The 72,089-nt window shown below is 47.2% G+C and overlaps 2 protein-coding genes across 2 annotated transcripts; both read left to right on the forward strand.

The window, feature by feature from the left end:
- The first annotated feature begins 430 nt into the window (after positions 1-430).
- On the forward strand, positions 431-38,493 carry LOC129846407 (cdc42 effector protein 4-like). The gene is made up of 2 exons (XM_055914337.1): positions 431-773; positions 30,328-38,493. The coding sequence occupies exon 2, from the start codon at positions 30,541-30,543 to the stop codon at positions 31,645-31,647; it is 1,107 nt and encodes a 368-aa protein (XP_055770312.1). The 5' UTR covers positions 431-773; positions 30,328-30,540; the 3' UTR covers positions 31,648-38,493.
- Positions 38,494-43,191: 4,698 nt separating this feature from the next.
- LOC129846404 (uncharacterized) lies at positions 43,192-51,802 on the forward strand. Its single transcript, XM_055914334.1, has 3 exons — positions 43,192-43,232; positions 49,772-50,464; positions 50,809-51,802. Exons 1-3 carry the CDS (start codon positions 43,192-43,194, stop codon positions 51,800-51,802), a joined length of 1,728 nt encoding a protein of 575 aa, XP_055770309.1.
- Positions 51,803-72,089: the final 20,287 nt, after the last annotated feature.

A 72,089-nucleotide genomic window follows, 5' to 3' on the forward strand; every position in this document is an offset into this window, starting at 1 on the left:
GCCTACCTTTCCCCTCCTGGGCAGTAAGTCATGTGACTATAAGCCTACCTTTCCCCTCTCTTGGCAGTAAGTCATGTGACTATAGGCCTACCTATCCCCTCCTGGGCAGTAAGTCATGTGACTATAGGCCTACCTATCCCCTCCTGGGCAGTAAGTCATGTGACTATAAGCCTACCTTTCCCCTCTCTTAGCAGTAAGTCATGTGGCTATAGGCCTACCTTTCCCCTCCCTTTGGCTGTGTGAGATATGGTACCCGTTGGCACACACACACAAATTTGAATGTGACAATCATTCATTGCCCATCTCCGTTTGGAAAACATGCGGGTGCCCACCCAGAGCCTTTTGTCGGGCTCAGTAAAGTGAGAGTAGCCTAATTCTAGAATACCTTCTATCGCTTTAAGACGCCATGTGGGAGGGGCGTGGTCAGACTCACCAAAGGCGTGGAAACGCGCAGAACGTTGCACCGGTGTACAGCAACGCCTGACAGAAGCACAGAGGACGCATCATAGCTGCTATCTTACTCTGGAAAACAACTTCACTATCTTATTTTGGTGTTGGTTTTTTTCAAAAGAAAAATAATAGAATTGGGAGTTTGGAAGAGTCGATAGGATATATATTCTCTACATTTTGCCTGGTCCCGTTGTTGAGCGGAGCCTAGCCTACTACAAGACAAGCCAACGTTGTTGTGTGATGAACGCGCCCATGTCTTGAACCTGGGGGCCCGTTGAAACTGTCACGCGGATCAAAGCCTTGTGAATGGGATGCTTTTCACGGTGAGTTCCGCGTGGCCTATGCATGCGCTTTAAATTAGATTCATTTAAAAAATATAACTTAATTGTAGATATTTTATTCCGTCTTGATCATAGTGCATGCAGCTTACAAACAGACAGAAGCGCAGATAGGGGGGGACCACGGGGGGTGAACATTGGGAGGGGAGACGCTTTTGTAATCATCAACCAGGCTACTTATTGTCCCCTCGTCAGTGATCCTCGGCTGTGTTGAAACGGGGCTTAACTAGGGTCATTTCATGATTCTCTTTTTAACAGTTTAATTGGAGTAGTTATCCCCTTTCTGTCGAGTGTAGATTATTCCTCACATTACAAAGAACAGCCAAATGCAACATGCAGTGGTTTTGGGCGCTGCCGGGTGACTGTTTATTGAATGCAACGATGTTGCAAAAATGACGGTAGTCAGTAGAAATGGGCTCGTGTTACTTTGTTGCCTTTTCTGTGTCTGGGTTCATGATCATTTTCTTTGCGTCTTGAAATCAATAGAATAAGACGGTGTTTTAGGTTTTCTGTTAGAATTCTGCTTTCAGTGGACTTGTAATTATTTTCATATTTCTTAACTTTATATTCCACTGATTCCTTTAGAAGTTGTGTAGCTTCGAGGTATTCAAGGAAATATGGTGCGACTCACTTTTTTATAATGTTAAAAAGAAAAGCATCTGTTGTATTGAAGGCAGTGGGGCTGTAGCTCCTGGATAGGTTGACTAGGGGAGCGTGATGGTGACTCCGGTGATATCTTTTCTCATGTACTCCATCATACCACGTCCACGAACAACGTCCTCTTTGATAGCCTAACTATGAATTGGTTGCACCAGAGCACTTTCTTAAAGAACATGCATTTGACAGAATGGGAGAAAATGCATTTTTGCCAACTCACTCTGCAGTGTTGGTGGATGTGAGTTTGGATCTCAGGCCAGGGAATTGTTCAATCATTAACCAGCAGACATTAGATAAAGTGGAACTACTGGTGACAGAATGGACAAACTGACCCTGTTAAGTCCAAAACTGTGTACACACACACACACACACACACACACACTTCGTAGCAGACATTTCACCTACTGTTTATCCTCTCGTCGTGTGTGTGCGTGTGCTCTGGTACACAGGTCAATGTGCATCCCATTCTCCCAAACCATTACCCTCCCAGCCAGAGAGACTGTTGACATGGCAACCAGATCTGTGTCACTGGGCATGGCTGTCAGGGTCATGACATCAGGCCAGCTCATTGGCTGGGAGTCCTCTACTGTCTGTGTTCCAAATGGCACCATAGTAACTATACGGTGCACTACTTCTGACCAGGGCCCATAGGGATCCATTTGGGACGCAGATTCTCTGGTCCTCCTGTCATAATGGACCATGGGGGGGTGTGGTTATTGGGGCTAAACGTTTATAAAAAAAAATGTGCAACGGAAAATTTAACCAAACCAATCGTTTCTCATTGGACAAATGTAGGTAGTTGCCTCCCGAGTTTCACTCAGGTTTCTAAATGTTTTGTTGAATCAAGAATATTGGCGGATTAATCAAACGTTTCAATTGTCATTAAATGAATGGATCATTTCATGTGTCTGTGTTCCTGTGTGGTAGCTGTGAACCACTGTGTTCTCTTTCACCATGTACTGTGTTGTGGGGGGAAGGCCATGCATCCTGCTTTAAACTGAACTCTGTCATAGAACGTGTGTGTGTTGTGGGGGGAAGGCCATGTATCCTGCTTTAAACTGAACTCTGTCATAGAACGTGTGTGTGTGCACGCGCACATGTGTGTATGGGGGGTTGACATTCCAGGAAATTCCAATATAAACTGTTATTTTCTCCTAGGAATGTCTGCGGACTGCGACACTTAGCTGAGTGATACTGAGTATGTGGTGAAGGGTTGTACCCTGTAGTCTGGTTGACTGATGTTGAGTTGCCAGTTCAACACTTAGAAGTGGGTCTTTCAGCGACCAGTGACGCTTTGACGTTGGAATGGATCCATCTATGTCATTGGCTGACACCCTGTCCTTGACACCCTGTCTATGTCATTGGCTGACACCCTGTCCTCTATAGTCTGTATCCCAGCTGACACCCTGTCCTCTATAGTCTGTATCCCAGCTGACACCCTGTCCTCTATAGTCTGTATCCCAGCTGACACCCTGTCCCCTCTAGTCTGTATCCCAGCTGACACCCTGTCCCCTATAGCCTGTATCCCAGCTGACACCCTGTCCGTTATAGTCTGTATCCCAGCTGACACCCTGTCCCCTATAGTCTGTATCCCAGCTGACACCCTGTCCCCTATAGTCTGTATCCCAGCTGACACCCTGTCCCCTATAGTCTGTATCCCAGCTGACACCCTGTCCCCTATAGTCTGTATCCCAGCTGACACCCTGTCCTCTATAGTGTGTATCCCAGCTGACACCCTGTCCCCTATAGTCTGTATCCCAGCTGACACCCTGTCCCCTATAGTGCTCTACATAAGATCCTGCTAGGGAATAGGGGGTTTAGGATGCAGACATCATTTGACTGTATTGTCCTCTCTTGCTTTTGGCACACAGTTCTAAAGGTCTCTAACTAAGTAACTAACTAGGTCCATGATATGTGTACAGGAGTTAACCTCTGAGCTGTGGTTCGTTAGTTCACTGCGACACAGCAGACTTGATGTAACCCCTGTTATGTTGCCCCAACATCTACATTCCAAGGGGGTTTGGTGAGTCTCAAATGTCACTGTGAATACTGTGTTTGTTCCTGGGACCCTTTTGTTCCAGGCCTGATAATAGTGTGTGTGTTTGTGTGTGTGTGTGTACACATACTAGCGTGATAGTAGAGTTTGTTCACAAGCCAGAGGAAATGTTTATTCAGCAACCCGCTGCTATCTGGGGTCCTAAGGACATCTGACTCATTATACAGTCCTCTACACTCTCTCGTCGTCATACAGTCCTCTGCACTCTCTCGTCGTTATACGGTCCTCTACACTCTCTCGTCGTCATACGGTCCTCTACACTCTCTCGTCGTCATACGGTCCTCTACACTCTCTCGTCGTTATACGGTCCTCTACACTCTCTCGTCGTTATACAGTCCTCTACACTCTCTCGTCGTTATACGGTCCTCTACACTCTCTCGTCGTTATACGGTCCTCTACACTCTCTCGTCGTTATACGGTCCTCTACACTCTCTCGTCGTCATACGGTCCTCTACACTCTCTCGTCGTCATACGGTCCTCTGCACTCTCTCGTCGTTATACGGTCCTCTACACTCTCTCGTCGTTATACGGTCCTCTACACTCTCTCGTCGTTATACGGTCCTCTGCACTCTCTCGTCGTTATACGGTCCTCTGCACTCTCTCGTCGTTATACGGTCCTCTGCACTCTCTCGTCGTTATACGGTCCTCTACACTCTCTCGTCGTTATACGGTCCTCTACACTCTCTCGTCGTTATACGGTCCTCTACACTCTCTCGTCGTCATACGGTCCTCTACACTCTCTCGTCGTCATACGGTCCTCTACACTCTCTCGTCGTCATACGGTCCTCTACACTCTCTCGTCGTTATACGGTCCTCTACACTCTCTCGTCGTTATACGGTCCTCTACACTCTCTCGTCGTTATACGGTCCTCTACACTCTCTCGTCGTTATACGGTCCTCTACACTCTCTCGTCGTTATACGGTCCTCTACACTCTCTCGTCGTTATACGGTCCTCTACACTCTCTCGTCGTTATACGGTCCTCTACACTCTCTCGTCGTTATACAGTCCTCTGCACTCTCTCGTCGTTATACGGTCCTCTACACTCTCTCGTCGTCATACGGTCCTCTACGCTCTCTCGTCGTCATACGGTCCTCTGCGCTCTCTCGTCGTCATACGGTCCTCTGCGCGCTCTCGTCGTCATACGGTCCTCTGCGCTCTCTCGTCGTCATACGGTCCTCTGCTTGCTCTGAAAAGATGAGTGTCAACATTCTGATGCATCTAAAGTACAGGTAACAGTGAAAGGTCAGGAAGCTGCCACACTCACAGTACAGTTTAGAAGTACAATACAACATCATTAAAACCTTATTGCTGCTGGTTGTTTTAGATTAGTGTCTGTTTGTTTAGAGTGTGGATTGATGTGTGAGTTAATTTCTGTTGAGATGGGAGACTCCTACTCCCCCTGCCCTTCCTGTGGCCCCAGACCTTTATATATACACACACACACACACACACACACACACACACACACACACACACACTCCCCTGTACCGCCACAGTGTGTGTCACCAGTAATTGCCATGTAGAGCTAACTGATGTCAGTTAACTTATCTTTCTAGTGTAATTAGGAACATTCCTTTAGCACTGTGCAGAACACAGTTCAACAGCCATGGATGTGTGTCTCAGATGTTCACCAATTAGTTCAACCAATGAGGTCAAGTCTTTGGTCCAGCTGGTGAACTGGAAGGCCAAGCCTTGTGGTTTAGGAACTAAGGACAGCAGTCATTTTAAGAAGGAAAACTATCCATCCCCCATATCTTACCTCTGATAAAACCTCCAAGTGTATCATTTTAGATGGCTGAGAATTAGAATGCATTTGGATATTCCTTGAATGTTCCTGAGTTCCACTCTGTTCTAATTTCCTTCACCCTCAGTGTGCCCGCTCTCTTTAGGCTGTGTAGTAAGTCTTCTAAATGCCATGGAGGGAGGTGGCCCCTCTGAAGGCCTCTGCCTGTTTAGTTCTAGATGCCATGGAGGGAGGTAGCCCCTCTGAAGGCCTCTGCCTGTTTACTTCTAGATGCCATGGAGGGAGGTGCCCCTCTGAAGGCCTGTTTACTTCTAGATGCCATGGAGGGAGGTGCCCCTCTGAAGGCCTGTTTACTTCTAGATGCCATGGAGGGAGGTAGCCCCTCTGAAGGCCTGTTTACTTCTAGATGTCATGGAGGGAGGTGCCCCTCTGAAGGCCTGTTTACTTCTAGATGTCATGGAGGGAGGTGCCCCTCTGAAGGCCTGTTTACTTCTAGATGTCATGGAGGGAGGGGGCCCCTCTGAAGGCCTGTTTACTTCTAGATGTCATGGAGGGAGGTGCCCCTCTGAAGGCCTGTTTACTTCTAGATGCCATGGAGGGAGGTGCCCCTCTGAAGGCCTGTTTACTTCTAGATGCCATGGAGGGAGGTGGCCCCTCTGAAGGCCTGTTTACTTCTAGATGCCATGGAGGGAGGTGGCCCCTCTGAAGGCCTCTGCCTGTTTACTTCTAGATGCCACGCTCACTGCCATTACATCACTCTGTGCACTGCTTGCAAATGGAGGGTATATTACTGTCACCGTTTACCAGTAAACTACCAGTGTTTTGGTAACGTTCAAGGATTTTATGTACTTTTTTCACAAGACATTTAGTGTCTCTTTTGGGTCCTTCAGATTTGTACAGATGTGTGTAATTATCTCTGTCCCTCTGTGTGGCCTTATCGCATGTCACATATTCAAAGATATCAGATTTAAAAATATTAAAAATAATAGAACAACAAAGCTGTAAATCATTATCCTGAATACAAACCAACTTAGTGAATATCATTGGTATTTAATGAGGGTTTCAGCATGAAATATCCTTTTAGTTTTCTGTAAACACGTTTATTTATCCTACTATATCACTGTCTTTGTTGTAAATGGGTTGGTCGCCAAACTGGTGCCAGTTGAGAAAAAAGTGAATAGTTAGTTGCAGAGTTAATTAAATATAACGCCCGTGTGTGTTTGTGTACAGTGGCAAGAACAAGTATAAACCCTCTGGAATTACCAGGATTTCTGCATTAATTGGTCATCAGATTTGATCTGATCTTCATCTATGTCACAACAACAGACAAACACAGTGTGAGTAAACTAATTAACACACAAATTATAATTTTTATTGTCTATATTGAATAGATCATTTAAACATTCCCAGTGTAGGTTGGAAAAGTATGTGAACCTCTAGGCCACAGGTGTCAAACTCATTCCACGGGGGGCCGAGTGTCTGCGGGTTTTCGCTCCTCCCTTGTACTTGATTGATGAATTAACATCACTAATTAGTTAGGAACTCCCCACACCTGGTTGTCTAGGGCTTTATTGAAAGGAAAAACCAAAAACCTGCAGACACTAGGCCCTCCGTGGAATGAGTTTGACACCCCTGCTCTAGGCTAATGACTTCTCCAAGCTCTTTTGAGTCAGCTAACCTGGAGTCCAGTCAATCAGATTGGAGATGATTGTTAGAGCTGCCCTGCCCTAATTAAAAATACACTCACAAAATGTTTGTTTGATATTCACTAGTAGGTTGGCACATTTTGGGGAATATTCAGAGGTGGAAACTTTCCGTGGGAATTAATGGAAATATATGCTAAATAATATTTATACAATTTAAATGTAGATGTTTTTTGCATTGGATATATTTACCTTACCATATATGGAGACAAAACAAACCGTTTACCTTATCATAAGTAGACATAATTGCAAATGATTAAATACTTACAATATAAATTTAAAAAAACAATTTAGTTATGAATTGAACTTTAATTAAATGAGTTGACTCTTCACATGAGATGATGTCACTGAACAACAAAAAGGGAATATTGAAAGATCCCCAATGATCCATCACATCTCCCAAAAACATTTTCAACATGCATCTGTAAAATGATGGTCTAGAAACTAAAGCTTTGGTTGTCTTCCTCTCAGGCTTCCATGTCTTCTCCCTGGACTTCCTCAATGTCCACCTCTTGAACATCAGACTCTGAGGCCTCATCTTCACTGTCACTTTCCAACCTTGTTGAGGATGGCTCGTTGTCAGGCTCAAAAAGCCTCAAATTTGCCCGGATGGCCACCAATTTTTCAACCCTTGTATTGGTCAGCCTGTTGCGTGCTTTGGTGTGTGTGTGTTCCCAAACAAGGACCAGCTGAGCTCTGAGGCGGCTGATGTTGGTGGGATTTGGAGAATGATGTAGTCAACAGGAAAGAGCCTCAGATCCACAAAGTCCCTTCCGCCAGGTGGCTGATATGTTGGCACGACTGCCATATTGCATCTCCATCACAAAGCCCTTGCTTGGAAGTGTACTTCGCCAGACTGCCAAGAACGTTGCCCTCATCCACACCAAGGTGGCAAGACACTGTAGTGATAGACGCTATAGGCCCTGTTAACCTGTCTAGGATCAGCGTGGCGCTAGCGGCACCCCCCCCCCCCCCCCCACTGAAAAACCAGTGCCGCGAAATTCAAAAAATATATATTTTTAAAATATTTAACTTTCACACATTAAAGTCCAATACAGCTAATGAAAGACACAGATCTTGTGAATCCAGTCAACATGTCCGATTTTTAAAATGTTTTACAGGGAAGACACAATATGTAAAGATGTACATCTATTACCTAAAAACACATTAGCATAATCCACCCTCTTTTATTTGTCCACCAACACCAGTAGCCATCACCAATTTGGCTAAACTAAGATATTTATAGCCCCTAACCAACAAAAAAACTCATCAGATGACAGTCTGATAACATATTTATGGTATGGGATAGGTTTTGTTAGAAAAAAGTGCATATTTCAGGTAGATGGCATAGGTTACAATTGCACCCACCGTCACAAATGGAATAGAAAAACTACTTAGAGCAACGTGTTTACCTACTTACTAATCATCAAACATTTCGTAAAAATACACAGCATACACGAATCGAAAGACACAGATCCTGTGAATACAGACAATATTTCAGATTTTCTAAGTGTCTTACAGCGAAAACACAATAAATCGTTATATTAGCATAGCACATAGCACATAGCAGCCCAGCATTGATTCTAGCCAAAGTGAGCGATAACGTCAACATCGCCAAAAATATATTAATTTTTTCACTAACCTTCTCAGAATTCTTCAGATGACACTCCTGTAACATCATATTACACATTCCATATAGAGTTTGATCGAAAACGTTTATATTTAGCCACCAAAATCATGGTTAGACAATGTGAAATGTAGCTCAGCTGGTCAGAAAATGTCCTTGCGCCACTTAGACAGTGATCTACTCTTATACATAAATACTCATAAACGTGACTAAAAAATATAGGGTGGACAGGGATTGATAGACAATTTAATTCTTAATACAATTGCGGAATTACATTTTTTAATTTATCCTTACTTTTCAATACAGTTTGCGCCAAGCGAAGCTACGTCAAAAAACATGGCGTCCTAAGCCACTAAAATGTTTCGACAGAAACACGATTTATCATAATAAAAATGTCCTACTTTGAGCTGTTCTTCCATCAGTATCTTGGGCAAAGGATCCTTTCTTGGGAGTAATCGTCTTTTGGTGGAAAGCTGTCCTCTTGCCATGTGGAAATGCCAACTGCGTTCGGGATGAACTGAAAAGCGTGCCCAGCTATTCACATCGTTTAAAAAATAAATGTCCCAAAATCGCACTAAACGGATATAAATTGCTATAAAACGCTTTAAATTAACTACCTTATGATGTTTTTAACTCCTATAACGAGTGAAAAGATGACCGGAGAAATATAACAGGCTAAACTAACGCTTGGAACAGGAGCGGTCGGTGTCCTCCACGCGCGTTACGCACCAAGAAAAGACTTGCTAGCTACAGGGTTTTTTAATTTGTAGGGCCTGTGAACGCGCAATCGACCCCATTGGAATCGTCATCACGTAAAGGCATCCAGGGGAAGACGTAAGAAGTGTCCGTATAGTCATAGCAATAACAGTGCCCTTTTAACTGACTTCAGAACAGTGGCCAACATTTCTGAAATCTGACTCCATGTCAGGGAAATTGCTGTAGAATGGGCTCTGTTCCACTTAGAGACAAAATTTCAACTCCTATAGAAACTATAGACTGTTTTCTATCCAATAATAATATGCATATTGTACGATCAAGGATTTTGTGGGAAGCCGTTTCAAAAATTACCCAATTAGCATAAATAGTCTCAACAGCGCCCCCATCCTCAACAGGTTAACCTCTGCACCAGACAGGAAGCTCTTGCCAGCATACTTGGGGTCCAACATGTAGGCTGCAGCGTGTATGGGATTCAGGCAAAAGTCTTCACGCTTTTTGATGTATTTCAGAACTGCAGTTTCCTCTGCTTGGAGCAACAGTGAAGTGGTAAGAGAAGAAATCCGTACTGCCCTGCCATCTGCAAGCGGAGTCTGAACATCAGACAGGATGGCATTGTCTCCCTCAATCCGTGCAATGGCTACTGCTATAGGTTTCGGGAGTTTGAGGCTGTTTACCACTCTCTCCCAAAATACATCATCCAGGAGGATCATCTTGATGGGGTTGTCCATATCGGCAGACTGTGATATGGCCATTTCTTGGAGAAACTCCTTCCCCTCCAGGAGACTGTCAAACATGATGACAACACCACCCCAATGGGTGTTGCTGGGCAGCTTTAATGTGGTGCTCTTATTCTTCTCACTTTGCTTGGTGAGGTAGATTGCTGCTATAACTTGATGACCCTTCATATACCTAAACATTTCCTTGGCTCTCTTGTAGAGTGTATCCATTGTTTTCAGTGCCATGATGTCCTTGAGGAGCAGATTCAATGCATGAGCAGCACAGCTAATGGGTGTGATGTGAGGGTAGAACTCCTCCACTTTAGACCGAGCAGCCTTCATGTTTGCAGCATTGTCAGTCACCAGTGCAAATACCTTCTGTGGTCCAAGGTCATTGATGACTGCCTTCAGCTCATCTGCAATGTAGGGACCAGTGTGTCTGTTGTCCCTTGTGTCTGTGCTCTTGTAGAATATTGGTTGAGGGGTGGAGATGATGTAGCTAATTATTCCTTGCCCACGAACGTTTGACCACCTATCAGAGACGATTACAATACAGTCTGCTTTCTCTAAGATTTGCATGACCTTCACTTGAACTCTGAATTCAGCAAATGAGTAGATAAAGCATGTCTGGTTGGAGGGGTGTATGCTGGGTGTAGAACATTCAGAAATCTCTTCCAATACACATTGCCTGTGAGCATCAGAGGTGAACCAGTTGCATTCACAGCTCGAGCAAGACATTCATCAGCATTTATCTGACTACGTTCCTCCATTGAGTCAAATATACTTCTGATTCCAGGTGGACCATGAGCTGTTGCTATTGATAAGGTGTCTGATTCATCATTTCCACCTCGAATAGAAGTAAGAGGGACTTTTGTCAGAGGTTGTGAGCGCTGAGGGAACTTTATGCACTTGGCCAGATGATTCTGCATCTTAGTTGCATTCTTCCCATATGATTTGGCACAGTATTTGCAGATGTACACAGCTTTTCTGTCTACATTAGCTGCAGTGAAATGTCTCCACATTTTCCTGTAAAGATTAGGAAAAAATTAGTAAAAAACCTCACATACAACTACACAAATAGATAAATAGTTAAGCAGTTAGATTAAACAACTCCTTTGTAAGATAAATGTTTTAAAAATTAAACATATGGAAACGGGTGAATTAACACTCCTCAGTTAGCAGGGTCAAGCAAGCTAAAACCCACATGGTAGCAAAAACTAACTAGCAGAAATTGTTAACAAGTTAGAAATAATTTAAAAATACTTTGCTGTAGGCTACTATTTACTAGTTAACAAAACATCATGAATGTCAAGTAGATATTTACCCCACCCAGTATTGTAATCAAAACATACCAGAAAGCATGTAGTCCTTGGCTCTGACCATGTAGTAGTGTGGGCTCAATAGCATCTCATTAGTGTGCAAGATCTTGAATCAGCTGCACATGTGATGGATGGAAGAGTGCACTGTGATTGCAGAGGGTTGCAATTCCATTGAATTGGGGATAGTTTAACCAAGATATGAGGTTAAGAACAATCCTAGAGTGTCAACTAAAGACTTACAGAAATCTCTGGAACATGCTAACATCTCTGTTGACGAGTCTATGATACGTAAAACACTAAACAAGAAAGGTGTCCGTGTGAGAACACCACGGAAGAATCCACTGCTGTCCCGCTCTCTTCCTCCCCCCTGAACCCGTCCCTCTCTTCCTCCCCCCCTGACCCCGTCCCTCTCTTCCTCCCCCCCTGACCCCGTCCCTCTCTTCCTCCCTCCCTGACCCCGTCCCTCTCTTCCTCACCCCTGACCCCGTCCCTCTCTTCCTCCCCCCTGACCCCGTCCCTCTCTTCCTCCCCCCCTGACCCCGTCCCTCTCTTCCTCCCCCCCTGACCCCGTCCCTCTCTTCCTCCCTCCCTGACCCCGTCCCTCTCTTCCTCCCTCCCTGACCCCGTCCCTCTCTTCCTCCCACCCTGACCCCGTCCCTCTCTTCCTCCCCCCCTGACCCCGTCCCTCTCTTCCTCCCTCCCTGACCCCGTCCCTCTCTTCCTCCCTCCCTGACCCCGTCCCTCTCTTCCTCCCTCCCTGACCCCGTCCCTCTCTTCCTCCCTCCCCTGACACCGTCCCTCTCTTCCTCCCTCCCCTGACACCGTCCCTCTCTTCCTCCCTCCCCTGACCCCGTCCCTCTCTTCCTCCCTCCCCTGACACCGTCCCTCTCTTCCTCCCTCCCTGACCCCGTTCCTCTGTAATTCTTTTCCTTCTTCCTGGTGATGTTTTGGAGGTTTAGTCACCTGCAGTTCTTGTCAGTGTTTAAACAGCAGCTTAGTAACAGGACAGAGGTCACAGCACATGGAGTCTACGTCACAAATAGCACCCCATTCCCCCGTTTTAGTGCACTACTTTTGACCTTACAATCAACACCTTTTGTAACAACAAGCCATAGTTGAACACACTTTGTTTATCTTTCAGGCTTATCCTTTCAACCCATGCAGGATCGCCCATAGTGTGCACTAGGCCCCATAGGGCTCTGGTCAGAAGTAGGGGACTATATAGGGAACAGGCTGCTATTTGAAACTCAGCCATAAACTAGTAGAAACATGTTCCTAACTGTCTCTCTTGGATCTTGACTGAGAGGAGAGAGCAGCATTCCATAGAACACGCTGCCTCCCTCTGTTGTCTGTGTGGGAGGTGTGACACGAGCAATGCTGATGACCACACACACACACACACGTTAGGTGAGCACTGATGGTTGGAGGTGATGGCAGCACTATGGTTTAACACTACGACCTTCGTTCACACCACAGGGTTGGTTCACACACTGCAGGGTTCACAACACACACCTCTGTGTGGGTGGAGGTGTGAGGAGAGACAGAGGAGTAACCAGCTCACACTGTGGTCTACATTTAGTCTGACTCTGGCCTATATACTCTGGACATCAGTCTAGCCAACAGAAAGGCCTGTTTTGTACGTCATGACAGTTTATCCTAGACAGACTTCTAAATATAGAACATCTATTTGGCCACCAATGATTCATCGAAAATGAGCATTTCTTGAAAGTGCAACATGCTCCATTTGAATGACGGACCGGACTGTAAGTCATTATTGTGCTGCTGTCTGCATGGTCCCACCCTGTTGGTCTGATGGAGAGATAATGGGCTGTTCCTCGTCTAAATGGGACGTTCAGCTCCGGTAAGTGGCTGTGTAGCACGACCCAGAGGCATACATTAAGAGTTTGGCCAGGTTTGAGAACGGCTGCCATGGTAATGCCTTTATTCTCTAGATGTTGGTGATGTAACAACACTAGAGGGACAGTTCCCTATGAAATGACCTGCCGTAAACAAACAAAACACAGCAGTGAATTTCACATGTTATTATTGATTAGCGTTCGGAATAGTGTGCATCCAAGTCGGTATTGTGGTGTCAAACAAATGCCGTATCTGCTTTCACTGGACATCTTCATAGGTTTGAAAACCTATCAGAAATAAACCGTGCAACTTGGACGTGTGGCAGTGGCTACAGAGCCTTATCACTTGGCTACTGAGGAGAAAGTGGCACTCTCAGAACGTTCAGACAGAAACCTCTAGATACATGTATAGGACTCTGGCCCAGCCCCAGCAGCCTGCTAGGACTCTGGCCCAGCCCCAGCAGCCTGCTAGGACTCTGGCCCAGCCTGCTAGGACTCTGGCCCAGCCCCAGCAGCCTGCTAGGACTCTGGCCCAGCCCCAGCAGCCTGCTAGGACTCTGGCCCAGCCCCAGCAGCCTGCTAGGACTCTGGCCCAGCCCCAGCAGCCTGCTAGGACTCTGGTCCAGCCCCAGCAGCCTGCTAGGACTCTGGCCCAGCCTGCTAGGACTCTGGCCCAGCCCCAGCAGCCTGCTAGGACTCTGGCGCAGCCTGCTAGGACTCTGGCGCAGCCCCAGCAGCCTGCCAAGTTACTTGGTGCAGTAGAGACCGACATCTAGCAGAGACCAACGGTCTGGGGAATTACTGGGACTAGTGGCAGGTCTCTAAATGGTGTAATATAACCCAGGTCACCGATGTCTGGAAACTTCCAATGTCATCAGTAGCTAGAGGAGTCTACTGTAAAAGATTGAAGAAGACTATTCTAGTCTGGTCTTATGTCCAACAGTCTGGGGAATGACTGGGATAAGAGGCAGATCTCTGAAGAAACCCAGTCTAGGGTAACCCATGCCTGTGTAGAATGAACATCTAGAACAAGCCTGCCTAGCCACCATAGCCGGTCCCTATTTCCAGGGCTTGTGTATTGGGCCAAGAGGCAGATCTCTTGAAACCCAGTCTAGGGTAACCCATGCCTGTGTAGAATGAACATCTAGAACAAGCCTGCCTAGCCACCATAGCCGGTCCCTATTTCCAGGGCTTGTGTATTGGGCCATATGCGACCCCCCCCCCCCCCCCCCCCCATGCCCTCAGGTCATCCTTTCATCACTCCATCCACGTCAGTAGTTTTTATTGGTTCCAGACTGACTGTCCAGACTGACTGAGTGCCACAGCCCAGCTTCAGCCACCTTCTCTGGGGTTGGATGGGCCGCATGGTGGGGGAGGGGGATCCCACCTTCTCTGGGGTTGGATGGGCCGCATGGTGGGGGAGGGGGATCCCATCTTCTCTGGGGTTGGATGGGCCGCATGGTGGGGGAGGGTGATACCATCTTCTCTGGGGTTGGATGGGCCGCATGGTGGGGGAGGGTGATACCATCTTCTCTGGGGTTGGATGGGCCGCATGGTGGGGGAGGGTGATACCATCTTCTCTGGGGTTGGATGGGCTGCATGGTGGGGGAGGGGGATCCCACCTTCTCTGGGATTGGATGGGCCGCATGGTGGGGGAGGGGGATACCACCTTCTCTGGGGTTGGATGGGCCGCATGGTGGGGGAGGGTGATACCATCTTCTCTGGGGCTGGATGGGCCGCATGGAGGGGGAGGGGGATACCACCTTCTCTGGGGCTGGATGGGCCGCATGGAGGGGGAGGGGGATCCCACCTTCTCTGGGGCTGGATGGGCCGCATGGTGGGGGAGGGGGAGGGGGATACCACCTTCTCTGGGGCTGGATGGGCCGCATGGTGGGGGAGGGGGAGGGGGATACCACCTTCTCTGGGGCTGGATGGGCCGCATGGAGGGGGAGGGGGATCCCACCTTCTCTGGGGCTGGATGGGCCGCATGGTGGGGGAGGGGGAGGGGGATACCACCTTCTCTGGGGCTGGATGGGCCGCATGGTGGGGGAGGGGGAGGGGGATACCACCTTCTCTGGGGCTGGATGGGCCGCATGGCGGGGGAGGGGGATACCACCTTCTCTGGGGCTGGATGGGCTGGATGGGCCGCATGGCGGGGGAGGGGGATACCACCTTCTCTGGGGCTGGATGGGCCGCATGGGGGGGATCCCACCTTCTCTGGGGTCGGATGGGCCGCATGGTGGGGGAGGGTGATCCCACCTTCTCTGGGGTTGGAGGGGCCGCATGGTGGGGGAGGGGGATACACTCTGGAAGAATTGATTATCATGGAAGTGTGTCAAGTATTGTCAATAGTCAATTAGGGAAATGGTATGTAGGAGTCATGTTTATGAATGGTGTGTGAGTGTATTGAAAGGATGTGAAGAATGATGTCAGTCCTGAAACCCAGGAAGCTGTATAAAATACTCCCTCTAATGAATCCGGGCTGTTAGTAATGCAGAGTTCTGTAATCTGAAGAAGTGGATGAGGTATTCAGTAGAGGGTTGTAAAACGTAATGCACAGTGTTATTTATGAATGGAGATTAGTGAATGTTTCTCCTCGTAACTCAGGTTACAGCTCCCACAGCGACTGTTACTGCTGTCATTTCCTCACAGTGGTTGACGGAATAACTTATTTTAGTAACTACAGTACAACTCAACAGCATTTGTCTTTCAACTCAATCAAGCCAAGTGTGTTTTGCCTCTAATTCACTCTGATTCAAGTGGAGGAAATCTGTTGCTTTAGAGGAAGCTGAAAGTTAAAGCCTTGTGGAACCCACTCATTGCCCTTTCTCATGATGCCTTCGTGTTCAGGGCTTTCTTTCTCCATAATGTTGGCTCTTAATGAAGCAGAAATATACCACAGTCAGGTTTATAACCCTCCTCAGACCTATATGTTGATCATTCTGTCTTGTAACCTATCAACACCTAACATTTAGAGTGCATGTGGCACCCTATTTCCTGTATAGTGATGGGCCCTATGGGCTCTGGTCAAAAGAAGTGCACTATATAGGGTGCCCTTTGGGAAGCAGACAAAGTTAGCACGGCGTTTCCATGGCGTTCCCAGGGGTAAGAATACTGTTGGGAAAACCCTCTGGAATTCCAGAATGTGATTTCCTGACCAGATGTCACATGATCAGGAAAAGAGGAACATATTTAGGGATGGTTTGGAATGTGTGTGTGTGTGTGTGTGTGTGAAGGCTGTTGGTGAGTCGCCGTGGGAACTCGGGGGTCACTGCTTGGGAATTGACATTTCAAACACACGTTTACAACACACACACACACACACACACACACACACACACACACACACACACACACACACACACACATGCTCTTTGACAAAATGCAACATCCATGTCACGTGGGCCAAAACACAGAGAAGAGAAACAGCTGGGGTGTCTGTACTTTAATGGACATTCATAGATTACAGTGTTCTGTCACCACTGTACTAAAGTATTAATTATCCCCTATGGGATTTACATATTGGAATATCCCCAAGTCTGTATGTTGCAAACCATATTTCACAATGTTCAGAGAGAGAGGTAGAGCGAGAGAGATGAGAAAGAAAGATCGAAAAGGGTGGAGAGACATTCAGACTAAACATGCCTTCCTCCCACACCCCAACTCACTCAGCACGACCCTGACCTTTGATCCAGAAGTGAATTATGGGGCCTGAGCTAGCAGGATGTCAGAGAGATGAACCATGCAGAACATACTGTGGGTACTGTGAAACATCTCAACTGATGATCTGACATTCAACACACACACACACAGTCTTGTACAGCTACCCACATTTGCAGTGAAAGAGGGGTCTTGGTCTTTGCAAATTGTGGTTTATAACCCTTTCGCAAAAGTGTATTATAGAATGGCATTTGCTTATGAATGATTCGCCTTCCCTTGCTAGTAGTAGCTAGCTGGCAGCCCGACTAGCTGGCTTTAGCCTTGGTAAAAACATTACAAGCTTCCTAGTAGTAGCTAGCTGGCAGCCCGACTAGCTGGCTTTAGCCTGGGTAAAAACATAACAAGCTTGCTAGTAGTAGCTAGCTGGCAGCCCGACTAGCTGGCAGCCCGACTAGCTGGCAGCCCGACTAGCTGGCAGCCCGACTAGCTGGCTTTAGCCTTGGTAAAAACATTACAGCTTCCTAGTAGTAGCTAGCTGGCAGCCCGACTAGCTGGCTTTAGCCTGGGTAAAAACATAACAAGCTTGCTAGCTGGCAGCCCGACTAGCTGGCAGCCCGACTAGCTGGTTTTAGCCTGGGTAAAAACAAAACAAGCTTGCTAGTAGTAGCTAGCTGGCAGCCCGACTAGCTGGCATCCCGACTAGCTGGCTTTAGCCTGGGTAAAAACAAAACAAGCTTGCTAGTACTAGCTAGCTGGCAGCCCGACTAGCTGGCATCCCGACTAGCTGGCTTTAGCCTGGGTAAAAACAAAACAAGCTTGCTAGTAGTAGCTAGCTGGCAGCCCGACTAGCTGGCATCCCGACTAGCTGGCTTTAGCCTGGGTAAAAACAAAACAAGCTTGCTAGTAGTAGCTAGTTGGCAGCCCGACTAGCTGGCAGTCCGACTAGCTGGCTTTAGCCTGGGTAAAAACAAAACAAGCTTGCTAGTAGTAGCTAGTTGGCAGCCCGACTAGCTGACAGCCCGACTAGCTGGCAGCCCGACTAGCTGGCTTTAGCCTGGGTAAAAACATAACAAGCTTGCTAGTAGTAGCTAGCTGGCAGCCCGACTAGCTGGCAGTCCGACTAGCTGGCTTTAGCCTGGGTAAAAACATAACAAGCTTGCTAGTAGTAGCTAGCTGGCAGCCCGACTAGCTGGCAGCCCGACTAGCTGGCAGCCCAACTAGCTGGCTTCACCTGGGTAAAAACATAACAAGCTTGCTAGCCTTTTAAAATCAAATCAAATTGTATTAGTCACATGCGCCGAATACACCATTTCACCTTACAGTGAAATGCTTACTTACGAGCCCCTAACCAACAATGCAGTTTAAAAAAATACAGATAAGAGATAAAAGTAACAAGTAATTAAAGAGCAGCAGTGAAATAACAACAGCGAGACTATAAACAGTGGGTTACCGATACAGAGTCAATGTGCACCGGTTATTTGAGGTAGTTTGTACTTGTAGGTAGAGTTTTATTAAAGTGATAATGCATAGATGACAACAGAGTAGCAGCGGTGTAAAAGGGGGAACTGCAAATAGCCATTTGATTGGATGTTCAGGAGTCTTAAGGCTTCGGGGTAGAAGCTGTTTAGAAGCCTCTTGGACCTAGACTTGGCGCTTGCCGTTCGGTAGCAGAGAGAACAGTCTATGACTAGGGTGGCTGGAGTCTTTGACAATTTTTAGGGCCTTCCTCTGACACCTCCTGGTATAGAGGTCCTGGGTGGCAGGAAGCTTGGCCCCGGTGATGCACTGGGCCGTTCTGACTACCCTCTGTAGTGCCTTGCGGTCGGAAGCTGAGCAGTCGCCATACCAAGCAGTGATGCAACCAGTCAGGATGATTTGAGGATCTGAGAACCCATGCCAAGTATTTTCTCCTGGGGGGGAATGGGTTTTGTCGTGCCCTCTTCATGACTGTCTTGGTGTACTTGGACCATGTTAGTTTGTTGGTGATGTGGACACCAAGGAACTTGAAGCTCTCATCCTGCTCCACTGCAGCCCGGTCAATGAGGTTGTTGTTTTGGCACCACACGGCCAGGTCTCTGACCTCCCTATAGGCCGTCTCGTCGCTGTCGGTGATAAGGCCTACCACTTGTGTCATCGGAAAATTTAATGATGGTGTTGGAGACGTGCCTGGCCGTGCAGTCATGATTGAACATGGAGTACAGGAGCTGACTGATTCCGCATCCCTGAGGGGCCCCTGTGTTGAGGATCAGCGTGGCAGATGTGTTGTTACCCTTACCACCTGGGGGCGGCCCGTCAGGAAGTCCAGGATCCAGTTGCTGAGGGAGGTGTTTAGTCCCAGGGTCCTTAGCTTATTTATGAGCTTTGAGGGCACTGTGGTGTTGAACGCTGAGCTGTAGTCAATTAATAGCATTCTCACATAGGTGTTCCTTTTGTCCGGGTGGGAAAGGGCCATGTGGAGTGCAATAGAGATTGCATCATCTGTGGATCTGTTGGGTCGGTATGCAAATTGGAGTGGGTTTAGGATTTCTGGGATGATGGTGTTGATGTGAGCCATGACCAGCCTTTCAAGGCACTTCATGGCTACTGGCGTGAGTGCTACGGGTTGGTAGTCATTTAGGCAGGTTAACTTAGTATAACGGATGTGAAATGGCTAGCTAGTTAGCGGGTACGCGCTACTAGCGTTTCAATCAGTTACGTCACTTGCTCTGAAACCTAGAAGTAGTGTTGCCCCTTGCTCTGCAAGGGCCACGGCTTTTGTGGAGCGATGGGTAACGACGCTTCGTGGGTGACTGTTGTTGATGTGTGCAGAGGGTCCCTGGTTCGCGCCCGAGGTCGGGGCGAGGGGACGTATTAAAGTTATACCATTACATTAGTCCATGTGCCCAAGAACACTATGGTAATTAGCTTAAAACATGTTGGTATTACAGACTCGGACATGGAGAGGTTGAAAATGTCAGTGAAGGCACTTGCCAGTTGGTCAGCGCATGCTCGCAGTACACGTCCTGGTAATACGTCTGGCCCTGCGGCCTTGTGAATGGTGAGCTGTTTAAAGGTCTTACTCACATCGGCTGCACAGAGTGTGATCACACAGTCTTCCGGAACAGCTGTTGCGCTCATGCATTCCAGTGTTATTATACTCAAAATAAGCATAGAAGTAGTTTAGCTCGTCTGGTAGGCTCATGTCACTGGGCAGCTCTCGGCTGTGCTAGTCTGTAATGGTTTGCAAGCCCTGCCACATCCAACGAGTGTCAGAGCCGGTGTAGTATGATTCGATCTTAGTCCTGTATTGTTGCATTGCCTGTTTGATGGTTAGTCGGAGGGCATAGCGGGATTTCTTAGAAGCTTCCAGGTTAGAGTCCCGCTCCTTGAAAGCGGCAGCTCCAGCCTTTAGCTCAGTGTGGATGTTGCCTGTAATCCATGGCTTCTGGTTGGGATATGTATGTACGGTCACTGTGAGGATGACATCATCGACGCACTTATTGATGAAGCCGATGACTGATGTGGTGTACTCCTCAATGCTATTGGAGGAATCCCGGAACATATTCCAGTCTGTGCTAGATAAACTGTCCTGTAGCTCAGCATCTGATACATCTGACCACTTTTTTATTGATCTAGTCACTGGTGCTTCCTGCTTTAATTTTTGCTTGTAAGCAGGAATTAGGAGGATAGAATAATGATCAGATTTGTCAAATGGAGGATGAGGTAGAGCTTTTGTTTGCGTCTGTGTGTGTAAAGTATAGGTGGTCCAGAGTTATTTTTCCTTTGGTTGCACATTTAAAATGCTGATAGAAATGAGGTAAAACGGATTTAAGTTTCCCTCTATTAAAGTCCCCAGCTACTAGGAGTGCCACCTCTGGGTGAGCGTTTGCTTATGGCGGAATACAGCTCATTCAATGCTGTCTTAATGCCAGCCTCTGACTGTGGTGGTATGTATAAAGATGAACTCTCTCGGTAGGTAGTGTGGTCTACAGCTTATCATGAGAAACTCTACCTCAGGCGAGCAATAGCTTGAGTCTTCCTTAGATATCGTGCACCAGCTATTGTTTACAAAAATACATAGACCGCCGCCCCTTGTCTTACCAGACGCCGCTGTTCTATCCTGCTGGTACATCGTATAACCAGTATGTTGATATTGTCGTCGTTCATCCACGATTCCATGAAGCATAAGATGTTGCATTTTTTAATGTCCAGTTGGTAGTTTAATCTTCCCAATAACTCGTCCATTTTATTGTCCAAAGATTGCATGTTTACTAGCAGAATGGAGGGAAGTGGGTGTTTTATTAGATCGCCTGCGAATTCTCAGAAGGCAGCCGGACCTTCGGCCCCTCTTTCTCCGCCGCCTCTTCACGGGGATTGGGGCCTGTTCCCGAGGAAGCAGCATATCCTTCGTGTCGGGCTCGTCAGAGTCGTGAAAGGAAAAAGAGGATTTCTGCTAGTCTGCTAGTGAGTAATCGCAGTCCTGAATCACAGTCTAGAAAATATTTTTGGTCATAAGAGACGGTAGCGGCAACATTATGTACAAAATGAATAAGTTACATTCTTGTTGTTTGGTTTACTGTTTGAACATTCGCTGAGATTATATTTGGTTATCAATGCAAAATAGGCTTCTTTGATGATTAGCCTATATACTGTATAGATCAGATCAAGGAACCAAGCGACAACACTGCCCCACGTCTGTGGAAGGCCTGAGACGCGTCAAAATGTTCACGCAGTAAAGAAGTCAGTCGAATGCCGGGGCGTATTACAAGGAGCCCCCCTTTTTTGTGACAAAAAAACGACAGCGCAATCCTCAGATTCTCGAGTAGAGATTGTAGTAAACCTAACACCTGGGTCCCCATGTCGGTGCCTTTAATGCAGGGCTTGAGTCCTCAAGGGTGGAGTAGAGGGAGGGAGGGCTTACTACTTCTTTCATGTACTGGTTGCTTTCCTGTCAGATCATCATCATGCCACCCAGAAGCAGTGTCTCATAAATATACAGATCTCTTTGTCAGGCATGCTTTCAATTATTCCTGCTTCCATTTTCTTTCCATACAAGCATGTCAGTGGAGGATGCTGGGTAACAACAAACGTGTTTGGGTATGTATCCGCTGTAGCCCCTGTGTTTGTGTGTTTTAGACCAGCCTATCAACAGAAACATCACTTGTCATGGAAACTAAAACAGACGTTTATTTACTCACTACAGCTAGACGGATGTTGTTCCATAACATGGCTGGTGTTATTAGATCTATCTGGCTGCCAACATATGTGCAGTCGCTGTCATAATGGATTTCTCTGACATCAGGAGACTACTCATATACTTTCACTATATTAGTCAGGGTTTTTAACATGCTGTGCAAGTGTGTACCAAGAAAAGCAAGTCAAGGTGAAGTGGGTATCGTATCAAATGTATTACTTGTGGTGTATATCAGTGCAGTGTTTCTCGGGTCTTTTCCAAACCAGGGACCAGCAAGCTATGGCTTTTCACTGCTCAAAGGACTTCTTGTAAGAAAGAGGGCATCTGGCGTAGACCGGGAAGAGGGCATCTGGCGTAGACCGGGAAGAGGGCATCTGGCGTAGACCGGGAAGAGGGCATCTGGCGTAGACCGGGAAGAGGGCATCTGGCGTAGACCGGGAAGAGGGCATCTGGCGTAGACCGGGAAGAGGGCATCTGGCGTAGACCGGGAAGAGGGCATCTGGCGTAGACCGGGAAGAGGACCGTGTGTTAGCATGCATGCAAAGCTTTTTGGTTGAAGCCTGATGCCTTTTGCAGCACACACACTTGATGCCTCTGCAATGTACACACACACACACACACACACACACACACACACACATACACACACACATACTTGATGCCTCTGCAATGTACACACACACACACACACACACACACACACACACACACACACACACACACACACACACACACACACACACACACACACACACACATACTTGATGCCTCTGCAATGTACACACACACACACACACACACACACACTTGATGCCTCTGCAATGTACACACACACACACACACACACTTGATGCCTCTGCAATGTACACACACACACACACACCTGATACCTCTGCAATGTACACACACACACACTTGATGCCTCTGCAATGTACACACACACACACACACCTGATGCCTCTGCAATGTACACACACACTTGATGCCTCTGCAATGTACACACACACACACACACTTGATGCCTCTGCAATGTACACACACACTTGATGCCTCTGCAATGTACACACACACTTGATGCCTCTGCATGTACACACACACACACACGCGCTTGATGCCTCTGCATGTACACACACACACGCACACACACACACGCTTGATGCCTCTGCATTGCACACACACACACACACACACACACACACACACACACACACACACACACACACACACACACACACACACACACACACACACACACACACACACCTGATGCCTCTGCAGCCCTCAGACATTCACACAGACAGGAAGTAGGGTCATCCGCTTGCCTTGCAGGGGGGGGGGGGCTGGTAACCACGGAGACAGAAGCAGCAGGACTGTGGTTGCCGTGGAGACAACAGCAGGTGAGGGCATTGTAAACAGGAAGTGGATTGAGGCTATGCCTCGAACTGGCAGAGGGGCGGAGCCTGGGAGAGAGAGCGAGAACGAGGTCGACGGCTCTGCTGGGCTGCACCCTGCTGCCTGCTACCAGGAAACCTCGGCAGTCAAAATCTGTGGCTTCCCCCCCACTACCCCCACCCATCCTAAACCGAGACTTTGTAAATGTGTTATGAGAGCAGAGCGAGGAGGAGAGAGTTCTGGAAGGAGTGAGGAGTAAAGCCTGACTGGAGTAAAGAAAGGAAAAGACAGCAGCGTGATCAGATACAGGGATTGGCAGTGGAGCAGGTCAGTACATGGGTGATGGGTTGAAGCAGTGGAGCAGGTCAGTACATGGGTGATGGGTTGAAGCTGTGGAGCAGGTCAGTACATGGGTGATGGGTTGAAGCAGTGGAGCAGGTCAGTACATGGGTGATGGGTTGAAGCAGTGGAGCAGGTCAGTACATGGGTGATGGGTTGAAGCTGTGGAGCAGGTCAGTACATGGGTGATAGGGTGGAGCAGGTCAGTACATGGGTGATAGGTTGAAGCTGTGGAGCAGGTCAGTACATGGGTGATAGGTTGAAGCTGTGGAGCAGGTCAGTACATGGGTGATAGGTTGAAGCAGGTCAGTACATGGGTGATAGGTTGAAGCAGTGGAGCAGGTCAGTACATGGGTGATGGGTTGAAGCAGGTCAGTACATGGGTGATGGGTTGAAGCAGTGGAGCAGGTCAGTACATGGGTGATGGGTTGAAGCAGTGGAGTACATGGTCAGTACATGGGTGATAGGTTGAAGCTGTGGAGCAGGTCAGTACATGGGTGATAGGTTGAAGCAGTGGAGCAGGTCAGTACATGGGTGATGGGTTGAAGCTGTGGAGCAGGTCAGTACATGGGTGATAGGTTGAAGCTGTGGAGCAGGTCAGTACATGGGTGATAGGTTGAAGCAGGTCAGTACATGGGTGATAGGTTGAAGCTGTGGAGCAGGTCAGTACATGGGTGATGGGTTGAAGCAGGTCAGTACATGGGTGATGGGTTGAAGCAGTGGAGTACATGGTCAGTACATGGGTGATAGGTTGAAGCTGTGGAGCAGGTCAGTACATGGGTGATAGGGTGAAGCTGTGGAGCAGGTCAGTACATGGGTGATAGGTTGAAGCTGTGGAGCAGGTCAGTACATGGGTGATGGGTTGAAGCAGGTCAGTACATGGGTGATAGGTTGAAGCTGTGGAGCAGGTCAGTACATGGGTGATAGGTTGAAGCAGTGGAGCAGGTCAGTACTTGGGTGATAGGTTGAAGCTGTGGAGCAGGTCAGTACATGGGTGATAGGTTGAAGCAGTGGAGCAGGTCAGTACATGGGTGATAGGTTGAAGCTGTGGAGCAGGTCAGTACATGGGTGATGGGTTGAAGAAGGTCAGTACATGGGTGATGGGTTGAAGCAGTGGATCAGGTCAGTACATGGGTGATGGGTTGAAGCAGTGGAGTACATGGTCAGTACATGGGTGATAGGTTGAAGCTGTGGAGCAGGTCAGTACATGGGTGATGGGTTGAAGCATTGGAGCAGGTCAGTACATGGGTGATAGGTTGAAGCTGTGGAGCAGGTCAGTACATGGGTGATGGGTTGAAGCAGGTCAGTACATGGGTGATGGGTTGAAGCAGTGGAGCAGGTCAGTACATGGGTGATGGGTTGAAGCTGTGGAGCAGGTCAGTACATGGGTGATAGGTTGAAGCAGTGGAGCAGGTCAGTACATGGGTGATAGGTTGAAGCTGTGGAGCAGGTCAGTACATGGGTGATAGGTTGAAGCTGTGGAGCAGGTCAGTACATGGGTGATAGGTTGAAGCTGTGGAGCAGGTCAGTACATGGGTGATGGGTTGAAGCAGGTCAGTACATGGGTGATAGGTTGAAGCAGTGGAGCAGGTCAGTACATGGGTGATGGGTTGAAGCAGTGGAGTACATGGTCAGTACATGGGTAATGGGTTGAAGCTGTGGAGCAGGTCAGTACATGGGTGATGGGTTGAAGCAGTGGAGTACATGGTCAGTACATGGGTAATGGGTTGAAGCTGTGGAGCAGGTCAGTACATGGGTGATGGGTTGAAGCAGGTCAGTACATGGGTGATAGGTTGAAGCTGTGGAGCAGGTCAGTACATGGGTGATAGGTTGAAGCTGTGGAGCAGGTCAGTACATGGGTGATGGGTTGAAGCAGGTCAGTACATGGGTGATGGGTTGAAGCAGTGGAGCAGGTCAGTACATGGGTGATGGGTTGAAGCAGTGGAGTACATGGTCAGTACATGGGTGATAGGTTGAAGCTGTGGAGCAGGTCAGTACATGGGTGATAGGTTGAAGCAGTGGAGCAGGTCAGTACATGGGTGATAGGTTGAAGCTGTGGAGCAGGTCAGTACATGGGTGATAGGTTGAAGCTGTGTAGCAGGTCAGTACATGCGTGATGGGTTGAAGCAGGTCAGTACATGGGTGATGGGTTGAAGCAGTGGAGCAGGTCAGTACATGGGTGATAGGTTGAAGCAGTGGAGCAGGTTAGTACATGGGTGATAGGTTGAAGCAGTGGAGCAGGTCAGTACATGGGTGATAGGTTGATGCTCTGGAGCAGGTCAGTACATGGGTGATAGGTTGAAGCAGGTCAGTACATGGGTGATAGGGTGAAGCTGTGGAGCAGGTCAGTACATGGGTGATGGGTTGAAGCAGGTCAGTACATGGGTGATGGGTTGAAGCTGTGGACAGGTCAGTACATGGGTGATGGGTTGAGGCATTATTTGAGCGTGTTTCACAGAAGCACTGCAGCTCTTTCTATTAGTCAACCTGTTTTCTATTGTACTGCAGCAGCTTGGGGTGACTATAGCAGCAGCGGCCCGGGGTGACTATAGCAGCAGCGGCCCGGGGTGACTATAGCAGCAGCGGCCCGGGGTGACTATAGCAGCAGCGGCCCGGGGTGACTATAGCAGCAGCGGCCCGGGGTGACTATAGCAGCAGCGGCCCGGGGTGACTATAGCAGCAGCGGCCCGGGGTGACTATAGCAGCAGCGGCCCGGGGTGACTATAGCAGCAGCGGCCCGGGGTGACTATAGCAGCAGCAGCGGCCCGGGGTGACTATAGCAGCAGCAGCGGCCCGGGGTGACTATAGCAGCAGCAGCGGCCCGGGGTGACTATAGGGGTGATGTCAGGGCAGTAGAAGAGTCTGGTCTGAACACTGTAGGTCATAACGGTGATGCAGTAACGTGCGTTGTCAGGTCAGCTGCCTGTCAGGACTCATCTCTCTCTCCTGGAGGAATGCTCTGAGCACACACACACACACTCACACTCACACACACACCTACTGCATCACCTGCCTTCCCTAGCTGAAGGGCATAGTTCTCTGTTCACTAAAAGCAGCATGGCCTCTATGAGCCTGATATGGTCTGTTCTCTCAGGTCGAGGCTGTTTCTCACTGTTTACACTACATTATGCCACTGTTGTGTCTACAATGATGACGAGGACATTTTCAAAGTCAAAATAGAACATTGAGCTTTTTCCACCATTAAGTAGTATTAGAAGGCCATTGGCAACAGTTTGTCTCTTTCTCTCTGTGTTCATATATGACTGTGTGTGATGTACGACATGCTGTTGGTCGTACTGTACGTTGTTATGGGTTACGACACTGTGCTGCTTTACGGATGAATGGCTTGTCAGAATGAGTGACACGTCATTAAACGACAGAGTGATGTACAATGTGAAACTGTGCAGATGTGCGTTCTTTGACAGATATAACACTGTGGTCTGGGGTTTAACAGTTAGGCTCTTTCTGTGTGTTCATATAGGTCTGGTCTGGGGTTTAACAGTGAGGCCCTTTCTCTCTGTGTTCATATAGGTCTGGTCTGGGGTTTAACAGTTAGGCTCTTTCTCTGTGTGTTCATATAGGCCGGGCCTGGGCTTTAACAGTTAGGCTCTTTCTGTGTGTTCATATAGGTATGGTCTGGGGTTTAACAGTGAGGCCCTTTCTCTCTGTGTTCATATAGGTCTGGTCTGGGGTTTAACAGTTAGGCTCTTTCTCTGTGTTCATATAGGCCTGGTCTGGGGTTTAACAGTTAGGCTCTTTCTCTGTGTGTTCATATAGGCCGGGTCTGGGGTTTAACAGTTTGGCTTTTCTAGTCCAGTCTCCTGATGGATCCCAAACACCCCTCTATAATGTAGCAGTGGTACAGTCCAGTCTCCTGCTGCACCACCAGGTGCCAGGGAGAGATCCCTCCATGTCAGACAGGAACACAAACAAAGACAGTTCAATCAGTAATACTGTGATATACAGTAATATTGTTCAATCAGTAATACAGTAATATTGTGGTCTGGGGTTTAACAGTTTGGCCCTTCCTTTCTGTGTTCATATAGTACTGTGGTCTGGGGTTTTGAACCTCAAGTTCAATGCATGGTGGCAGTATACTCCCCTACAGTTCAATGTCATTTTCAATGCACTTTAAAAAAAAACATGAATGTGCCCCAAATATACCCTATAATGAGAACTTGTTCTCAACTAGCCTACCTGGTTAAATAAAGGTGAAATAAAAAAATAAAATAAAAAATAGTACACTTCTTTTGTACAGAGCCCAATGGGCCCTGGTCTAAAGTAGTGCACTATGTAGGGAATAGGGTGCCTTAGTGCACTACTTTAGACCAGGGCCCTATGCAGGGAATAGGGTATCACTGGGCACTGGTCTAAAGTAGTGCACTATCTAAGGAATTGGGTGCCATTAGGGCCACGTATCATGTCAAATGTAGATGCCAGAGCAGTATTTGTTATCATTCCAGGGTTGAACCATGAATGCTTATGCTTCCTGTAATTAGACTGATGTTTTAGCCTCTTAGATTCTTAGTCGGTTATTGGTTTAATGTGAGTTTACATTTTGTGGTGGCTGTGAAACGTTCTTTTAAACATCAAATCTGAGATAGTTACGGCTCTTGTTCGATCGATCATTTCACTGCAATAAATAAGGTTAAAGGCACAATATAGGATAATGACTGCTGTTCTTTTAAATGTACAATCTGGGATATGTACTGCTGTTTACATTTGTTATTTCACTGCAAAATGAAGGTTAAACTACAGATGAATAAGTTAGTAGCCTAAACTGTCCTCCAGGATGGGTTCTGTTCCACTGCAGCACGGCTATCAGTATTACTGATTGAACTGTCTTTGTTTGTGTTCCTGTCTGTCTGACTGACCCGGAGGGATCTCTCTCTGGCACCTGGTGGTGCAGCAGGAGACTGGACTGTACCACTGCTACATTATAAAGGGGTGTTTGGGATGCATCAGGAGACTGGACTGTACCACTGCTACCTTATAAAGGGGTGTTTGGGATGCATCAGGAGACTGGACTAGAGGTTAACCGATTGTGATTTTTCAACGGCGATACCGATTTTAATCGGACAATTTTGATATATATATATATATTTGTAATGGCAATTACAAAAATACTGAATGAACAATGAACACTTTTTTAATTTCACCTCATAAATAAAATCTATTTAGTCTCAAATAAATAAGGAAACGTTACATTTGGTGGGAGGCTCAGAACATGAAAGCAGGTGGTTTAATATTCCCAGATAAGAAGTTTTAGGTTGTAGTTATTATAGGAATTATGCCGCGTCAACTATTTCTCTCTCTACCATTTGCATTTCATATACCTTTGACAATTGGATGTTTTTATAGGCACTTTAGTATTGTCGGTCTAATCTCGGGAGTTGATAGACTTGAAGTCATAAACAGCGCTGAGCTGCTGGCAAACCAGTAAAGTGCTGTTTGACTGAATGCTTACGCGCCTGCTGCTGCCTACCACCGCTCAGTCAGACTGCTCTATCAAATCATAGAGTTAATTATAACATAATAACACACAGATTTAGCCTTTGGTCATTAATATGGTCAAATCAGGAAACTATCATTTCGAAAACAAAACGTTTATTCTTTCAGTGAAATACAGAACCGTTCCGTATTTTATCGAACGGGTGGCATCCCCCTAAGTCTAAATATTGCTGTTACATTGCATAACCTTCAATGTTATGTCATGATTATGTAAAATTCTGGCAAATTAGTTCACAGTTCGTTAGTTCACAGCAACGAGCCAGGCAGTCCAAACTAGAGGTCGACCGATGTGTAGTTAACTAGTGATTATGTTAAGATTGATTGTTTTTATAAGATAAGTTTAATGCTAGCTAGCAACTTACCTTGGCTCCTTGCAGCCACAAGGTCCTTTTGACTCTACACTCACGTAACAGGTGGTCAGCCTGCCACGCAGTTTCCTCGTAGATTGCAATGTAATTGGCGTCCCAAAACGCTGAGTAACGATTGTTATGAAAACTTAAAATTGTCCCTAATTAATCGGCCATGCCAACTGATCTGTACCACTGGTCCATTATATAGGGGTGTTTGGGATGCATCAGGAGACTGGAATGGACCACTGGTCCATTATAAAGGGGTGTTTGGGATGCATCAGGAGACTGGACTGGACCACTGGTCAATTTTAGAGGGGTGTTTGGGATGCATCAGGAGACTGGAATGGACCACTGGTCCATTATATAGGGGTGTTTGGGATGCATCAGGAGACTGGACTGGACCACTGGTCCATTATATAGGGGTGTTTGGGATGCATCAGGAGACTGGACTGGACCACTGGTCAATTATAGAGGGGTGTTTGGGATGCATCAGGAGACTGGAATGGACCACTGGTCCATTATATAGGGGTGTTTGGGATGCATCAGGAGACTGGACTGGACCACTGGTCCATTATATAGGGGTGTCAGATCTGAGTTTATATCTAAAACGTGTTGTTATCCACTCTTTCAGAGCAGTGATACGATGACATGGTATGAAACAATGTCTTGTCATGATCATATATAGATCTAATGTTGTTTTCCCCTCTTTCTTTTCAGATTGAGCCACCCTGGAACTGAAGACGTGTTATTGTTTCTGGGGACTGCAATGAGTGTGACACGGATCTACCTTGAAGACTTCCCCATCACTTCTATCTTTGAACTCTTTACAAAGAAAGAGATCTGTCCTTCTGGGCTACTGACTGACTGACTGACTGTGTGTCTGTGTGACAGACTGTGAGTGTCCGAGGTGTGTGACCTCAACCAGCAACCATGCCCATCCTAAAGCAGCTGGTATCTGGTTCGTCCCAGAGCAAACAGCGCCGCTCCCGTATGGACCTGACCCGGGAGATGATCAGCGCCCCCCTGGGGGACTTCCGCCACACCATGCACGTGGGGCGCAGCGGGGACGCCTTCGGGGACACCTCTTTCCTCTCCACCCACTCCGGGGAGGCCCCCCATCAGGCCGAACCCCAGGCCCATCCCCACTCCCCCCGCCCGGGCCTTTTATCCAGAACCTTCCGCAGCAGCAAACGCTCCCAGTCCGTCACCAGGGTGGACCAGAGAGACTGCTCGCTAGCGCCACCCGGTGGCTCGCCCACCTTCGTGAAGAACGCCATGTCTCTCCCCTTCCTCAATGATGAAAACGGTGACCATGTTGATGGAGGACACAGGGTGCCTAAGAGCCTTTCGTCCAGCCCACTGAAACAACTGAATGAGCAGGATGGAGGTGGAGGTACCTGGCCGTCTAATGGGGCCGCTGCTGGGGCCCGCTCTCTGGAGCTGGATGAGAGGAGCTTTGGGGAGCTGACTGACCTGCCAAGCCCCAGCCGCGGGTACTACGGAGGGGGGATGAAGCACGCGGTGTCGGTCATGTCGTTCCACATCGACCTGGGGCCCTCCATGTTGGGGGACATCCTGGGGGTGATGGAGAAGGAGGATGATGATCTGGGATACGAGGAGGGGAAGAGCAATGAGGGACGGGCCTCTCCTACACTACTCCTGGGGAGGGAGGTGGGAGGAGAGGAGGAGGGAGAAGAAGATGAACCGGAAGCTGAGCTGCTGCAGGAGGAGGCGGTCCCTGTACCTGTGAGTCCAACCAGCTCTGTAGAACCTGCGGTGGGAGAGGACGAGGGAGCACCCTACACCCCAGAGTACACCCCAGAGCCCCGCCCTAAACACCTGCAGCACCAATTAGATACCTGTTCTGTGTCCAGCTCCGCCTCTGGCTCCGCCCACGTGGAGCAGGAGAAACCAGCCGGACAGCTCCACGGGGGGGATACGGACAGTGCCACTTTCAGCGCCCCACCTGAGGAGGAGGAGGAGCTGGGAAAGTTTTCTTCCTTCTTGGAGGACGAGGATGATGAGATCCGTGTATGAAACAAGACGTATAAGCTCAAACCATATACGGAGCGGATAAGTGTGTATTAATACAGATGGATAGATTCTATACTGAGTGGATATGGATGAGTACAGATGGATAGATTCTATACTGAGTGGATATGGATGAGTACAGATGGATATGGATGAGTACAGTATAAAGTCAACTCTATAAAGCTCCACATCACGACAGAGACGTATAGACTGGATGGATATGGATGAGTACAGTATAAAGTCAACTCTATAAAGCTCCACATCACAACAGAGACATATAGACTGGATGGATATGGATGAGTACAGTATAAAGTCAACTGTATAACGGCCCACATCACGACAGAGACGTATAGACTGGATGGCTTTAAGGATGCTGTGGACGACGTGTTGAGTTGATACAGGAATGAATGAATTACTACTGTGGATGAAACTACTCTATAAAGGCCCATATTATGACAGAGGTGTACAGTCTATACTGGGTGGATATGGATCACAGTAGCAGTACCTCCTCTGGTAGAGTGAATGACGTGAATTAAATAGAAGAAGAAACTGATAGTGCTCCCTCTGTCCTTCCTGTGAGAAAACAAACATCTGGACATAGTCATGTGGACTGGGATCTGTGGACTGGGATCTGGGATCCTGCTTCAGGGACAAAGAGAAAGACAGTCTGTAGGACACTGGCTCCTTCTGGATGAATACAAACCCCATCTGTTACATACAGAACAGCTTGCTAACGTCTCCCTCACACACACCACATTACAGCGTCTGTCTGTCTGTCTGTGTCTGTCTGTCTGTCTACTGAGAGAACTGACATGGAAGAGCAGTCCAAGTGTGTGAACTCATGTATTTAGGAGAGACACTTAAGAAAATAACATTTTGATAAACAACATGTCTTTGTTAAGCCTCTGTCCAGTGCTATTCATTCCCTTTACATGTGTCATAATAATAAGGGCTTTTCTTCATTGTTGATCTGTGCCATTTCATATGATGTAGCTCCTCTCTTGTTCTGTGCTCCTCTCTGCCTGTTAAGTGGAACTGTGTTGGTGTAATCAAGTGGTCTGGCCGGAACAGAGAGCTACTGTTACCATGGTGATGGGGACCTGGCTGCCTGTCTGTCACAACAAAAAGGCTTGTGTTGTGTGTATCACTCCACCAGCTGTGATGAGGCTTTTTCCATGCTAGAGCCTGCTAGCTACAACATTGTGACTAGAGCCTGCTAGCTACAACATTGTGACTAGAGCCTGCTAGCTACAACATTGTGACTAGAGCCTGCTAGCTACAACATTGTGACTAGAGCCTGCTAGCTACAACATTGTGACTAGAGCCTGCTAACTACAACATTGTGACTAGAGCCTGCTAGCTACAACATTGTGACTAGAGCCTGCTAGCTACAACATTGTGACTAGAGCCTGCTAGCTACAACATTGTGACTAGAGCCTGCTAGCTACAACATTGTGACTAGAGCCTGCTAGCTACACTACTGTTCAAAAGTTTGTGGTCACTTAGAAATGTCCTTGTTTTCCATGAAAACATACCTGAAATAAATTGCAAAATTAATGGGAAATATAACCAAGATGTTGACAAGGTTATAAATAATGATTTTTTTAAAATTGAAATAGTGTCCTTCAAACTTTGCTTTCGTCAAAGAATCCTCCATGTGCAGTAATTACAGCCTTGCAGACCTTTGGTATTCTAGTTGTCAATTTGTTGAGGTAATCTGAAGAGATTTCACCCAATGCTTCCTGAAGCACCTCCCACAAATTGGATTGGCTTGATGGGCACCTCTTACGTACCATACGGTCAAGCTGCTCCCACAACAGCTCAATGGGGTTGAGATCTGGTGACTGTGTTGGCCACTCCATTATAGACAGAATACCAGTTGACTGATTCTTCCCTAAATAGTTCTTGCATAGTTTGGAGCTGTGCTTTGGGTCATTGTCCTGTTGTAGGAGGAAATTGGCTCCAATTAAGTGCCGTCCACAGGGTATGGCATTGCAAAATAGAGTGATAGCCTTCCTTCTTCAAGATCCCTTTTACCCTGTACAAATCTCCCAGTTTACCACCACCAAAGCACCCCCAGACCATCACATTGCCTCCACCATGCCTGACAGATGGTGTCAAGCACTCCTCCAGCATCTTTTCATTTTTTCTGCGTTTCATGAATGTTCTTTGTGATCCGAACACCTCAAACTTAAATTAGTCTGTCCATAACACTTTTTTCCAATCTTCCTCTGTCCAGTGTCTATGTTCTTTTGCCAATCTTAATCTTTTCTTTTTATTGGCCAGTTTGAGATATGTATTTTTCTTTGCAACTCTGCTTAGAAGGCCAGCATCCCGGAGTCGCCTCTTCACTGTTGATGTTGAGACTGGTGTTTTGCAGGTACTATTTAATGAAGCTTCCAGTTGAGGGCGTGTGAGGCGTCTGTTTCTCAAACTAGACACTCTAATGTACTTGTCCTCTTGTTCAGTTGTGCACCGGGGCCTCCCACTCCTCTTTCTATTCTGGTTAGGGTCAGTTTGCGCTGTTCTGTGAAGGGAGTATTACACAGCATTGTACGAGATCTTCAGTTTCTTGGCAATTTCTCGCATGCCCTTCATGAAGAGCCATGCTTCATTTCTCAGAACAAGAATAGACTGATGAGTTCCAGAAGAAAGTCCTTTGTTTCTGGCCATTTTGAGCCTGTAATCGAACCCACAAGTGCAGATGCTCCAGATACTCAATTAGTCTAGAGAAGGCCAGTTTTATTGCTTCTTTAATCAGAACAACAGTTTTTAGCTGTGCTAACATAATTGCAAAAGGGTTTTCTAATGATCAATTAGACTTTTTAAAATTATAAACTTGGATTAGCTAACATAACGTGCCATTGGAACAGGAGTGATGGTTGCTGATAATGGGCCTCTGTACACCTATGTAGATATTCCATTAAACCTTTGAACAGTAGTGTATAACATCTTGACTAGCGCCTGCTACCTATAGCATCTTGACTAGAGCCTGCTACCTATAACATCTTGACTAGAGCCTGCTACCTATAGCATCTTGACTAGAGCCTGCTACCTATCTACTACCTATAACATCTTGACTGGAGCCTGCTACCTATAGCATCTTGACTAGAGCCTGCTACCTATAGCATCTTGACTAGAGCCTGCTACCTATAACATCTTGACTAGAGCCTGCTACCTATAACATCTTGACTAGCGCCTGCTACCTATAACATCTTGACTAGCGCCTGCTACCTATAACATCTTGACTAGCGCCTGCTAGCTATAGCATCTTGACTAGCGCCTGCTACCTATAACATCTTGACTAGAGCCTGCTACCTATAGCATCTTGACTAGAGCCTGCTACCTATAACATCTTGACTAGAGCCTGCTACCTATAACATCTTGACTAGCGCCTGCTACCTATAACATCTTGACTAGCGCCTGCTACCTATAACATCTTGACTAGCGCCTGCTACCTATAACATCTTGACTAGCGCCTGCTAGCTATAGCATCTTGACTAGCGCCTGCTACCTATAACATCTTGACTAGCGCCTGCTAGCTATAGCATCTTGACTAGCCTGCTAGCTATAGCATCTTGACTAGCCTGCTAGCTATAGCATCTTGACTAGCGCCTGCTAGCTATAGCATCTTGACTAGCGCCTGCTAGCTATAGCATCTTGACTAGCGCCTGCTAGCTATAGCATCTTGACTAGCGCCTGCTAGCTATAGCATCTTGACTGGCGCCTGCTAGCTATAGCATCTTGACTAGCGCCTGCTAGCTATAACATCTTAACTAGAGCCTGCTAGCTATAACATCTTGACTAGAGCCTGCTACATGTCAGAACAATAGATCATCTTGTTAGTTCATTGTTACATCAACACCAGTTCTGTTTCACATTCTGACATTTTCCTCACATTATCAGTGACATGTTACAGACATTCGTTGCTGTGACATGTTACACAAGTCACCTATTTGTCGGTTGGTGTTTGTTGCCTCAACCTCTTGTCATTTCCTGTAATAAAGTGGACTGTGGGCGGGAGGAGATTTCCCCTGTTTACCTAGCACTCTCCCAGCCTGATGCTGTTGGTTTACCAGCGTTAGGAGGGTCGTAAAGCAGACCGATGGAAGCATAGGACCTGTGGTGATTATCAAACACTGGTTACAGCAGGACGTTTAGAGCAGAAGTGTGTGTACACCAAACTGAAGTGGGGAGAGGTGTGTGTGTGTTCCTCTTTCTCCACCTGCAGATCAGGTTAGATCAGTTTTGTGAAATTCGGATGCAAATTCTCTGATTCTATTTGCCTATGATTTGTCTATATTTCTCTGCAATGAAAATCCTTCTGCAAGTGTGTCAGTCAGGTTCTGCAATAATGTCAGAGCTGACAGGCTACAGAGTGTCTGATAATAACAGCCAACCACTTCCTTCCTTCCCCACTTAAAAAGAGAAACTGTTCATAGCTGCAGTAGTCTAGTGCACCACTAGTCTAGTGCACCACTTGTCTAGTGCACCACTAGTCTAGTGCACCACTAGTCTAGTGCACCACTAGTCTAGTGCACCACTAGTCTAGTGCACCACTTGTCTAGTGCACCACTAGTCCAGTGCACCACTTGTCTAGTGCACCACTAGTCTAGTGCACCACTAGTCTAGTGCACCACTAGTCTAGTGCACCACTAGTCTAGTGCACCACTTGTCTAGTGCACCACTAGTCTAGTGCACCACTAGTCCAGTGCACCACTAGTCTAGTGCACCACTAGTCTAGTGCACCACTAGTCTAGTGCACCACTAGTCTAGTGCACCACTAGTCTAGTGCACCACTAGTCCAGTGCACCACTAGTCTAGTGCACCACTAGTCTAGTGCACCACTAGTCTAGTGCACCACTAGTCTAGTGCACCACTAGTCCAGTGCACCACTAGTCCAGTGCACCACTAGTCTAGTGCACCACTAGTCTAGTGCACCACTAGTCTAGTGCACCACTAGTCTAGTGCACCACTAGTCTAGTGCACCACTAGTCCAGTGCACCACTAGTCTAGTGCACCACTAGTCTAGTGCACCTGGCCTGACTGCATCAACATGTCTCTGCATTCCAAATGGCACCCTGTTCACTACATTGGGCCCTGTAGGCCCGGGTCCAAGAGGGTGCACTATATAGGGTGCCATTTGGAATGCTGTTCTCACTCACCTCTAGGGCCCTCACTAGGGCGGTCCAGCTGTCTCACTATTGAACTGGACCTTTTTAGTGTTCATTAGGGCACACCGTAGCAAAATGTTTTTGCAATAGAAAATGAACATTTGTGTTGTTATTGGAGACGTTCAGGTAGAATCTCTCCACCTAAATATGCCCCTGGCTGGTAATTATAGCCTTATGTTTTGTTAAACCAGACGCGGTGTTGTGCTCTGTTAAACCAGACGCGGTGTTGTGCTCTGTTAAACCAGACGCTGTGTTGTGCTCTGTTAAACCAGACGCGGTGTTGTGCTCTGTTAAACCAGACGCGGTGTTGTGCTCTGTTAAACCAGACGCGGTGTTGTGCTCTGTAACATGTTGATGATGCTTTGTATCTGGACATACAGACAGAGAATATCTGTTAAAATTACTATTTAATTACACAAAGTGTTGAAAGACGTGTATAAACAGGGGCGCAACTTTCACTGGGGACAGGGGGGACATGTCCCCCCCCACATTCTGAAATTGTATTTTTGTCCCCCCCAGTTTTATCATTGGAATGTGATACTAAATGTGGCAACGGTGTGCTTTAGGACCATGTGGACGCCTCCCGAGAGGTTGGGTTTGGAGTGTTTATCTGATGGGATATTTTTTGTTTGTTTGTTGATATGTCCCCCCCCCACCCCCCACTTCTAAAACCAAAGACACGCCCCTGTGTATAAATATGTGTGTCTGGCTTCAGAAAGAAAAGCATTATTGAAGAAGACGACTGCTTCACAGGTATCTATCTGTACGGGGATGCATTAAGGTGGCTGACTGTTCCTTTTTTTACACTGTGTGAGATCTGTCATTGTTCTAGTGTGGGCAGCAGTGAGTGAATATGCCAGTGAACATACCTTATTCTTAATAGTGACGTCTATATCTATATAAGATGTTATAAGTCTCAGTCATAACTCGGTCCCAAATCGCACCATATTTCCTATATAGTGACCTACTTTTTACCAGGGTCCATAGGGAATAACCAGGGTCCATTCATCCTAAATGGCACCCTTTTCCCTATATAGTGCACTAGGGACCAGAAGTAGTGTACTGTAAAGGGAATAGGGTGCCATTTTGGATGAATCCTAAGACTGACAATGAGCATCAGTAATATAATCACAAATAACTTTGGTTATGGAGCTCAATGTTATGAGAGCCTGCCAGACTTCTGGTCCTTCCTCCTTGATTGGTTAATCACTGTAGATATCCAGTTAAATGGCCAATATTCTGGCTCTGCTTCTTTGTTGATTAATCATTGTACTTTTTTTATCAGTTATTAAAAGGCTCCCTCTCTGATTTCAGTCGAGCCAGAAATAAATACTGTAATTGTTTCAACATTTTATCTCCTAGAAAAGAAGATGGAAAAACATTGAATTTATTTGTTACAGTATAGTCATTGTAGCCTGGTTGACGAGGCTCTTCACAGTTCTCTCTTCACTTTAACACTAACAGTCAAATATTCACAATTACCCATGTTTAAAATCATGAGGCTGCAATGAAAGCAAAATGGAGGATTCTGTTGCCAATACCTAGGTATATTTGTGTTGAAGCTGTATATTATCTCTTGCTATTCTTTGTCTTTATGTGAATAATGTGTGTTTTACACGCTCTCCTTACTCTCCCAGAGAACTGCTCTATTGTGTAATAAAACACAAGCTGACCGTCATGTTGTTGTGTTTGCTTTCTGACGTACTGTATTCACCTGCCGTGTTTTGAAACGGACGCTTACGGGATCAAATAATATGTTCTACAAAAGGTAAACAAAGACTCTAAGGCTGTGCTTACAGAGGCTTACTTACTGATCTTTTGTTTACTAATTTGTCTTTTGACCAATCGGATCAGATCTTTTGCCAATAATTGGGTGAAGGATCAGAATAGGTCTGTCTGGTGTAAACGCAGCCTATTCTCCCAGGTGCTTTGTCATCAATATTTCGGCCCTTATGTCTTCAGTTGATTGTATTGGTTCTTGAAGAGGAGCATCCCCATGTCAGCCACTGACAGACAGTTACATGTACTGTACATGTCTCAGCTAACATACTTAAAGCATCAGTGTAGGTGTTGACTTGGGCTGGACCATGGACCAGAGGGAGGAGGAGGAGGAGGACCAGAGGGAGGAGGAGGAGGACCAGAGGGAGGAGGAGGAGGACCAGAGGGAGGAGGAGGAGGAGGAGGACCAGAGGGAGGAGGAGGAGGAGGAGGACCAGAGGGAGGAGGAGGAGGAGGACCAGAGGGAGGAGGAGGAGGAGGACCAGAGGGAGGAGGACCAGAGGGAGGAGGAGGAGGAGGAGGACCAGAGGGAGGAGGAGGACCAGAGGGAGGAGGAGGACCAGAGGGAGGAGGAGGACCAGAGGGAGGAGGAGGACCAGAGGGAGGAGGAGGAGGAGGAGGACCAGAGGGAGGAGGAGGACCAGAGGGAGGAGGAGGACCAGAGGGAGGAGGAGGAGGAGGAGGACCAGAGGGAGGAGGAGGGCCAGAGGGGGGAGGAGGAGGAGGGCCAGAGGGAGGAGGGCCAGAGGGGGGAGGAGGAGGAGGGCCAGAGGGAGGAGGGCCAGAGGGGGGAGGAGGAGGAGGGCCAGAGGGAGGAGGACCAGAGGGAGGAGGAGGAGGGCCAGAGGGAGGAGGAGGAGGAGAGAGGAGGAGGAGGACCAGAGGGAGGAGGAGAGAGGAGGAGGAGGACCAGAGGGAGGAGGAGGAGGAGGAGAGAGGAGGAGGACCAGAGGGAGGAGGAGGAGGAGGAGGACCAGAGGGAGGAGGAGGAGGAGGAGGACCAGAGGGAGGAGGAGGAGGGCCAGAGGGAGGAGGAGGACAGTACTTTGTCTATATATTTGGTCTGTTTGTGATCAGCACCATTTCAGCAGGTCAAATTCCTGGTACATATAAATGTAGTTGTCTAATAACGATGATTCTGGAGGATCAGTACTGGGGGAGGGGTCGAAGGAGCAGGCAGTCATGGAGACTGGGACTGGGATTCTCTTTGTCCTACCTCCTGCCCCCTGCCGGGGTTGGCTGGCTGGCTGGATGGATGAACACAGATCTGATGTGACGGCTGTTTGTTAGGCTGCTGCTCTGAGGGCTAGGTGAACTCAGCTGGGGCCTTTGGGAGGATGGAGGAGGGTCCTACTGTCAACATGGCTGTACTGAATCTGTACATGGAGGCCCTGATAGACAATCAGTTTGATGTATCTGTACATGAAGGTCCTGATAGACAATCAGTTTGATGTACCTGTACATGAAGGTCCTGATAGACAATCAGTTTGATGTATCTGTACATGGAGGTCCTGATAGACAATCAGTTTGATGTACCTGTACATGGAGGTCCTGATAGACAATCAGTTTGATTGCGCCGGAAGAAATGGCAGCAGTTTTACGGGAGCCCAACCAATTGTGCTATTGTGGTTTTTTTTCACGTTATTTCTAACTTATTTTGTACATAATGTTTCTGCTACCATATCTTATGGCAAAAAAGAGCTTCTGGATATCAGGACAGTGATCACTCACCTCGGATTAGACAAATATTTTTTCTTCAACAAGCAGGACGCACAGGACATTCTCCAAACACCCGACAGGGCCAACATCCCCGTTATTTGCAAGAGGAAGAAACGCAGGTACAGAGGACACAGAGTGGGGTGCCTCGGGAGGACCTGCAGAAGGCGAGTGGGAAAGCTGCTGTTACCTTCAATATTACTCACCGACATGCAATCGTTGGACAATAAATTAGACGAGGTACGATCACGAAAATCCTACCAATGGGACATCAAAAACTGTAATATCCTATATTTCACGGAATCGTGGCTGAATGACGACATGGATATTATGCTCGCTTCGAGGCAAGCAACACTGAGGCATGCATGAGCGCATCAGCTGTTCCGGACGACTGTGTGATCACGATCTCCGTAGCCGACGTGAGTAAGACCTTTGAACAGGTCAACATACACAAGGCTGCGGGGCCAGACAGATTTACCAGGACCTGTGCACACCAACTGGCAGGTGTCTTCACTGACATTTTCAACATGTCCCTGATTTGAGTCTATTTCAAGCCTGTAATCAAACCCACAAATGTTGATGCTCCAGATACTCAACTAGTCTAGAGAAGGCCAGTTGTATTGCTTCTTTAATCAGAACAACAGTTTTCAGCTGTGCTAACATAATTGCAAAAGAGTTTTCTAATGATCAATTAGACTTTTAAAATTATAAACTTTGATTAGCTGACACAACGTGCCATTGGAACACAGGAGTGATGGTTGCTGATAATGGGCCTCTGTTCGCCTATGTAGATATTCCATTAAAAATCAGCCGTTTCCAGCTACAATAGTCATTTACAACATTAACAATGTCTACACTGTATTTCTGATCAATTTGATGTTATTTTAATGGACAAAAAATATTCTACAATATGTAAAATAGTAAAAATAAAGCAAAGCCCTTGAATGAGTAGGTGTTCTAAAACCTTTGACTGGTAGTGTACATATACACCCCCCAGGAATACATCCACCAGCCATCAAGGTGCAGCAGAGGTCAGACCTGACGGCTCTTAGAACTGCTCATTCTAATTCTACAGTTCACTCTCTGGTGCTTTATGATGGACTGGGTCTCCTCCCCTATTGAAATGCATCCGCCCTTGTACAGCTCTATATCTCAATCACGTAACAGCTGTTCTATCTCTCTCCCTCCCTCCTCTCTTTCTCTCTGCCTGTCTAATCCTTCTCCATCCCCTCTGTACTGCTGGGCGTTCCTCCAATGCTAGAGGAACCGCTGTTCTATCTCTCTCCCTCCTTTCCTCTTTTTCTCTGTCTAACTGCTCTTCCAATCCTGGGTGTTCCTCCACTGCTAGGACTCTGTTCCAAATAGCTCCCTATTCCCTACATAGTACACTACTTTTGGGGGCTGGTCAAATAGGGAACAGGGTGCTCTTTGGAACACTTCCATTATCCTGATGGCCTGAGTTTAAACACATTTAGTATTGATGATGGTTATTGACGATGGTGATCAATACAAAATGGAGTGCCCTAATTGATTCTTGTTCTGTCTGACTGTATATAAACCATTAGTGGTTACTGTATGTGTATTTAGGCCATTTTGGTTTACTGTATGTGTGTTTGGGCATGCAGATCACAGGAGGCTGGTGAGGGGAGGATTCTGTTCCAGACATTACTTTGAGCCTGTCCTCCCCAATTAAGGTGCCACCAGCCACCTGTGATGCAGATACATGCAATTCTAAATTCTCACCATCTTTTTGTGTCTGTATTTCTGCAGGTGTTCTCCAAGTCACTGAATTCACATTCCATCATTATCATCATCAAGTTGAATTCCTAATCAACCTCCAGCCTTTACATGCTCCCGAGTGGCGCAGCGGTCTAAGGCACTGCATCTCAGTGCTAGAGGTGTCACTACAGACCTGGTTCGATTCCAGGCTGTGTCACAACCGGCTGTGATTGGGAGTCCCATAGGGCGGCACACAATTGGCCCAGCGTCGTCCGGGTTAGGGTTTGGCTGGGGTAGGCCGTCATTTTATTTGTTCTTAACTGACTTGCCTAGTTAAAGGTTAAAAATACAAATTAAACTTCCACCCAGGCCTTAGCATCCCTCTCTGACTTGTCTTCTGCCACCTAGTGGACTCTGGAGGAAAGACATAGATAGGGGTGTGTCTGGAACAATGGAAACATTAGATCAGTCTACAGGATGTTAGTTGTTTGACTGTTCTTCTCTCTGATGAAATCTGTTTGTTTCAATGCACAACCTGTTACAAACAGTTTAAGCATTGGTTATGTAAATCTGCTTAGGCTATAATCTCTTCTAGGGGGACAGACTGATCTCAGGAAATCACATTTGGTTATAATTGCAACGTTGATATATTTGTAGTTTTAGACATCCAACTTTAAAAGTACATCATTTCCTGAACTGTTATTCTCTCTTTCCACCACTAGGGGGTGGTCACAGCCTTCCAGTGAGTTCCCCTATGTAACCCTTGGCGGGACACAACAGCCTTTTTGCCAAATTCCATGATCAGACTTGGGCTGGGTAGACAGACTGACGATATTCCTAACCCTGGGTAGACAGACTGAGGACATTCCTAACCCTGGGTAGACAGAATGACGATAGCCCTAACCCTGGGTAGACAGACTGACGATAGCCCTAACCCTGGGTAGAAAGACTGAGGACATTTCTAACCCTGGGTAGACAGACTCACGATATTCCTAACCCTGGGTAGACAGACTGACGACAGCCATAACCCTGTAGGTCTCCAGACAGCATCCAGCTGGTGGGACCATAAGACACAGAGAGGCCACCCCTGGTCCCACCCCAAACGGAGCAGGCAGGTCACCCGCAATACAAGTCACTATTTGACGTTCATCCATGTCTGAGGATGTCGGGAGATGTCGTGGAAAGTGGCCACGAGAGGAAACAGTGAGCTCTGTTACCTCGTCTCATCGCTGCAACTCCCCAACGGGCTCGGGAGGCGAAGGTTAAGTCATGTGTCCTCAGAAACATGACCCGCCAAACCGTGCTTCTTAACACCCGCTCACTTAACCCAGAAGTCAGCCGCACCAATGTGTCCGAGGAAACACCGTGGTCAGCCTGCAGGCGCCCGGCCCGCCACAAGGAGTCGCTAGAGCGCGATGAGCTAAGTAAAGCCCCCACGGCCAAACCCTCCCCTAACCTGGACGACGCTGGGACAATTGTGTGACGCCCTATGGGACTCCTGATTACGTCTGGTTGTGACACAGCCTGTGATCAAACCCGGGTCTGTAGTGACGCCTCTAGCACTGTGATGCTGTGCCACTCGGGAGGCACAGAAAGTCATTTTTTATATATATTTGTAAGCCCCCCCCCAAGCATACACACAGGGGCCACCCCAGTCCCAGAGGCCAACCCCTCAAGCATGTCACAGCCAAGGCATCTCAGGCATGCAGCAGAACCTAGATCACTGCTCTCACAGCTATATAAACAGACCCTGCCCTGCTCACCATATGTGTGACTCCCTATCACTGGGTATGGATGTGTGTGGGGGGGTCAGAGATGGAGAGAGGGGGATAGAGAGAGAAGGAGAGATGAATAGTGGGATGGGGTTGTAACACTGGGTTGTGTGCGTGCATGTGTGTACTCTCCTCCACATCACACTTCTCCTCTTCTACACCCCTCCACATCACACTCCTCCTCTCCTCCACTTCTCTCCATCACACTCCTCCTCTCCTCCACATCACACTCCTCCTCTTCTACACCCCTCTACATCACACTCCTCCTCTCCTCCACCCCTCTCCGTCACACTCCTCCTCTCCTACACCCCTCTCCGTCATACTCATCCTCTGTTCTCAGGAAGGAAGAGATAGAGACAGCAGCAGATGAGAGATCTGGGTGATTATTATTATAACATATTATATTACACAAACACATTCTGACTGTCTTATTCTCCTCTGTCCCTCCCTCTCTCTCTGACCCACCCTCTCTCTCTCTCTCTAACCCACCCGCCCTCTCTCTCTCTCTCTGGCTATCCCTCTGTCTGTCTGTCCCTCCCTCTCTCTCTGTCCCGCCCTCTCTCTCTCTCTGTCTGTCTGTCCCTCCCTCTCTCTCTGACCCGCCCTCTCTCTCTATCTATCTATCTGTCTGTCCCTCCCTCACTCTCTGTCCCTCCCTCTCTCTCTGTCCCTCCCTCACTCTCTGTCCCTCCCTCCCTCTCTCTCTGTCTGTCTGTCCCTCCCTCTCTCTCTGACCCGCCCTCTCTCTCTATCTATCTATCTGTCTGTCCCTCCCTCACTGTCTGTCCCTCCCTCTCTCTCTGTCCCTACCACACCCTTTCTCTGTCAGCTCTCTCACGTGCACATACACACAGACTCTCTCATTCTGCAAACACACCCACTCTCACAGTCCTTAAAGCCTTAGACATCGTTCTCAGTTTTTCTTTTGAAAATGACAGATACACTAGTTAACGTATTCCCAAACTGGGGTACGTACAATGCCGTCGGGGGTATGCCAAATAAAAATGTGATTCACTTTTCCTTCTTTTTTTACTGTCTGGGTGAAGTTTTTGTCTCGCCTGAGTATCGTCGTTTTACTGCCAAAAATAAAATGCAACCGTCTAGTGTTCAGCGAGATAACACAATGTCAAATACAGGTAGCCTAGTCAAATACTTAACATCCAATCACATTAACCGTTACACTCTCGCAGGAATTCCACTAAGGATCCGTATGTAGCCAAACGTAGCTGCTGCTCATTCCGTTTGCTCTAAAATGTATTAATGGTTAAAAACAAGTACGGCCCTGCGTCAATAGAGACACATACCAGCTCTACTTGACGCTATGATTAAGAAGTTGGAGCTCTTCTCTGTCTGCATTAACAAGGACAACACACAGGTCTTTCCATCACTGTGTGATTGTTTGTGCGCAAATGAACTCAAGCTTACGGACAATGTCAAATGTGATATAGCAAAGCACCTGATTGAGTTGGGTGAATAATTACGCAGGTACTTTCCTGAAATGGATGACACAAACAACTGGATTCGTTATCCCTTTCATGCCCTGCCTACAGTCCACTTACCCATATCTGAACAAGAGAGCCTCATCAAAATTGCAACAAGTGGTTCTGTGAAAATGTAATTTAATCAGAAGCCACTGCCAGATTTCTGGATAGGGCTGCGCTCAGAGTATCCTGCCTTGGCAAATCGCACTGTTAAGACACTGATGCCCTCTGCAACCACTTACCTATGAGAGAGTGGATTCTCGGCCCTCACTAGCATGAAAACTAAATACAGGCTCAGGGAATAGCCCACATTAGCCCCATCTTTTTCTATGTGTGGCAGGCTTACAATGATGTCAAAAACACTATATGTGTGAGTGCGCTGACCCTGGTGCTAGAGGGGGAACGCAGCTGGAGGGTGAATGTCTGAAGGGGTACGGGACTATACGTTTGGGAACCACTGCACTAGTTGGTGTAGCTGAGTCTGTTTGGACTCAGCTAAATCAATATTTACTTTCTACAAGCAAAGTAAACAAACACAGGTGAAGGGACGGAGTAGTGGTGCTTGGATAGACAGTCTTTATCATGGCAGCTCTGGAGCTCTGGTCTGAGACAGTCTTTATCATGGCAGCTCTGGAGCTCTGGTCTGAGACAGTCTTTATCATGGCAGTTCTGGAGCGCACAGACACACACACACAGACACACACACACACACACCTACATTTTTATGTCTATCCCTCACTTTGTTTTCAGTCAACTTTGTATAAATCTCCTCATAGACGTTGAGACTAAACTGTGCTTCACAATATTACATCAACATCAGATGAATACTAGATATGATGGCTGGACGTGAGCAAAAAGGGATGTTTGAATACTGTGGATGAGAAAAACGTTTTGTACTTCTGCAGTCTGTTCCTCTGATACTGCACACTCTACTGGAGAAGAGCATTCACTGAGATGCACTGTGCACATACACACCCACATACACAATCACGCACACTAACACACACAGCCACGGGACCTGTTAAGTGTACTGAGCCAATCAGAGCTGACAGCCCAAAGACAGCTGGTCACAGAAGAGCAAGGCTGTGTGTGTGTGTGTGTGTGTGTGTGTGTGTGTGTGTGTGTGTGTGTGTGTGTGTGTGTGTGTGTGTGTGGAGTCAGTTCCTGGCATATACAGTTGTTCAGAGAGCCAGAACCCGGCAGTACTTTCCCCCTTCTCCTCTCCAACTCTGTGACGATGAGGAAAGTAGTAGTTTATACCCCTCAGTACGTGTGGTTTGTACCCCTCCTGTGTGTAGAGCACTGACACTTCGTATGAGTGTGTAGCCTTCAATCCCACAGCCACCTTGATTCATAAGGCTACTGAGATCTGCTGAGGAGGAACAAGGACAAGGCAATGTTTCCACCATGCAATCAGTGATCTCTGAGGCTGTGTTCCAAATGGGCCCTGTATTCACTGTAGTGCACTACTTCTGATTAGGGCCCATAGGGCTCTTACTGACCCTTTAAAAGAGATTTTTAAACAGGATGTGATGTCACAGTAATGGAAAAGTCTGCAATGTTATCTGGGCTTGCTGAACACACACACACACACACACACACACACACACACACACACACACACACACACACACACACACACAGCTCTGCAAATACTGCTAATATTAACTGGGTCCATGCAGGCAGGATGACATCACTGTGGTTTGCCCTATGAAAACACTGGACAGACAGTTCCCAAAACAGCCAATAAAGAGATTGTCAGAACCCCATGGGCCCTGGTCAAACGTAGTGCACTAAATAAGGAATAGGGTGCCATTCGGGACGCGACCCCAGTCCCCTTCTGTTGGGCTGAAGTCAGGAGGTGTGGGCCAGTCGCCTTCTATTGGGCTGAAGTCAGGTGGTGTGGGCCAGTCCACTTCTATTGGGCTGAAGTCAGGTGGTGTGGGCCAGTCCCCTTCTATTGGGCTGAAATCAGGTGGTGTGGGCCAGTCCCCTTCTATTGGGCTGAAGTCAGGAGGTGTGGGCCAGTCCCCTTCTATAGGGCTGAAGTCAGGAGGTGTGGGCCAGTCCCATTCTATTGGCCTGAAGTCAGGAGGTGTGGGCCAGTCCCCTTCTATAGGGCCAAGGCTGAAGTCAGGAGGTGTGGGCCATTCCCATTCTATAGGGCCAAGGCTGAAGTCAGGAGGTATGGGCCATTCCCCTTCTATAGGGCTGAAGTCAGAGAGATGTGGGCCAGTCCCTTTCTATAGGGCCACGGCTGAAGTCAGAGAGATGTGGGGCAGTCCCTTTCTATAGGGCCAAGGCTGAAGTCAGAGAGATGTGGGCCAGTCCCTTTCTATAGGGCCAAGGCTGAAGTCAGAGAGGTGTGGGCTGTGGGAGACTTTAAATGCGGGCTGTGGCTTTAAATAACTTCTATACGCCAATCCGGAAGTCGTTAAGAGTGTATTTGAGAGATATGCATGTACAGTTATCAGCTAATCCTATTGCCTGTATAGTTATCAGATAATCATAATGCCTGTATAGTTATCAGATAATCCTAATGCCTGTATAGTTATCAGATGATCATATTGCCTGTACAGTTATCCTTTTTGCTGCATATGTACTGATTATAAAAAGCATGTTACCCTATTTAAATAGAACTAAAGGTCTATCTTTCAATAAGCCTGTGACCATTTAACAAGAGGAAGTGCATTGCTATGGAACAGAAGCCCTGTGTGATGCCTCTAATTCAGCACATATAACCAAAGACAAGGATCTGCAGCCCATTGATGGTCGGTGGTCAAACTGGAAGATTTATAAAGAGGGTCGTTGGGTGGGGTCAAGGGTTAATGCTGGCCTATAGGAAATCACCCTTCTTGATCCCTCCCTTCCGCCCCTACCAGCCTCTCTGTCGCCCCTCAAAGGACAGCATGGTCCGTGTCTGCAGGACAAGGAACGCATTCTACACTCAGAAAAAAAAAGAAACGTCCTTTTTTCAGGACCCTGTCTTTCAAAGATAATTTATAAAAATCCAGGGTTTAAGGGTTTAAACACTGTTTCCCATGCTTGTTCAATGAACCATAAACAATTAATGAACATGCACCTGTGGAACGGTCGTTAAGACACTAACGGCTTACAGACGGTAGGCAATTAAGGTCACAGTTATGAAAACTTAGGACACTAAAGAGGCCTTTCTACTGACTCTGAAAAACACCAAATAAAGATGCCCAGGGTCCCTGTTCATCTGCGTGAACGCGCCTTAGGCATGCTGCAAGGAGGCATGAGGACTGCAAATGTGGCCTGGGGGAAAAATTGCAATGTCCGTGCTGTGATGTCCGTGCCAAGACAGTGCTACAGGGAGACAGGACGGACAGCTGATCATCCTCGCAGTGGCAGACCACATGTAACAACACCTGCACAGGATCGGTACATCCGAACATCACACCTGCGGGACAGGTACAGGATGGCAACAACAACTACCAGAGTTACACCAGGAATGCACAATCCCTCCATCAGTGCTCAGACTGTCCGCAATAGGCTGAGGCTGAACTGAGGGCTTGTAGGCCTGTTGTAAGGCAGGTCCTCACCAGACATCACCGGCAACAACGTTGCCTATGATCACAAACCCACCGTCGCTGGACCAGACAGGACTGGCAAAAAGTTATCTTCACTGACAAGTCGCGGTTTTGGTTCACCAGGGGTGATGGTCGGATTTGCGTTTATTGTCTAAATAATGAGCATTACACCGAGGCCTGTACTCTGGAGCGAGATCGATTTGGAGGTGGAGGGTCCGTCATGGTCTGGGGCGGTGTGTCACAGCATCATCGGACTGAGCTTGTTGTCATTGCAGGCAATCTCAAAGCTGTGCGTTACAGGGAAGACATCCTCCTCCCTCATGTGGTACCCTTCCTGCAGGCTCATCCTGACATGACCCTCCAGCATGACAATGCCACCAGCCGTACTGCTCGAATGTCAGTGTTCTGCCATGGCCAGCGAAGAACCCGGATCCCATTGAGCACGTCTGGTACCTGTTGGATCGGAGGGTGAGGGCTATGGCCATTCCCGACAGAAATGCCTTGGTGGAAGAGTGGGGGTAACATCTCACAGCAAGAACTGGCAAATCTGGTGCAGTCCATGAGGAGGAGATGCACTGCAGTACTTAATTGATTTTGACTGTTGATTTTGATCCCCCCCTTTGTTCAGGGACACATTATTAAATTTGTTTGTCACATGTCTGTGGAACTTTGAATCTTATGTTCATATTTATATATTTTATACATATTTATTTAATATTTAAACATGTTTATTTTGCTGAAAATAAACGCAGTTGACAGTGAGAGGACGTTTCTTTTTTTGCTGAGTTTATGACATATGGTCTCTACAGAGATGTGACTGGTGAATGCACCAATTTGTAAGTCGCTCTGGATAAGAGCGTCTGCTAAATGACTTAAATGTAATGTAAATGTACTAACAGACCTGGAAAGCCCCTCGTTACATCCTGTTGCTACAGCCCCTCAGTACAGCCCCTCAGTACAGCCCGTCGTCACAGCCCCTCAGTACAGCCCCTCGATACATCCTGCTGCTCCAGCCCCTCAGTACAGCCCATCGTCACAGCCCCTCGTTACATCCTGCTAGTACAGCCCCTCAGTACAACCCCTCGTTACAGCCTGCTGCAGCCCTTCAGTACAGCCCCTCGTTACATCCTGCTGCTACAGCCCCTCAGTACAGCCCCTCGATACAGCCCGTCGTTACAGCCCATCGTTACAGCCCATCATTACAGCCTGCTGCTACAGCCCCTCAGTACAGCCCATCGTTACAGCCCCTCGTTACAGCCTGCTGCTACAGCCCCTCGTTACATCCTGCTAGTACAGCCCCTCGTTACAGCCTGCTGCTACAGCCCCTCGTTACAGCCTGCTGCTACAGCCCCTCGTTACATCCTGCTAGTACAGCCCCTCGTTACAGCCCATCATTACAGCCTGCTGCTACAGCCCCTCAGTACAGCCCATCGTTACAGCCCCTCGTTACAGCCTGCTGCTACAGCCCCTCGTTACATCCTGCTGCTACAGCCCCTCAGTACAGCCCCTCAGTACAGCCCCTCGATACAGCCCGTCGTTACAGCCCATCGTTACAGCCCATCATTACAGCCTGCTGCTACAGCCCCTCGTTACATCCTGCTGCTACAGCCCCTCGTTACATCCTGCTAGTACAGCCCCTCGTTACAGCCTGCTGCTACAGCCCCTCGTTACAGCCTGCTGCTACAGCCCCTCGTTACATCCTGCTAGTACAGCCCCTCGTTACAGCCCATCATTACAGCCTGCTGCTACAGCCCCTCAGTACAGCCCATCGTTACAGCCCCTCGTTACAGCCTGCTGCTACAGCCCCTCGTTACATCCTGCTGCTACAGCCCCTCGTTACATCCTGCTGCTACAGCCCCTAGTTACATCCTGCTAGTACAGCCCCTCGTTACAGCCTGCTGCTACAGCCCCTCGTTACAGCCTGCTGCTACAGCCCCTTGTTACATCCTGCTAGTACAGCCCCTTGTTACAGCCTGCTGCTACAGCCCCTCGTTACATCCTGCTGCTACAGCCCCTCGTTACATCCTGCTAGTACAGCCCCTCGTTACATCCTGCTGCTACAGCCCCTCGATACAGCCCGTCGTTACAGCCCATCGTTACAGCCCCTCGTTACAGCCTACTGCTACAGCCCCTCATTGCAGCCTGCTGCTACAGCCCCTCTGTACAGCCCCTCGTTGCAGCCTGCTGCTACAGCCCCTCAGTACAGCCCCTCGTTACATCCTGCTAGTACAGCCCCTCGTTACATCCTGCTGCTACAGCCCATCGTTACAGCCCCTCATTACAGCCTGCTGCTACAGCCCCTCGTTACATCCTGCTGCTACAGCCCCTCAGTACAGCCCATCGTTACAGCCCCTCGTTACAGCCTGCTGCTACAGCCCCTCGTTACATCCTGCTGCTACAGCCCCTCGTTACATCCTGCTGCTACAGCCCCTCGTTACATCCTGCTGCTACAGCCCATCGTTACAGCCCCTCGTTACATCCTGCTGCTACAGCCCCTCGTTACAGCCTGCTGCTACAGCCCCTCGTTACATCCTGCTGCTACAGCCCATCGTTACAGCCCCTCGTTACATCCTGCTGCTACAGCCCCTCGTTACAGCCTGCTGCTACAGCCCCTCATTACATCCTGCTGCTACAGCCCCTCGTTACATCCTGCTGCTACAGCCCCTCGTTACATCCTGCTGGTACAGCCCCTCGTTACATCCTGCTGCTACAGCCCCTCGTTACATCCTGCTGCTACAGCCCTCGTTACATCCTGCTGCTACAGCCCCTCGTTACAGCCTGCTGCTACAGCCCCTCAGTACAGCACCTCGTTACAGCCCCTCGTTACAGCCTGCTGCTACAGCCCCTCGTTACAGCCTGCTGCTACAGCCCCTCAGTACAGCACCTCGATACAGCCCGTCGTTACAGCCCATCGTTACAGCCCCTCGTTACAGCCTGCTGCTACAGCCCCTCAGTACAGCCCATAGTTATATCCAGAGTCATGTATTTAGAGAGTTGGGACATTGATGTTTCTGCATTATAACGCATTTACATGACACTACAACATTCTATGACAGCCATGTTAACTCTTCAGAGAGAGAGAGAGACAATATGTAGTCATTACTATAGTACACAGTCTAGAGAGAGACAATATGTAGTCATTACTATAGTACACAGTCTAGAGAGAGACAATATGTAGTCATTACTATAGTACACAGTCTAGAGAGAGACAATATGTAGTCATTACTATAGTACACAGTCTAGAGAGAGACAATACGTAGTCATTACTATAGTACACAGTCTAGAGAGAGAGAATATGTAGTCATTACTATAGTACACAGTCTAGAGAGAGAGAATATGTAGTCATCACTATAGTACACAGTCTAGAGAGAGAGAGACAATAAGTAGTCATTACTATAGTACACAGTCTAGATAGAGAGAGACAATAAGTAGTCATCACTATAGTACACAGTCTAGACAGAGAGAGACAATAAGTAGTCATCACTATAGTACACAGTCTAGACAGAGAGAGACAATATGTAGTCATTACTATAGTACACAGTCTAGTCAGAGAGAGAATATGTAGTCATCACTATAGTACACAGTCTAGACAGAGAGACAATATGTAGTCATTACTATAGTACACAGTCTAGACAGAGAGAGACAATATGTAGTCATTACTATAGTACACAGTCTAGACAGAGAGAGACAATATGTAGTCATTACTATAGTACACAGTCTAGACAGAGAGAGACAATATGTAGTCATTACTATAGTACACAGTCTAGACAGAGAGACAATATGTAGTCATTACTATAGTACACAGTCTAGACAGAGAGACAATATGTAGTCATTACTATAGTACACAGTCTAGACAGAGAGAGACAATATGTAGTCCTCACTATAGTACACAGTCTAGACAGAGAGACAATATGTAGTCATTACTATAGTACACAGTCTAGACAGAGAGAGACAATATGTAGTCATTACTACAGTACACAGTCTAGACAGAGAGAGAGAGACAATATGTAGTCAAGTCTTGCTGCAGCCCAGGAGAAACATCATAGGGAAGGAAGTAACCACATGGCTGCTGACCAGGACCAGGGTGTCCTGAAGGAAGTAACCACATGGCTGCAGACCAGGACCAGGGTGTCCTGAAGGAAGTAACCACATGGCTGCAGACCAGGACCAGGGTGTCCTGAGGGAAGTAACCACATGGCTGCAGACCAGTACCAGGGTGTCCTGAAGGAAGTAACCACATGGCCGCAGACCAGGACCAGGGTGTCCTGAAGGAAGTAACCACATGGCCGCAGACCAGGACCAGGGTGTCCTGAAGGAAGTAACCACATGGCTGCAGACCAGGACCAGGGTGTCCTGAAGGAAGTAACCACATGGCTGCAGACCAGGACCAGGGTGTCCTGAAGGAAGTAACCACATGGCTGCAGACCAGGACCAGGGTGTCCTGAAGGAAGTAACCACATGGCTGCAGACCAGGACCAGGGTGTCCTGAAGGAAGTAACCACATGGCTGCAGACCAGGACCAGGGTGTCCTGAAGGAAGTAACCACATGGCTGCAGACCAGGACCAGGGTGTCCTGCAGGAAGTAACCACATGGCTGCAGACCAGGACCAGGGTGTCCTGAAGGAAGTAACCACATGGCTGCTGACCAGGACCAGGGTGTCCTGAAGGAAGTAACCACATGGCTGCAGACCAGGACCAGGGTGTCCTGCAGGAAGAATCAAAAGGCTGCAGGCTACAGTTGTTCTTCTCTTCATGGAGTGAACTGGGGTCAGAACTAAACAGAAGTTACAGAGAGAGGAGAGATAGAGCAGAGAGAATGGAAGGAAATAGGGAATGGAAATGAGTGGGGGATGGAGTGGGGAATGGAATGGAAAGGAGTGGGGAATGGAATGGAAAGGAGTGGGGAATGGAATGGAATGGAGTGGGGAATGGAATGGAATGGAGTGGGGAATGGAATGGAGTGGGGAATGGAATGGAATGGAGTGGGGAATGGAATGGAGTGGGGAATGGAATGGAGTGGGGAATGGAATGGAGTGGGGAATGGAATGGAATGGAGTGGGGAATGGAATGGAATGGAGTGGGGAATGGAATGGAATGGAGTGGGGAATGGAATGGAATGGAGTGGGGAATGGAATGGAATGGAGTGGAATGGAGTGGGGAATGGAAAGGAGTGGGGAATGGAAAGGAGTGGGGAATGGAAAGGAGTGGGAAATGGAAAGGAGTGGAGTGGGGAATGGAAAGGAGTGGGAAATGGAAAGGAGTGGAGTGGGGAATGGAAAGGAGTGGAGTGGGGAATGGAGTGGGGAATGGAATGGAGTGGGGAATGGAATGGAAAGGAGTGGGGAATGGAATGGAAAGGAGTGGGGAATGGAAAGGAGTGGGGAATGGAAAGGAGTGGGGAATGGAAAGGAGTGTGGAATGGAAAGGAGTGGGGAATGGAATGGAGTGGAAAGGAGTGGGGAATGGAATGGAATGGAGTGGGGAATGGAATGGAGTGGAGTGGGGAATGGAATGGAATGGAGTGGGAAATGGAAAGGAGTGGAGTGGGGAATGGAAAGGAGTGGGGAATGGAATGGAATGGAATGGAGTGGGGAATGGAAAGGAGTGGGGAATGGAATGGAGTGGGGAATGGAATGGAAAGGAGTGGGGAATGGAATGGAGTGGAGTGGGGAATGGAATGGAGTGGGGAATGGAAAGGAGTGGTGAATGGAAAGGAGTGGGGAATGGAAAGGAGTGGGGAATGGAAAGGAGTGGGGAATGGAATGGAGTGGGGAATGGAATGGAGTGGGGAATGGAATGGAGTGGGGAATGGAATGGAGTGGGGAATGGAATGGAGTGGGGAATGGAATGGAGTGGGGAATGGAAAGGAGTGGGGAATGGAAAGGAGTGGGGAATGGAATGGAGTGGGGAATGGAATGGAGTGGGGAATGGAATGGAGTGGGGAATGGAATGGAGTGGGGAATGGAATGGAGTGGGGAATGGAATGGAGTGGAGTGGGGAATGGAATGGAATGGAGTGGGGAATGGAATGGAGTGGAGTGGGGAATGGAATGGAGTGGGGAATGGAATGGAGTGGGGAATGGAATGGAGTGGAGTGGGGAATGGAATGGAGTGGGGAATGGAAAGGAGTGGGGAATGGAAAGGAGTGGGGAATGGAATGGAGTGGGGAATGGAATGGAGTGGGGAATGGAATGGAGTGGGGAATGGAATGGAGTGGGGAATGGAATGGAGTGGGGAATGGAATGGAAAAGAGTGGGGAATGGAAAGGAGTGGGGAATGGAAAGGAGTGGGGAATGGAAAGGAGTGGGGAATGGAAAGGAGTGGGGAATGGAAAGGAGTGGGGAATGGAAAGGAGTGGGGAATGGAAAGGAGTGGGGAATGGAAAGGAGTGGGGAACGGAATGGAAAGGAGTGGGGATTGGAAAGGAGTGGGGATTGGAAAGGAGTGGGGATTGGAAAGGAGTGGGGATTGGAAAGGAGTGGGGAATGGAATGGAAAGGAGTGGGGAATGGAATGGAAAGGAGTGGGGAATGGAATGGAATGGAATGGGGAATGGAATGGAATGGAGTGGGGAATGGAATGGAATGGAGTGGGGAATGGAATGGAGTGGGAAATGGAAAGGAGTGGAGTGGGGAATGGAAAGGAGTGGGGAATGGAATGGAATGGATTGGAATGGAGTGGGGAATGGAATGGAGTGGGGAATGGAATGGAAAGGAGTGGGGAATGGAATGGAGTGGAGTGGGGAATGGAATGGAGTGGGGAATGGAAAGGAGTGGTGAATGGAAAGGAGTGGGGAATGGAAAGGAGTGGGGAATGGAATGGAGTGGGGAATGGAATGGAGTTGGGAATGGAAAGGAGTGGGGAATGGAAAGGAGTGGGGAATGGAATGGAGTGGGGAATGGAATGGAGTGGGGAATGGAATGAAATGGAGTGGGGAATGGAATGGAATGGAGTGGGGAATGGAATGGAATGGAGTGGGGAATGGAATGGAATGGAGTGGGGAATGGAATGGAAAGGAGTGGGGAATGGAATGGAATGGAGTGGGGAATGGAATGGAGTGGAGTGGGGAATGGAATGGAGTGGGGAATGGAATGGAGTGGAGTGGGGAATGGAATGGAGTGGGGAATGGAAAGGAGTGGGGAATGGAAAGGAGTGGGGAATGGAATGGAGTGGGGAATGGAATGGAGTGGGGAATGGAATGGAGTGGGGAATGGAATGGAGTGGGGAATGGAATGGAGTGGGGAATGGAATGGAGTGGGGAATGGAATGGAAAAGAGTGGGGAATGGAAAAGAGTGGGGAATGGAAAAGAGTGGGGAATGGAAAAGAGTGGGGAATGGAATGGAGTGGGGAATGGAATGGAGTGAGGAATGGAATGGAGTGGGGAATGGAATGGAGTGGGGAATGGAATGGAGTGGGGAATGGAATGGAGTGGGGAATGGAATGGAGTGGGGAATGGAAAGGAGTGGGGAATGGAAAGGAGTGGGGAATGGAAAGGAGTGGGGAATGGAAAGGAGTGGGGAATGGAAAGGAGTGGGGAATGGAATGGAGTGGGGAATGGAATGGAGTGGGGAATGGAATGGAATGGAGTGGGGAATGGAATGGAATGGAGTGGGGAATGGAATGGAGTGGGGAATGGAATGGAGTGGAGTGGGGAATGGAATGGAGTGGAGTGGGGAATGGAATGGAGTGGGGAATGGAATGGAGTGGGGAATGGAATGGAGTGGGGAATGGAATGGAGTGGGGAATGGAATGGAGTGGGGAATGGAAAAGAGTGGGGAATGGAAAAGAGTGGGGAATGGAAAAGAGTGGGGAATGGAAAAGAGTGGGGAATGGAAAAGAGTGGGGAATGGAAAGGAGTGGGGAATGGAAAGGAGTGGGGAATGGAAAGGAGTGGGGAATGGAAAGGAGTGGGGAATGGAAAGGAGTGGGGAATGGAAAGGAGTGGGGAATGGAATGGAATGGAGTGGGGAATGGAATGGAGTGGGGAATGGAATGGAATGGATTGGGGAATGGAATGGAATGGATTGGGGAATGGAATGGAATGGATTGGGGAATGGAATGGAATGGATTGGGGAATGGAATGGAATGGAATGGAAAGGAGTGGGGAATGGAATGGAGTGGGGAATGGAATGGAATGGAGTGGGGAATGGAAAAGAGTGGGGAATGGAAAAGAGTGGGGAATGGAAAGGAGTGGGGAATGGAAAGGATGGGGAATGGAAAGGAGTGGGGAATGGAAAGGAGTGGGGAATGGAAAGGAGTGGGGAATGGAAAGGAGTGGGGAATGGAAAGGAGTGGGGAATGGAAAGGAGTGGGGAATGGAATGGAGTGGGGAATGGAATGGAATGGATTGGGGAATGGAATGGAATGGATTGGGGAATGGAATGGAATGGATTGGGGAATGGAATGGAATGGAATGGAAAGGAGTGGGGAATGGAATGGAAAGGAGTGGGGAATGGAATGGAAAGGAGTGGGGAATGGAAAGGAGTGGGGATTGGAAAGGAGTGGGGATTGGAAAGGAGTGGGGATTGGAAAGGAGTGGGGATTGGAAAGGAGTGGGGATTGGAAACGAGTGGGGAATGGAATGGAAAGGAGTGGGGAATGGAAAGGAGTGGGGAATGGAGTGGGGATTGGAAAGGAGTGGGGAATGGAAAGGAGTGGGGAATGGAAAGGAGTGGAGTGGGGAATGGAAAGGAGTGGGGAATATCAAAGGAGTGGGGAATATCAAAGGAGTGGGGAATATCAAAGGAGTGGGGAATTTAAAGGAGTGGGGAATTTAAAGGAGTGGGGAATTTAAAGGAGTGGGGAATTTAAAGGAGTGGGGAATTTAAAGGAGTGGGGAATTTAAAGGAGTGGGGAATTTAAAGGAGTGGGGAATGGAAAGGAGTGGGGAATATCAAAGGAGTGGGGAATGGAAAGGAATAGGGAATTGAAAGGAATAGGGAATGGAAGATGTGACGGAAAGAAAGAGACCTTCACTGTGCTTTGGTTTTAAGTCAGATGATGAGTCGTCTAAATTCAGTTTTGGTATTAAATGTGGAGGAAACAACATGGAGAGGAAAGGGAACTGACAGGGCCAGTCAGATAAGACCACATGTAAAACTATGACGTTATGGTGTTAGAATGAGCATGTGTTTCGATATTTGTTATGTCTTTCATCCACACTAAAAGAATCAGTAATAATCTATTACATTGAGTTCTCCTGCATAGAGAGTCGAAGTCTGAGTGAGTCTGTCCACTGCCAGATGAGAGATGGAAAAGCTGGGTTTTGACATAGTTGATTTGAACCCAGCCCAAAAGAGTTGCGACAGAATCTCCAGATTCAATAATGGAAAATACTGTCTATTGCACAAGCCAGTCTGGGATGACTGGAGGAGAGAGAGGGGGGAGGGGAGAGAGAGAGAGAGAGAGAGAGGTAGGAGGGAGGGAGGGAGGGAGGGGAGAGAGAGAGAGGTAGGAGGGAGGGAGGGGAGAGAGAGAGTAGAGAGAGTTAGGAGGGAGGGGAGAGAGAGATAGGAGGGAGGGGAGAGAGAGAAATATAGAGGAGAGAGAGATAGGAGGGAGGGGAAGAGAGAGAGAGGAGGGGAGAGAGAGCGAGGGAGAGAGGGAGAGAGAGGTAGGAGGGAGGGGGGAGAGAGAGAGGAGAGAGAGGAGGGAGGGGGGAGAGAGAGAGTAGAGAGAGTTAGGAGGGAGGGGAGAGAGAGAGAAATATAGAGGAGAGGGAGGGAGGGGAGAGAGAGAAATATAGAGGGGAGAGAGATATGAGGGAGGGGAGAGAGGGAGAGAGAGAGGGAGGAGAGAGATATTTCCTGTGACTGTGCCTCAAAACCAGATGTTTACCTGGCCCACCATTCCACCCTAGACTTGAACAGCCTTTAAGATCAGGTCCACCTATACAAGGCAGCAGTGCCCACCTAAGCCAGCACCCTAAAGGACATTGACCTCAACTGCTGCCCCAACACCTCACACAGGATTATCAGATCAACAGACATACCACCCAGACCAGACATACCACCCAGACCCCCCCCCCCCCCCCCCCCCCCCCCCCCGGACCTACACATAGAGGACCCACGCCAAGAGGACCTACAGACCACAGCACCACCAGCCACATCCACACAAAGTCTTCACTATTTCATCCTGGAAAATCCAGGGCCTAAAGTCATCTGCCTTTGGCCTAAAGAGCAGGAACCTGGAAATCAGAAATGCACAAAATGTCATCTTACAAGAAACATGGTATAGAGGAGATGGACTCACTGGTTGCCCTCTAGGTTACAGACAGCTGGTAGTCCCATCCACCAAACTACCAGGTATGAAACATGGTATAGAGGAGATGGACTCACTGGTTGCCCTCTAGGTTCAGACAGCTGGTAGTCCCATCCACCAAACTACCAGGTATGAAACATGGTATAGAGGAGATGGACTCACTGGTTGCCCTCTAGGTTCAGACAGCTGGTAGTCCCATCCACCAAACTACCAGGTATGAAACATGGTATAGAGGAGATGGACTCACTGGTTGCCCTCTAGGTTCAGACAGCTGGTAGTCCCATCCACCAAACTACCAGGTATGAAACATGGTATAGAGGAGATGGACTCACTGGTTGCCCTCTAGGTTCAGACAGCTGGTAGTCCCATCCACCAAACTACCAGGTATGAAACAGGGAAGGGACTCGGGAGGTATGCTAATTTGGTATATGAATCAAAACAGGAAGGTTTTACATTTGGCTAGAAATTCTAAAGGAAATGATGTCAACAGAGAAACATATCCTCCTATGTGCTAACTACAGTGCCCTCCACTACTATTGGCACCTTGGTAAATATGAGCAAAACGGTCTGTGAAAGAAATACCTTTATTTAGCATGCTCTTGGTCTTTCATTCAAAATATACACAAAAATCTAACCTTTAATAAAAGTAAAATAATTGAAAGAAAAAAATGATCAGAAAACAAATATTTTTCTCAAATATATATGTGCCACAATTATTTGCACACCTTCATTCAACACTTTGTGAAACCTCCCTTTGCCAAGATAACAGCTCTGAGTCTTCACCTATAATGTGTAATGAGGTTGGAGAACACATGGCAAGGGATCTGAGACCATTCCTCCACACAGAATCTCTCCAGATCCTTCATGTTCCGAGGTCCACGCCTGTGGACTCTCCTCTTCAGCTCATCACGCAGGTTTGACCATGGCAAAACCTTCATTCTGTGGTCAGTGAACCATTTTTTGTCCTGCTGGAAGATCCAAACACGGCCCAGTTTAAGCTTCCTAACAGAGTTAGTCAGGTTTTGATTTAATATCTGCTGGTACTTGACGGAACCATGATACCATGTATCCTAACAAGTTGTCCAGGGCCTTTGGAAGAAAAACAGGCCCACAACATCAAAGATCCACCACCGTACTTCACAGTGGAGACGAGGTACTTCTCTGCATGGATATCTTTCTGTCTACGCCAAACCTACCTCTGGTGTTTGTCTCCAAAAAGCTCTATTTTGGTCTCATCTGACCATAGAACCCGGTCCCATAGAAAGGTCCTTTAACTGTTGAGGATGGGGGCGCTGTTGAGACTATTTATGCTAATCGTGTAATTTTTGAAACGGCTTCCCACAAAATCCTTGATCGTACAATATGCATATTATTATTATTATTGGATAGAAAACAGTCTATAGTTTCTATAGGAGTTGAAATTTTGTCTCTAAGTGGAACAGAGCCCATTCTACAGCAATTTCCCTGACATGGAGTCAGATTTCAGAAATTTTGGCCACTGTTCTGGAGTCAGTTAAAAGGGCACTGTTATTGCTATGACTTTACGGACACTGCTTACGTCTTCCCCTGGATGCCTTTACGTGATGACGATTTGAATGGGGTCGATTGCGCGTTCACAGGCCCTATAAATAAAAAAACCCTGTAGGTAGGAGCTCCTTTGCAGCTGCGTAATGCGCGTGGAGGACATCGACCTGCTATTTTTCCAAGCGTTAGTTTAGCCTGTTATATTTTTCCGGTCATGTTTTTACTCGTTATAGGAGTTAAAAACATCATAAGGTAGTTAATTTAAAGCGTTTTATAGCAATTTATATCCGTTTAGTGCGATTTTGGGACATTTATTTCTTTAACACTGTGAATAGCTGAGCACGCTTTCAGTTCATCCCGAACGCAGTTGGCATTTCCACATGGCAAGAGGACAGCTTTCCACCAAAAGACGATTACTCCCAAGAAAGGATCCTTTGCCCAAGATACTGATGGAAGAACAGCTCAAAGTAGGACATTTTTATTATGATAAATCGTGTTTCTGTCGAAACATTTTAGTGGCTTAGGACGCCATGTTTTTTGACGTAGCTTCGCTTGGCGCAAACTGTATTGAAAAGTAAGGATAAATTAAAAAATGTAATTCCGCAATTGTATTAAGAATTAAATTGTCTATCAATCCCTGTCCACCCTATATTTTTTTGTCACGTTTATGAGTATTTATGTATAAGAGTAGATCACTGTCTAAGTGGCGCAAGGACATTTTCTGACCAGCTGAGCTACATTTCACATTGTCTAACCATGATTTTGGTGGCTAAATATAAACATTTTCGATCAAACTCTATATGGATTGTGTAATATGATGTTACAGGAGTGTCATCTGAAGAATTCTGAGAAGGTTAGTGAAAAAATTAATATATTTTGGCGATGTTGACTTTTATCGCTCACTTTGGCTAGAATCAATGCTGGGCTGCTATGTGCTATGTGCTATGCTAATATAACGATTTATTGTGTTTTCGCTGTAAGACACTTAGAAAATCTGAAATATTGTCTGTATTCACAGGATCTGTGTCTTTCGATTCGTGTATGCTGTGTATTTTTACGAAATGTTTGATGATTAGTAAGTAGGTAAACACGTTGCTCTAAGTAGTTTTTCTATTCCATTTGTGACGGTGGGTGCAATTGTAACCTATGCCATCTACCTGAAATATGCACTTTTTTCTAACAAAACCTATCCCATACCATAAATATGTTATCAGACTGTCATCTAATGAGTTTTTTTCTTGGTTAGGGGCTATAAATATCTTAGTTTAGCCGAATTGGTGATAGCTACTGGTGTTGGTGGACAAATAAAAGATGGTGGATTATGCTAATGTGTTTTTAGGTAATAGATGTACATCTTTACATATTGTGTCTTCCCTGTAAAACATTTTAAAAATCGGACATGTTGACTGGATTCACAAAATCTGTGTCTTTCATTAGCTGTATTGGACTTTAATGTGTGAAAGTTAAATATTTAAAAAAAAAAAATTTTTTGAATTTCGCGGCACTGGTTTTTCAGTGGGGGTGGGGGGGGTGTGCCGCTAGCGGCACACTCATCCTAGACAGGTTATTAACATTTGGCAAACTAGGTGCTTGAGTATGATGACAGCAAAGGCTTTTTAAATGTAAACTCTCCCAAACAACTTGTGGTTATGTAGGTAACGTCTGATCTTAGTTTTGGAGACTTTCTGACCCCAAGTCCCAACTTCTTATTTAACTAGGCAAGTCAGTTAAGAACAAATTCTTATTTACAATGACGGCCTACCTTGGAACAGTGGGTTAACTACCTTGTTCAGGAGCAGAACGACAGATTTTTACCTTGTCAGCTCGGGGATTTAATCTAGCAACCTTTCGCTTACTGACCCAACGCTCTAACCACTAGGCTGCCTAACGCCCCTCTAACCACTAGGCTGCCTAACGCCCCTCTAACCACTAGGCTGCCTAACGCCCCTCTAACCACTAGGCTGCCTAACGCCCCTCTAACCACTAGGCTGCCTAACGCCCCTCTAACCACTAGGCTGCCTAACGCCCCTCTAACCACTAGGCTGCCTAACGCCCCTCTAACCACTAGGCTGCCTAACGCCCCTCTAACCACTAGGCTGCCTAACGCCCCTCTAACCACTAGGCTGCCTAACGTCCCTCTAACCACTAGGCTGCCTAACGTCCCTCTAACCACTAGGCTGCCTAACGCCCCTCTAACCACTAGGCTGCCTAACGCCCCTCTAACCACTAGGCTGCCTAACGCCCCTCTAACCACTAGGCTGCCTAACGCCCCTCTAACCACTAGGCTGCCTCACGCCCCTCTAACCACTAGGCTGCCTAACGCCCCTCTAACCACTAGGCTGCCTAACGCCCCTCTAACCACTAGGCTGCCTAACGCCCCTCTAACCACTAGGCTGCCTAACGCCCCTCTAACCACTAGGCTGCCTAACGCCCCTCTAACCACTAGGCTGCCTAACGCCCCTCTAACCACTAGGCTGCCTAACGCCCCTCTAACCACTAGGCTGCCTAACGCCCCTCTAACCACTAGGCTGCCTAACGCCCCTCTAACCACTAGGCTGCCTAACGCCCCTCTAACCACTAGGCTGCCTAACGCCCCAACTAACGTCTACAATTCTTCAACTATGATCCTTTTTTGGCTACGCGAACCATCCTCCTCACTGTGCGTGGGGTCAAAATAGACACACGTCCTCTTCCCTTCTTGTGGAAATGGGCATTTCCAACCGTTGGGCTATTTTCTTACAGCCATTTCCTGAACAATGCAGCTCAACAACCTCTCACACATCATTACTATATTCTCTGGTCTTTCCCATAGTGATGGATGACTATGGGAACTTGGCCTGCATCACCTCATATTTATACCCCAGTGAAACAGGAGGTCATGGCTTACCACTTAAGTGTTCCTAAAAACTCAGGTGAACTTAAAAATGTAAAATACGAATGAGAATATACCTCAGATTTTACTCATATGAATTTCTAGGGATGCCAATAATTGTGGCACACATGTTTCGGAGAAAAATATTTATTTCACATATATTTTTTTCAATAATTTGACTTCAATTAAAGGTTAGATTTTTGTGAATATTTTGAATGAAAGACCAAGAGCATAACATTTTTTTAAATAAAAATTCACAGCCCGTTTTGCTCATATTTACCAAAGGTTGAAATATTAGTGGAGGGCACTGTCTATCCTGCACTAGAATCCCCATACTTTAATGAAGACAGCTTCTCCATCCTGGAGGGGGAAATCAATCATTTACAGGCCCAGGGACATGTACTAGTCTGTGGTGACCTAAATGCCAGAACTGGACAAGAACCTGACACCCTCAGCACACAGGGGGACAAACACTTACCTGGAGGTGACAGCATTCCCTCCCCAATATGCCCCCCTAGTCACAACTAGGACAACATAACATAACAACATAACTGCACCTCTGTTGCAGGAGTACTGTACATAGTCAATGGTAGGCTTCGAGGGGACTCCTACGGTCGGTACAAGTACACCTGTAGCTCATCTCTTGGCAGTAGTACTGTAGACGACGTTTTCACTGACCTCAACCCAGAGCGTTCACAGTCAGCCAATCCCAGTCTACTTGAACAGAGCATTACAAAGTACACCTGTAGCTCATCTCTTGGCAGTAGTACTGTAGACGACGTTTTCACTGACCTCAACCCAGAGCGTTCACAGTCAGCCAATCCCAGTCTACTTGAACAGAGCATTACAAAGTACACCTGTAGCTCATCTCTTGGCAGTAGTACTGTAGACGACGTTTTCACTGACCTCAACCCAGAGCGTTCACAGTCAGCCAATCCCAGTCTACTTGAACAGAGCATTACAAAGGAACTGAAGAACGTTAAGGAAAGTAGTGTGGAAACCTGCCAAAACAACAACAAATCCAATCCCTTTCAGACAACTTCCTGGACAAAATGTTGCACTGTAATAGTGAAGGTGTAAACTTGGCAGTAGAAAACCTAAACAGTATATTTGACCTCGCAGCTTCCCCATCAAATCTAAACATGCCAAGCAGAAGACCTTAGAAAATTAACAACAATGACAAATGGTTTGATGAAGAATGCAAAAATCTAAGAAAGAAATTGAGAAACCTGTCCAACCAAAAACATAGAGACCCAGAAAACCTGAGTCTACGCCTTCACTATGGTGAATCACTAAAACAATACAGTAATACACTATGGAAAAAGAAGGAACAGCACGCCAGAAATCAGTTCAATGTAATTGAAGAATCCATAGACTCCAACCACTTTTGGGAAAATTGCAAAGCACTAAACAAACAACAAGAAGAGTTACCTATCCGAAAAGGAGATGTATGGATAAACCACTTCTCCAATCTTTTTGGCCCTATACCAAACAACAAACAGAAAAAACATGATCATATACAAATCTTAGAATGAACTATTAAAGACTACCAGAACCCACTGGATTCTCCAATTACATTGAATGAACTACAGGACAAAATACAAACCCTCCAACAGAAATAAGGCCTGTCGTGTTGTGTTATCCTAAATGAAAGTAGAAAATATACAGACCACGCATTCCAATTGGCTATACTAAAACTCTTTAACATCATCCTTAGCTCTGGCATCTTTCCCAATATTTGAAACCAAGGACTGATCATCCCAATTCACAAAAGTGGAGACAAATTTGACCCCAATAACTACCGTGGGATATGTGTCAACAGCAACCTTGGGAAAATCCTCTGTGTTATCATTAACAGCAGACTCGTACATTTCCTCAATGAAAACAATGTACTGAGCAAATGTCAAATTGGCTTTTTACCAAATTACCGTATGATAGACCACGCATTCACCCTGCACACCCTAATTGATAAACAAACAAACCCAAACAAAGGCAAAGTCTTCTTGTGTGTTGTTGATTTCAAAAAAGCTTTTGACTCAATTTGACATGAGGGTCTGCAGTACACATTGATGGAAAGTGGTGTTGGGGGAAAAACATACGACATTACAAAATCTATGTACACAAACAAGTGTGTAAAAGAAATTGGCAAGAAACACACATTTCTTTCCACAGGACCGTGGGGTGAGACAGGGATGCAGCTTAAGCCCCACCATCTTCAACATATATATCAGAGAATTGGCAAGGCACTAGACCAGTCTGCAGCTCCCGGCCTCACCCTTCTAGAATCTGAAGTCAAAATTCTACTCTTTGCTGATGATCCGGTGCTTCTGTCCCCAACCAAGGAGGGCCTACAGCAGCACCTAGATCTTCTGCACAGATTCTGCCAGACCTGGGCCCTGACAGTAAATGTCAGTAAGTCAAAACTAATGGTGTTCCAAAAAAGGTCCAGTTGCCAGGACCACAAATACAAATTCCATCTAGACACCATTGCCCTAGAGAAAGAAACTACACGTACCTCGGCCTGAACATCTTTTATTTTATTTATTTATTTTTATTTAACCGTTATTTTACCAGGTAAGTTGACTGAGAACACGTTCTCATTTGCAGCAACGACCTGGGGAATAGTTACAGAGGGGAGAGGAGGGGGATGAATGAGCCAATTGTAAACTGGGGATTATTAGGTGACCATGATGGTTTGAGGGCCAGATTGGGAATTTAGCCAGGACACCGGGGTTAACACCCCTACTCTTACGATAAGTGCCATGGGATCTTTAATGACCTCAGAGCGTCAGGACACCCGTTTAACGTCCCATCCGAAAGACGGCACCCTACACAGGGCAGTGTCCCCAATCACTGCCCTGGGGCATTGGGATATTTTTTAGACCAGAGGAAAGAGTGCCTCCTACTGGCCCTCCAACACCACTTCCAGCAGCATCTGGTCTCCCATCCAGGGACTGACCAGGACCAACCCTGCTTAGCTTCAGAAGCAAGCCAGTAGTGGTATGCAGGGTGGTATGCTGCTGGATAGCGCCACAGGTAACTTCCACAAAGCTGTGAACCATCTGAGAGACAAGACAAAAAGGGCCTTCTATGCCATCAAAAGGAACATGACGTTTGAATCTGGCTAAAAATAGCCATCACTACAGACAGATTAACCTGGAGAAGAGCCCCCTAAGCAGGCTGGTCCTGGGGCTCTGTTCACAAACACAAACACACCCCACAGAGCCCCAGGACAGCAACACAATTAGACCCAACCAAATCATGAGAAAACAAAAAGATAATTACTTGACACATTGGAATCAGCAATTATTTAATTTCCCTTTTGCACTTCAACTATTTGCACATAATATGACATTTGAAATGTATTTATTATTTTGTAACTTTTGTGAGTGTAATATTTACTGTACATTTTTATTGTTTATTTCACTTTTGTGTATTATCTTTTTCATTATCTTTTTCAATGTAAACATATGTTTCCCATGCCAATAAAGCCCTGAGCGAGAGAGAGAGCGAGAGAGAGAGAGAAAGAGGGGTTAGAGAAGATAAATACTGTTTTCTTTGGAAAACCTTTCCATCTGAGAAAGTCCAAATCAGAGTTACCTGGTCTAAAACAACTGTTACTCTTGAGAGAAGAACCTGTAAATGGCATGCGGTTTTCAGACGAGAGACCGTTAACATTCTTCCTAAACGTTTTCCACACAACAGTCTGAAATATCCTTTCAATTCTTGATAGTGGATCCACATGAAGTCTTTGCAGAGCCTCTACCTCCACCCTCCTCCCTTCTCCGTGTGTGTGCCAACTTGAAGTTTGCCAAAAGGCATCTGAAGTCTCTCAGACCATGAGAAACAGGATTCTCTGGTCTGATGAAACCAAGATTGAACTCTTTGGCCTGAATGCCAAGAGTCATCTGGAGGAATCCTGTCCCCATCCCTACGGTGAAGCACGGTGGTGGCAGCATCTCTACGGTGAAGCATGGTGGTGGCAGCATCTCTACGGTGAAGCATGGTGGTGGCAGCATCTCTACGGTGAAGCATGGTGGTGGCGGAGTCATGCTGAGGGGATGTTTTTCAGCGGCAGGGACTGGGAAACTAGTCAGGATCGAGGGGAAGATGAACGGATCAAAGTACAGAGAGATCCTTGATGAAAACCTTCTCCAGAGCACTCAGGACCTCAGACTGGGGAGGTTCACCTTCCAACAGGACAACGACCCTAAGCACACAGCCAAAACAACGCAGGAGTGGCTTCAGGACAAGTCTCTGAATTTCATTGAGTGGCCCAGCTGTAGTCCGGACTTGAACCCGATCGAACATCTCTGGAGAGACCTGAAAAAAGCTGTGCAGCAACGCTCCCCATCCAACCTGACAGAGCTTGAGAGGATCTGCAGAGCAGAATGGGAGAAACTCCCCAAATACAGGTGTGCCAAGCTTGTAGCATCATACCCAAGAAGACTCGAGGTCATTGCTGCCAAGGGTGCTCCAACAAAGTACTGAGTAAAGGATGTGAATACTTATGTAAATGCCATATTTTGTTTATTTTTATTCATTTGGCAAACATTTCTAAAAACCTGTTTTTGCTTTGTCATTATGGGGTATTGTGTGTAGAAAACAATGTCATCCGTTTTAGAATAAGGCTGTAATGTAACAAAATGTGGAAAATGTCAAAGGGTCTGAATACTTTCCAAATGCACTGTTTGGCTTTAGGATTGTCCATAGCTATAGACTAGGTCCGAGCATTGCCTTTAAAATGCATGTTGTCGACGGATTAAATGTATGACTATAATACTTTTTGTGAGATGACACAGCCAAGTGTGCGCCAGGGAAAAAACTACATTGCATGCTGACTCAAACTGACCAGAAGTGGAATGGAACTAAAAAGGAATGTGTATGACGGATGTCAGAGATTTGTTTGTGTCCTTTCTAGATGATTCCAAGTTCATAAGTGTTTTTCAATAAAAGTGAAAATGAAGAGACTCTTAACCTCTGGACATGTGCTACATTCCAACTGTGTTTATTATCCAGTAAACTGTAACTGAACTTCAGAAGCACTTCCCCATAATACTGCATCCTAGTTGATGATCCATGGACTAGAGCCTAACGTGATAACACAGGACTAGGGCCTAACGTGATAACACTGGACTAGGGCCTAACGTGATAACACTGGACTAGGGCCTAACGTGATAACACTGGACTAGGGCCTAACGTGATAACACAGGACTAGGGCCTAACGTGATAACACTGGACTAGGGCCTAACGTGATAACACAGGACTAGGGCCTAACGTGATAACACTGGACTAGGGCCTAACGTGATAACACAGGACTAGGGCCTAACGTGATAACACTGGACTAGGGCCTAACGTGATAACACTGGACTAGGGCCTAACGTGATAACACTGGACTAGAGCCTAACGTGATAACACTGGACTAGGGTCTAACGTGATAACACTGGACTAGGGCCTAACGTGATAACACAGGACTAGGGCCTAACGTGATAATACTGGACTAGGGCCTAACGTGATAACACTGGACTAGGGCCTAACGTGATAACACAGGACTAGGGCCTAACGTGATAACACTGGACTAGGGCCTAACGTGATAACACTGGACTTGGGTCTAACGTGATAACACAGGACTAGAGCCTAACGTGATAACACAGGACTAGGGCCTAACGTGATAACACTGGACTAGAGCCTAACGTGATAACACTGGACTAGGGCCTAACGTGATAACACTGGACTAGGGCCTAACGTGATAACACTGGACTAGGGTCTAACGTGATAACACTGGACTAGGGTCTAACGTGATAACACTGGACTAGGGCCTAACGTGATAACACTGGACTAGAGCCTAACGTGATAACACTGGACTAGGGCCTAACGTGATAACACTGGACTAGAGCCTAACGTGATAACACTGGACTAGGGCCTAACGTGATAACACTGGACTATGGCCTAACGTGGTAACACTGGACTAGGGCCTAACGTGGTAACACTGGACTAGGGCCTAACGTGATAACACTGGACTATGGTCTAACGTGATAACACTGGACTAGAGCATAACATGATAACACTGGACTAGGGTCTAACGTGATAACACTGGACTAGGGCCTAACGTGATAACACAGGACTAGAGCCTAACGTGATAACACTGGACTAGGGCCTAAAGTGATAACACTGGACTAGAGCCTAATGTGATAACACTGGACTAGGGCCTAACGTGATAACACTGGACTATGGCCTAACGTGATAACACTGGACTAGGGCCTAACGTGATAACACTGGACTTGGGCCTAACGTGATAACACTGGACTAGGGCCTAACGTGATAACACAGGTCTAGGGCCTAACGTGGTAACACTGGACTAGGGCCTAACGTGGTAACACTGGACTAGGGCCTAACGTGGTAACAGTGGACTAGGGCCTAACGTGATAACACTGGACTATGGCCTAACGTGATAACACTGGACTAGGGCCTAACGTGATAACACTGGACTAGGGCATAACGTGATAACACTGGACTAGAGCATAACGTGATAACACTGGACTAGAGCATAACGTGATAACACTGGACTAGGGTCTAACGTGATAACACTGGACTAGGGCCTAACGTGATAACACAGGACTAGAGCCTAACGTGATAACACTGGACTAGGGCCTAACGTGATAACACTGGACTAGAGCCTAACGTGAAACACTGGACTAGGGCCTAACGTGATAACACTGGACTTGGCCCTAACGTGATAACACTGGACTTGGCCCTAACGTGATAACACTGGACTATGGCCTAACGTGATAACACTGGACTAGGGCCTAACGTGATAACACTGGACTTGGGCCTAACGTGATAACACTGGACTTGGCCCTAACGTGATAACACTGGACTTGGGCCTAACGTGATAACACTGGACTAGGGCCTAACGTTGTAACACTGGACCAGAGCCTAACGTGATAACACTGGATCAGGGTCTAACGTGATAAGACTGGACTAGGGCCTAACTTGATAACACTGGACTAGAGCCTAACGTGATAACACTGGACTAGGGCCTAATGTGATAACACTGGACCAGGGCCTAATGTGATAATACTGGACCTGGGCCTAACGTGATAATACTGGACTAGGGCCTAATGTGATAACACTGGACTAGGGCCTAACGTGATAACACTGGACTAGGGCCTAATGTGATAACACTGGACTAGGGCCTAACGTGGTAACACTGGACTAGGGCCTAACGTGATAACACAGGACTAGAGCATAACGTGATAACACTGGACTAGAGCCTAACGTGATAACACTGGACTAGAGCCTAACGTGATAACACTGGACTAGGGCCTAACGTGATAACACTGGACTTGGGTCTAATGTGATAACACTGGACTAGGGCCTAACGTGATAACACTGGACTAGGGCCTAACGTGATAACACTGGACTAGGGTCTAACGTGGTAACACTGGACTAGGGCCTAACGTGATAACACAGGACTAGAGCCTAACGTGATAACACTGGACTAGGGCCTAACGTGATAACACAGGACTAGAGCATAACGTGATAACACTGGACTAGAGCCTAATGTGATAACACTGGACTAGAGCCTAACGTGATAACACTGGACTAGGGCCTAACGTGATAATACTGGACTTGGGCCTAACGTGATAACATTGGACCTGGGCCTAACGTGATAACACTGGACTAGGGCCTAACATGATAACACTGGACTTGGGCCTAACGTGATAACACTGGACTAGAGCATAACTTGATAACACAGGACTAGGGCCTAACGTGATAACACTGGACTAGGGTCTAACGTGATAATACTGGACTATGGTCTAACGTGATAACACTGGACCAGAGCCTAACGTGATAACACTGGACTAGGGCCTAATGTGATAACACTGGACCAGAGCCTAACGTGATAACACTGGACTAGGGCCTAACGTGATAACACTGGACTAGGGCCTAATGTGATAACACTGGACTAGAGCCTAACGTGATAACACTGGACCAGGGCCTAACGTGATAACACTGGACCTGGGCCTAACGTGATAACACTGGACTAGGGCCTAACGTGATAACACAGGACCAGGGTCTAACGTGATAAGACTGGACTTGGGCCTAACGTGATAACACTGGACTAGAGCCTAACGTGATAACACTGGACTAGAGCATAACGTGATAACACTGGACTAGGGCCTGACGTGATAACACTGGACTAGGGCCTAATGTGATACCACTGGACTAGAGCCTAACGTGATAGCATTACATTAAAATGCACATTGTCAGCAGCTGTCTGTGGATTGAATCCTTGCCTCAGCCTATACAGTAACATACATTAAACTCATGAATATGCAAATCTGTTCTTTGAAGAAAAATAAATAAATCATGTCCTTATGTTTCTTAAGACCTGCCTAAACACAATAAATTAATTCTATATTTATTTAGGTTGAAGTATTTCCTTATGTGATAACACAACAGTAGATGTGTAGGCTGGAGGTGTGTTTAATAGGTTCTATTAGGAAGGTTGATACACCTGGTGGTGCTACTGTCAAATGGGGTAAAGGAAAAACCAATGAAGGCAAACTGAATAAATACTTACTACAAAAATAT

The sequence above is a fragment of the Salvelinus fontinalis genome, unplaced genomic scaffold, assembly GCF_029448725.1.
Source record: "Salvelinus fontinalis isolate EN_2023a unplaced genomic scaffold, ASM2944872v1 scaffold_0526, whole genome shotgun sequence".
Taxonomy (NCBI): Eukaryota; Metazoa; Chordata; class Actinopteri; order Salmoniformes; family Salmonidae; genus Salvelinus; species Salvelinus fontinalis.

Excerpts from the sequence above, each read along its gene's own strand:
- LOC129846407 (XM_055914337.1), top strand. The coding sequence starts at position 30,541 with ATGCCCATCCTAAAGCAGCTGGTATCTGGTTCGTCCCAGAGCAAACAG.
- LOC129846404 (XM_055914334.1), top strand. The coding sequence starts at position 43,192 with ATGTCGGGAGATGTCGTGGAAAGTGGCCACGAGAGGAAACA. Across the intron at positions 43,233-49,771 it reads AGTGGCCACGAGAGGAAACA|CCCCTCAGTACAGCCCCTCA; the intron begins GTGAGCTCTGTT and ends CTGTTGCTACAG. Across the intron at positions 50,465-50,808 it reads CCCCTCGTTACATCCTGCTA|CCTGCTGCTACAGCCCCTCG; the intron begins GTACAGCCCCTC and ends CCCTTGTTACAG.